This window comes from Dermacentor silvarum, chromosome 2 (assembly GCF_013339745.2).
Source record: "Dermacentor silvarum isolate Dsil-2018 chromosome 2, BIME_Dsil_1.4, whole genome shotgun sequence".
Classification (NCBI taxonomy): Eukaryota; Metazoa; Arthropoda; class Arachnida; order Ixodida; family Ixodidae; genus Dermacentor; species Dermacentor silvarum.
In genome coordinates, this window is record NC_051155.1 from 86,306,873 (window position 1) to 86,378,961 (window position 72,089).

Genomic DNA, 72,089 nt, shown 5'->3' on the forward strand with positions numbered 1-72,089 from the left:
GACGATTGGGTGAAGTACCAGAAATGAGAAGCTCTTCGACGACACGAAGGCCTGTTGGGGAGCAACAATAAATGTCCCCAAGTTTTATGCACGCGCTCGTCCCATATTTCTCTGTGTGTGGAATTTTAGCGCTTATTCGCCTCAGCAGTTATGACAATACGCAATGATGTAGAGGCGCACCATATGAGTGGGGTCGCAATGTTCTGCCTGCTACTGGCGCCGGGCAACACCTTTCTGTTACTTTTCTCTACGAAAGCGGTGCATTCCTTTCGCCATTTTGACGCAATGAGTGTGGTCCTAAACATTAGATTCAGGGGAAGGGCGGTGGAGGTTCTACCGCTGAATTTTTAGATGCGAAGCAGCTTATGGTCGGGGCTATGTCACTCTCTCCCTACCTCCCTCCATCCATCCGCCGTGCGGCGTCCACACTCGCACTGCGCATGCGCATCCTCCTCCCCCTCCTCTCCTTGTCTCCTCTCCTCTCGGCATTCCTCCTGTCCTCTCCGACGCTTCTCTCCTCTCCGGATTGCGCAACGAATGGCAACACCTGCGGCTCCGCGCGCGATAATGCGAAGCAGCTTTTAGGTTAGAGGCGCGACGGTAGGGGCTGCATACTCCACTGGGGGGCGCCACTGTAACTCGCGGTATAATGACGCGCGCACGCGCTCCGCTCCGCTCCTCTCATTCTCCTCCGGCAACGCCGCGATGAGTGCCACGGACAGCGCCAGCGTCAACGCCAGTGTCAGAGCCGTGGACAGCGCCGTGGAGAAGGCTCGAGCAGCTCCCACGAAACGGCCGCGGCGACAGGCATTTCGTTTAATATCAATTTATCATGCCATGGCGTCGACTCAAGTTCCCATTAGTTCTCAGTTCGTCGTTTCCGTTAGGTTGAGATACGTAGCTACCGTTATATTTACCGTTTGGTTTCCATGCTAACTACCAAACTTCTCACTTACCGGAACTACGAAATGGGAAATTGCGTTGACCCCATGGCTGCTTCGCATACTACTCAGGGTTCCCCTACGGGAAGATGGTGTAATATTTTTTTGGGTGCCTCTCTTTCCACGCCTCAAATATGCTTGCAAGCAGAAAGGTCAGGCTGCGCATCTTTTATCGACGGAGGATTTGATCAGTGGTGCACTTTGTGTGCGCAACAGGTGACAGGCGCAAAGCAAGGGCTGGTCGTTCTCCAGAGAGTGGTCAAGTCATCATTCCTTCAACAAAGAAACATGTGGAGCTTGAGACAGCGCTTTGCATGCTTGTCAATTTGCCTTTCAATAAAGCGTTTCTCTCTCTCCGCTCCCGTAATCACAATGTGCCTGTCATAGGCGCACATGCCCGGGGGGAGCACTGACGCGGATGAACTAGCGTGTTCACTTTAAAAACGCCTCGACACCGGCCATGAACGAAGCTAAGGCGCCCGAAAATTTCTGTAATCTCACGAGACACAATAGACAGTTTAACAGAGCGCCACTTCCGCTCCGTTCCGCTCAGATTTCACGCTCTGAGGTACTGCAGGGAACTGCGTAGATTTCGCAGTTGATCAGCGCGTCCTGCCGAGACGCGAGCGACGCGCTATCAACCAGGCTGCAAAACGACGGAAAGCTCAAGTAGACACGCTGTCACGCTCAGTCGGCTTTGTAGCGGAGCGAGGGATGCGGCCTTCGTTCCGGGGCCGGTATGAGCGTTGTGCGCAAGCGCAATAGCGTTCCCGCTAAGCGGTTGTGTGGCATTTGCTAACATATGCCGGTGTGAGCGGAGCGGACAGCAAGCGCTCAGCTAAAACACTCTAATAGGCAGTTTTAGCAGAACGTTCGCGGTCCGCTCCGCTCAGACCGTCATGTCCGAACGATTCACGCAGAGCCGCTCAGCGGAACGCTAGCAGGAGCGCTAAAGCGCGTGCGCACAACGCTTATATCGGCAGCGGAACGAAGAACGCTGCCCACGGTCCGCTACGAAGCCATTTGAGCGGAGCGTTAGGGTGCGTCTAATGGTTGCTTTGCCGTTTTACAGCCGCGCTGAGCGTGCGTGGCCGGCGTCTCTGGCAGACGCGCTTGTCAAACAAGCCAAATCAACGCAGTTCATGCAGCCAGAGGTGTGCGTGAAACGTTAGCGGAGCGGAGCGTAGGCAACGCTCTGCTAAAACTGTCTAATAGCCGGTCGGCTTGAGCATCTTTTAGAGCGCAGCTCTTCGGCCGTTCTGGCACCGAGCGTCGGCGTAACTGAGCGAACGAGCCCAGTGAAAGATGTAAGCGAACGCGGAGCGCAGCGGGGGATGAAAGACGCGAGGAGGAAAGCGGAGGAGGGTGCAGCGGAACCATGAGGCGGAAAGTGGAGGAGGAGGCGTATGGCGAAAAGGTGAGAAGGAAAGCGTAGTGCGGCGGCGATGGCTACGAGATGGCGCCACTGTAGCGCGCGTCGTCTGGGATGTCTGCTGTGAATCGCGCCCACGCGTCACCCACCCGCTGGCGATTTTACAATTGCTAGTAGGTACAGCGGAGACTTCCGCTTAACACGTGTTGTCATGGAAATCGTGCAGCTCCTAGGTGCCTAGGGACATAATCGCTTAGGGACTTTTGAGGCACTGGTCTCCGCTGAGCGTGGCCGTCTTATCTCCGGGACCGGGTGCAGCGACCTTGCTGAGCGCAGCTCCTACGTGCGTAGGGAGCGAATCGTTTAGGGCGCGTTGACTGTGTGGCGGTGTCTGGGCCACGCCGGTCGCGCTTTATTGTTGTAGCGTTTGTTCTAGTGGCGGAAATCCTTGCAGTAGTGGTGGTGTGGCATGACGGGTTTTGATCTTGGTGAACTGTGGTGGTGTAAACAAGTGGATGTAAACAAGCCGCGGTGCCGGGCGCCGACGCGAAGCGGTGGTTGTTCGGGTGAGATTTTGGGGTGAGATGTTGGGGTGAGAATAAAAAATTACTGCTCCAGTCAGGTAGACTGCTCCCTCCCTGATAGTGAGATTTTATTTGGATCACCAAAACAGTGATGCGTTTATTTAGGAATATCATCGTTTCTCTCTCGCACCCGCTTGTCCTCGTGCCTGCGAGAGAGAAACGATGGCATTCTTAAATAAACGCATCACTGTTTTGATAATCCAAATAAAATCTCACTATCAGGGAGGGAGTAGTCTACCTGACTGGAGCAGTATTTTTTCTTATTTTTGGGATGTCGCTACGCTGCGCTCCGCATCACCCCAACGACCGCCGCTTCGCGTCGGCGCCCGGTACCGCGGCTTCCCCCGCGGCACCGGGGTACAAACGCGAGCACTATAAGCTTGTTTACACCACCACAGTTCACCGAGATCAAAAGCCGTCATGCCACACCACCACTACTGAAAGGATTTCCGCCACTAGAACAAACGCTGCAATAATAAAGCACGACTGGCGTGGCCCAGACACCGCCTGACATTCAACGCGCCCTAAACGATTCGCTCAGCACGTATGAGCTGCGCTCGGCAAGGTCGCTGCGCCCGGTACCGGAGATAAGAGAGCCACGCTGAGTAACTAGCAGCCGCCGAGCGGCCGTGCAGACCAGTGCCTCAAAAGTCTCTAAGCGATTATGTCCCTAGTCACCTAGAAGCTCCACGATTGCCATGACAACACGTGTTGAGGGGGAGTCACGTGGCCCGCAGTGCCACGCCCCCGCTGTACCTACTAGCAATTGTAAAGTCGCCACCCGCCACCCGCTGGCTCTCGCGATCTCCAGATTAGCGAGTCAGTCGCGCCACACTTCGCTCCGTTTGCAACGTGCCGCACGTGACAGATTATCCGCGCCTGCCAGTATCTCGCGTAATAAAAACACGTGTTGAGCTGCGCTCAAATTTCGCGTTAGGGAGTATCTTAATCGTCGGTGATTCTGTTTCTTTTTTTTATTCGATTGGGCGGCCACAAGGCATAACGTCAGTGTTAAACCAAATATATGCATGTAGACCCGTTTCATAGAGATAGTGCGATAGTGACTTATAAAATGTGTTGTCCGTAACCCATCGTTCACAGTCTTCGGCTTGATCACTGTCCAATTTCACACCTTTAAGTACAGTTTTGCGCTTCTTCAGATGGACTCTCTTATTGCCCACTAGCCGGTGTGTCTCCTGCATGAGAGGCAAAATATTTGAATAAATTTTCCTGTAATATTCACTATTGTAGATACTGTAATTATTGTAAATAGACCTTCTGTATTTTCTTGCCCCCCCCCCCCCTCCCCGGTCTGTGCTTTCTCTAATTATGTTCCCTCTTCCTTGCACCATCCCCCTTTCTGGCCAATGTTCAGGCGTCAGCTATCGCCAGTGCAGCCAACAAAATTCTTTGGTGGTTATGCGGACTTCGAGCACGTCCTGTGGGGCTGCGCCTCTGCCGGTCCCACTTTCACCCAAGAGGAAATGATGAAGCTTATTAATGCCCAGGATCAGACCTCTCAAATTCTGGCAGTCCAGAGGGCCCGCGAGAGGGCCGTCAGGTTTGACCTGATGGTCCCCGAGTGGGCCTAGCCAGGTTACGTTGAGTTTACTCCGTTTATTGTGGACCGAATAAAGTTATTTCACTCACTCACTCACTCACTCACTCACTCACTCACTCACTCGCTCACTCGCTCACTCGCTCACTCACTCACTCACTCACTCACTCACTCACTCACTCACTCACTCACTCACTCACTCACTCACTCACTCACTCAAGTTGACGCGGACGCACCTTCCGCGTTATTTTGTTCTCGGCGCAACAGCCAAATAATTTTGTCCATGCGCATGGGAGAGGGGATCGTCCCCATGACAACCCCCGGCCCGGGCGCCTTCGGACAGCTACTGTAGTCCTCGACTTGCTTTCACATTGAAGCTTACCCTTTCATCCATGTCGCTCTTTCTGCTCCCACCTCCTGAAACTTTCTGTTCCGTGGGAAGGGGGAGGGGGTCGGGTCGGAAAATTTCGGCGGGGGGGGGGGGGGGGGTTATCGACCCCCCCAACACGGCCCGCCGCCTGCCTACGCCTATGCTGTATAGTCTATCTCCAGTCCTGCTAGGCTCGACAAATGGCGGTAGTACTTAAATAAATCGTTGTCGTGTGTTAAGATTTTGTTCAGTGCTTTATTTATAATGTTTATTTTTGCCATCGGTAACCTTCCTGGAGCAGCTGCGGAAGCATTTCCTCTGCACACCACCTTGGCTCCCAACAGTGAGCAGATCCACAAGACGAGAGTTGTTCAGCGGACAATCGAGGGAACATTTATTTCCGCGCTTTCGCGCCGTCGGCGCACGGCTGTAACCTGTCGAGGAAGTCCAAGAGTAGGCCACGCGCACCCTGCACATCGGGCGTCTCCTCGCATCGGCGCAGGCGGGAGTAGCTTCGTTCCAGGCATCCGGACCAGCTGGAGCGTAGAAGTCTGCGCGGTGCGAAAAGAGGGCATGGCGGCTATTCCTTACTGTAACAACAACACAACAATCACAATGTTGTGTTGTAGCGACAGTCGAATTGGCACTTTGACGAGTTCAGATGAATATCAGGGGTGCAAAATAATGGGAGAGTGGCGGACAGACAAAGAATATTACGGATTAATTAACGGTGAACGTGCGTACATCATCGAGGAAGCAAAGGCTTCACTTAAATTCTCAGAGGTGCGTATTAATATAGGCAGCTGGGGCATTCCGCAAGCCAAGGTTCATGACCTCAAATAGGTAGAGGCCCCCCGGTGTGACATGCGCGGTTATTCACTCGATTCGTGTCGTCGACAGAGATCTGTAAACAGACTGAACGCCGATCAATATAGAAAAAAATACTACCAAATGCCATGTGGATAATCGACGGCTTCATCACGGCAGAACAATGAGTAAGCATTATGTGTTATCTTACGTGTATTGTTAAAATGTGAGGTAGTCCACCCAAGTTCACCGCGTGTTCGTCATCTTCAACCTATATGTTATGTCGGCTGCAAAACAAAGGAGTCTCCCAGCGATCTCGAATTGCCCCTGCCTTGCGCCAGTTGACTCAATGTTGTGCCTGGAATAATTTCATCAGACAACCTAGTTCTCTGCCGTCCTCGACTGCGGTTCCCTTCCCTTGGTGCTCATTATGTAACTCCAATAGACCATCTGCCCTACGTATTACATGGCCTTCCAGACTCCATTTAATGTCAGCTGACTGTCGGCTACCCTCGTTTGCTGGCTAATACACGCTACTGTCTTGCTGTCTTGCGCCTATGATATTTCGTTTAATAGCTCATTGCGCGATACTTATAAGGCTTCTCTGTTATCCACGAAGTTCCTGTCCCACATGTAAGTACCGGTAGCAGTGTGTTTATATACCTTTGTTTAGTTAACGGACATCAGGGGTCACCTCATAGATGAAACGAATACTCCACGATTTCTTTGATATTTTTGACCATTTTCCCAACTTCTTTTTGAATGACCTGGCGTTCGCTACCATACAAGCGATATATGGATTTTGGTGGATAATTCGCTAGTGTTGATAAAGTGCATGACGACGCAGGTCTGACCAAATGGGTGGTGGTCAAATTTCAAGGAGGTCGTGGTATGATGATAAAAAAAGACGAATGCTATCATCTTGTTAGGCGGATTTAACTGAGTGTGTTTAAATAAAATGCAGACATTATAACGCAAAGCGAGATGACACTGGATGAAGATATAAATATCCGCAGGTGGGAATCGAACCCCCAGCATCCGCATTACGCTTGCTTGGGTTGTTTTAGCGTTAAGCTACCACTGCGTATTCGCTGTCCCGTTCTTTTTTCACGTTTGACACTTCGCCTCCAAGGTTTCTACACTCGCCACGCTCCTCTCTGTGTTCGCTCTATCCTGTCATTATTTCAATCCTTGGTCGACCCTCTCCTTGTGTCTCCGTGTTCAACATTGCATCACAACTGCGGACATTCATAGCTGCAGCTCCTCCCAGTTTTGATTTTTCTAATTGCTTCTTTATCAAACATTTTACTTAACTGGGCGCACCAGCAGGCCGTACAGCAAGATGCATGCGTATCAACCATGCGAAAAATAAGAAAAAAAAAAATTAGCGGTGAATGCGAGAGAAATGTGTTAGCATTCCGTTCCACCTCTTTGAGGTCCCGGATCCGTCATTGACACCGCGTTCATCACGTTGCAAGGTGTTTTTGAGGAGCTCACTCGACACAGGCCCAGCTTCTTCGAGAAGCAAGGTGCAACAGCTGCGCCACGCGGTGCTCAGGAGCAGACCATCGGCAGTAGCACAATCGGTAGTGCAACGCACGCGTGATGCGGAGGTTGTGGGTTCGTCTCCTACTGGCGACAAGTTAGTTTTTCGTACACTTTCATTTCCCTTTTCTCCACTATTTTCTGCACTTCCATCACCTCTACCACGTGACCGCGGCTTGGCTTGCTTCCCACACTACATACACACACACACACACACACACACACACACATACATACATACACACACTTTTCTCCCCACTATGACACTCCTAATGCTAACGCATTAATAAATAAAGGAAAATAAAATCATGAAAGAGTCGCCTAAGTTGCGTTATTAGTTTTTATAACTATTGCCAAAGTGGTGACAGTCAACTCCCAGCTTCGAAACCTTGACCGGTAGGGTGTTTTGCTAACCATCTGGCTAACGACAAATTTTTCGTTCTCCAATGCAGCCAATGTGCTCGGCTGAGGCTAAGTCATAGGTGCCGAATACGGGGGGGGGGGGGGGGACCTCACTTAAAATATTATTGTGGCTAAAAGCGACCTGCATCATTGTTGACGCGGACGTACACAGCTTTTATTCATATATTTCGCTTTATTTCTGAGAATCCTGGCAATAGGAAAACAAGCGCATTAGAAGCACCAACGGCGGCTCCCTCATCCACATTTTTTCACTTCAACATGTTATTTTAATTTCCAGTGTGAACACCATGCACAGACACATTATATCTCAATATGTACACAGGACAAAATTTATGATATGTTGAAACAGAAAGAGTTAGCCAACTAACAATTATTTCTAATGATATAGATAGCCTATGTCTAAAAAATCAATATGTTGCTTTATGTTCAAGTCGCTACAGATTGCTTTGCACACTTTTTTGACACTGAAAAAGACCTGCATAGTTCAGTGACCCCTTCGGCTGAGTCTTTTATCAAAGGTGTGTGAAATGCACGTGAATGATGTGTGCCTCAGCATTGCTTCTCTTTCCAGTAGGTAATGCTAGCGACTCAGAAAAAAAAAACTTATGATAATTTACAACATTTATTGGGGATGGACACATCGCAACGTGCATGCAGTGGTCATAAATATATATAATTAACTTAGTAACCGAAGTGAGGCCAAGCCGGATTCACACGAAATCAGAATCAATAGCAGTCATGCGCAGCAGAGCTTCTACTAGGACTCAGAAAAAAAAAAGAGGCTGCAGTTTTTCCGGAAAGGCAAAAGCGAAGCATAAGATAACTACACGAAAAAGATTCTTCCCGTATAAATCCGCGTAAGAGCCGCACCCGCAACTTGAAAGGAAATATTAAAAAAAAATCCAACCGAGAAGCAATGGCGTTCAGCGCGATTCCGATCGCGCTCCACTGCGAATTTTCTCGCGCAGCGTACTTTCGCGCGTCGCAACTATAAAAAAATTAAAAAATAAGTCGGTTATAACTTAAGAAGACAGGAGAGGCGCCCCGCTCTGATCACTGAAGCGCAGCAGCCGATTTCCACCGCGACTAAAGAAATAGTCCCGCTGACGCGACTTCGCCCAGCTCGAAGCGCGGGCTGTCGGCGGGGTCACCGGCCGTCCGGCTGATGATGTCAGTCTAGAGTGCACACCCATTGGTGGAAGTTCGCGTGCACCCGCCTTTGAGGGGCAAATGCCACTGCCTTCTAAAATTGTACACGATTATAGATGGCGAGAGGAGGCGATCGCGGAGATTTACGGCGGATTTCATACTCGTAGTTGGAAAAATTAGATAAAATGGCCCTGTCCCTTGTAAGGCTAATTAAAATTGCGGCAAGAAAGTGCGGCCCTCACACGAGTCTGTACGTTGGTTATATCACCTATATGAATTGTAGTAACATTTACTCACTAATTAAAATAACAAACATCGTGCAATGCACGGACCGTGTAAACCTGTAAATATCCCGCTGGAAGACCACGAGCCGTCGCTATCACAACGCTGGCATTATGATGAACGCCGGCAGCGGGGGCGAACGGTTCGTACAACCATGCGATTCACCACGACCCCAAAAATTAGAGTCATCATCATCATCTGCATATTTTTATGTCCAGTACAGGACGGCTTCTGTCAGCGATCTTTACCCCTGTCTCTTAACTCAGGCTATGCGATCTGCAACACTTGGGGCACGGAAAAATAGCCCAAGAAGGAAGACAGCGCGCATGAAGTTAGCAGCCATCCCTGCTCGTCCTTGATCATTGCACCCCCTCCCCCCCCCCCCCCCGAATGATTACCAACAATTGGATACGGCACGCGGGCCGCGTAAGCGTCAACCGCACACAGTAATTTGCAGCTGCGGCAGGGCTAGATGAGAAGACGCGTGCTCTCCTCCCCATGCGCGCATTTGGTCACGTGACCTCCAAGCAACCCGAATATTGAGCGCGTGGGAAGATAATGTCCATCAAGTGTTATGGCTCAGCGTTACGAGCATTTTCTCGCACCCGTTATTTATGGGTCGCTCACTCATATGACTTTTGGACTTTATACGGAATATCACGGCGACGACGACAGCGAAAATTTGCCTGGAGTGTCGATACAATTGCTGTCGCAATAAAAGGAGAAATAGAAAACAGGCGTCGAGCTCGCTTCTACCGCGGCTGCGGACGTTGCAAAGTGCACCGGCTACAAACACAGCATGGGCACCAACTGCAAAACAAATAGTGGGAAGCTTGCTTATCCGTACTTCGCGAGAACCCGTCTGACGCTGAAAAGGAAGCGTATTTTCCACCGTCTAAGCACCAGCGGAATCATAACACTAAGCGCGCGGGGAGACAGCGCACGCGAAGGGACCAGCCATCTCGGATGACCCAAGCTTGAACTCGGCGCAGATTAACTCCAAAATGAAGCGCGTGACCCACATGTGTACGGCAGAGGCAGGAAACGTAGAAGTTGAGGACCCGCGTGTTCTAGCCGCTAGGCAAAAGAAGACTCCACGCCGGTATCAAGAAGGTTCCTCAGCTCACGTGTATCCATCAGCGAGTGAAATGTTCCGCCGGAGGTTCTATGAAGTAATTGAAACAGTGCTGCCTTCGCTAAACAACAGGTATCCACCTGATATGTGGCAGCATAAGTCCCACATTGAGCAGCCTGCCATAGGGAAGGAGACGAAGCATATATAACATAGTTCTACGGCAACGACCGTTTCTGGCCTAGTTTTAAGCAGTAATCCTAGCTTTACGTAAATTAGCCCAAACGACTACAACTGCTATTCTTACTGACTCCCGTTCTGTATGCATGCTCTTCCCTTACCGCCACTAATGATTCGCCCATGCTAAAACTCTTTCACTTGCTAGTGCCTATGTGTTCATTTGATTTGGGTACCTGGCCATAAATGTTTGTTTTTTAATGAAACTGCTGATTCACTGGTAAAGACATCACTTTTCGGTCCTGTTCTTCCTGTTCTACCAGTGACAGCACACATCACGGCGGCTAGATTTCGGATGCGATCAATTCGAAAAGCCTTATAAAACCTAGTTCTGACTGCTTCTTCAGATTATAAGCACCTGACATTTCCCTGGCGCAGCGAATCCTGTAACACAAAGATGCTTGAGGTCTCTCTCACCAAATTACGTTGCCGTATTCCCTCGCTAAGTTTCTACTTACACAGGTCGGGTTTGGTTCCCTCCCTCCCCTCTGCTCGTTTTGTAATGAGGAAGAGACGATACATAACTTTCTTCTATCTTGTCGCCGCTTTACTGCGGCAAGAAAACGATTGTTGGAAATACCTTTTCGAAGGCTTGGCCTGGACTTAACAGAACCTAATATTCTTTCGTTCGGGGCGTCCACTTGGGATTCAGCCACAGGGATGCTTGCTTCGCTGTCCAAACGTTTCTTACAGAATCCAAACGAATACCCTGCTAAATTCTATCTTTCTTTATCTTTTAAATTAATTATTACTCATTCGATATGACTTTCCTGTTTACTTTAACATATAATTCTACGCTATTCCATGTTAATTCCGTAGATATTCGGAAATTTATCCTCCATATTAATTTGGAACATTCCACCAATTTCTTGGCCAATCCCCCACCGTCGTAGGAGCCACATGTGTGATAAACAACAACAACAACAACAACAACAACAACAACAACAACAACAACAACAACAACAACAACAACCTTGAACCAGGACGCCTGATTTTGCACAGAGATATGCTGATTGACATTTTAAGCCAGCAAAGGTCGGCATCATTGCACACATTTGGGGACGTCGTGCACATGTTTACGGGGGGCAAGGGCGAACACCTGCGAAACCTTTTGCAGGAAATGGCCAAGTTAAAAAAAATTGCGTTGGCCATACCGATCTCGTCGACCACATCCGAGAGGTCCTTTTCTTGCCTTCGGTGACTGAAAACGCACTTGCGGTCGACGACTGGACAAGCCCGTTTGAACTATCTGGCAATTTTTTCACGCCCACAAATAACTCTCCCGCAAAACCAATTTGAATAAGATTGCCGACGACTTCATTTCCAGATCAAGTGCCCGAACGAAGACTTTTTCAATGATGATGAAATCATCGCATCAGACAACGAACTGCTGTCTTTAAGAGGAGAAAGAAAGGCACCAACTTACAAGTCAAAGCAAACCACCTGGCTTAGAAAAGAACGCAAAAAGTCATGCAAAGGAACGAAAATGGGGTCCATAACAGCGCAAGCAGAGTGAGACCATTTGGGTAAGAAAAGACGCGTGGTGGCGCTATTTGTAAAACTCCCTAGTCTATCTGTGCGTTTTTCTTATTAATTTTCATTCGTGGTATGCTGCATTTGCATCTCAATAACACAATCCACGTTGTTCCTATATTTGCTATCGAGTCCTTTCGCGCTTTTCAGATATCGCTGTCTTATTTATTTATTTGTTGATATGTTTATTTATTTGGGCACCTCATCATTTTTACTCTATAATCCTTTGTTCTGCCTCCGGAAAAGAAACGAAACCAGTGGCATAAGGCATGCTTTGACATCTAATGAAACTATGGCGTTATGGAATCACATTATACTTATGCTAATAATTCTAGTTATAAGTAGTGTTCAGAAACTGTTATATACTGTTTAATGTTTATATATATCATGTATTATCTTCTCAATAACTGACCTTTCGTCAGGAAAAGATTTCTTGATTGTATCTTTTGTATTCAATCGTTTACAAGGCGTTACATTGCTTTTTCATAGATGTGTACTTGTGCGACTTAATACGCACAAGACACATGTATCTCCTTAACGTGCTTAAATAAATCCGCTTGTCGCGTGGCTCAACCAAGAGACGCCAGTCTCTTGGCGGTGCGAGGGGACCCGGGCTGTAAAACTGAATTGTCTCCTACTCTGAGCTCTTGCAAATACTCATATAAGCTCGTCACTTCAGTGAATAATCTTTCGAGGTCACACGAAGTTTCCAGTGTAACTATTATTAAAGGTAATATATATGCATACATAGGTGGGGTTCGGAAAACTGGTCAGCCCCCCCCCCCCCCCTCCCGTAAAAATGAGAAATGTCCGCCTATGGGCTAAGTCATTCGCTGGGGGAATGTTCGTTTTAGTAAAGAGTGCATTGGCACCGTAGAGCTACTCGGCACCGCGCACGCGTAATTAGAAACGCTTGGTAACACAGAGGGGGCCCATTGGAAGCATCATGAAGCGCAATCATGCGCTAGTCGACGCAGGGCCGACACATTGGGGACAGCGTTATTATCGGCCCTCCGGGACACTCCAATCGTCCGCCCTGCCCAACAAGTGCGTCGTCCGCGTCGTCTCACCTGCACTGCTCGTCCGTCCTGGCCACTCCCAGCAGGTGTCGACCCAGAGGCTTGCTGGAGTCGCCCAGGGTGCATTCGCGGAACATCTTCTCGTCCCAGCATGAGCTCGTCGCCGTCAGGTCTGCGTCGTTGAACAAGTGCGTGTGACTTTTATCTGCAATGTGACGCACTCGTAGGAAGAAGACGAACTCCGATGCGATGGAAGGCGATCCCCAATAGTTGACGTTACGTTCTTTGAAAGAATTAAATAAATTTAGCCGCTAAGGAAGAAAATATCAAGGCCAGCTCGTGCTACTTTTCATCTGCACTTAGTAAGTTTTAAGAATAAATTTAGGTCAAAATACGGGTGAACTCCCTCACGAGTTTGCTGCAGGAGGCACATTTTTATTGCGATAGCAATTATATGGACACTCCAAAGCAGATTTCTGCCGTCGTCGTCGCCGTCGTCGTCGCCGTCGCCGTCGCCGTCGCCGTTGCCGTGAGGTTCCGTATGACGTCAATGGAGATGAAATCGTCGCCGCGCGCCGCCGAACGCTGTACGTGCGAGTGAAAGGGCGCGAGGGACGCGCTCTTTCACGGGGAGTGAACCCACGGCGGAGAACAAACGCGCGTTCTGCGCCGCGCTTCCTTAAGGGCTGCAGAAGTAGGCGTCTCTTTCCTCCTTTACAATCACCATATATGTAGAGCAAACGCGCCTTCTTCCGACGTGCGAAAGGCGGGGGGGGGGGGGGGGAGGGAAGGGAGGTGACTTTTAGCTGCGGCACCAAGTGCCTATTTATATCAGAGGCTCCGGCAACAGTCAGCAACGCCGCACGCATTTTGTGCGAACGTGGGCAAAACGCCGATGGCGTCGACATTAGTTCTGCGTGTTGCCGGTGCTGCTGCATGTCCAAGTTTATACAGCTGATAAAGCTACTATCATTACTCCGTATAGCTCTCTAAAAATTTGCTATCGCAATTAATGCTTCGCCTTTCAGGTGAAACTGCGACCACTTTTTTTACTCGGACGTACCACAACGCATCCTTATAATTGCGACCAGGACAAAATCAATTTCTTAAAATTATCTGAGCTAAGGTTTCTTCCGTAGGGCATATAAACTTGGAACTTTCGCCTTTTATTTATACTTCTAATTTCTTATGTATACATTTTGCATATGTGAAAGCAGTACTGATATGATAGTTTCGAATTGTAATCCTTTGCCTTAAATGAAGGTCCTAGACCTCGAAGCCCCAGAAAAAGTACTGGCAAGCCTCAGAGAGTCATAAAAAACTCACTGTAATAGCTTTTCCATGAGCCAGTTTCTGTTTCGCTTTTTCATGCTGCCGTGCTGCCACTGGTTGCGCGGCCCGAAGTAGAAGCACGCCAAAACGTTATGATGTTCTGCTCCCACGGGACCACCTCACGCGTCATGAAATTCTGACCAATACACATCCTAGGAAACAAAACAAACTCGCACAAAAGTCAATATAGTAAACTATTTTGGCTGCTTGGAGGGCTCTGTAATATTACTTCTTATCTGACAAGGGACACAACGTTCCACCCAACAAGTCACCTCAGCGTCGGGCATTTCATCTTGTAGTTTTCCGCTCCGACGCGTTCGTCTCTACTTCCGGTTCAGGCGTGCGGGGCGCTCGACACTCGTTATGGCGCGATGGCGCGACTTCCGGCCACCTTGCCCCATCAGCTTCATTTATTTAACGCAGAATGAGCAATCGTTAAGGCGAAAGCCTTATACGTCTCATCGTTCAGTCGACCTCCAACGTCCTTGAGCGAAAACTGGGTCGTCGAAGCGGAATTGTACACAATGACGACTCGCTGTAGTAATTCACTTACTACACCGACCCGGCATTGTGTCTTACCGCTAGCGCGCGCAACAGTTATGGTGTGCGGGTCACCGTCGTCATGGTCTTCTACGAGTAAGCAAAGCAACGCTCACGCAACAATTGTGATGTTGCGCGGGTCACCGTCGTCATCGTGTTAATTACGATAGATGCTTATTCAGGCACCCGAACCCACAACCTTCGGTGGGAGTCGAACCCTCGAGCTTATGTGGGAGTCCAACCCACAACCTTTGGGGTTAAGGTGAACTTAATTAAGGCACAGTTAATTAATATAGAATTAAGGCATTCGAACTCAGCAGCTTTGGTGGAAGTCGAACCTACGACCTTTGGTGTTAATTATGGCGAGGTTAATTAAGGCACAGTTAATTAGGGTCGCGTCAATTTAGGCACTCGAACCCGCGATCTTTCGTAGAAAAAAAACAAGTAATAAGAAGTAACAATGTCTAGTAATTTAGTGAATGTCTCTTGAGCGCGCAGGCCATCGCCTTCACCCTCTTTGGCGTATGCTAAAGTGACTGTCAATTTTTGTATTGAGAATGTTTTCCTGATGACGAAATCAGCCAATATCGTTGGTTGGTCTCGCTACATTGCGAAGGCTAGAAAGCGATTTTTCACTGCTTTCGACACGGTATTGTAAATTCCCTGCTGCATGCTGTGCAGTAATATTTGGCTCACATGTTCACAGCGGCCTCGACGACAGATCCGCAACGTTTCCTTGCCATGTTCAAGAAGTGTTTCAGGTCCCGTTTATAAAACGTTGGTAAACCACACGTCATTCCTTTCAAAGTAATCACTACAGTATTCTCATTACTCGTGTAATAAAGGAAGACGCGGTTTCACTATTCGCATCTTACTGTTTGAAGTTATGCCGCAATGGCCGTACGTTATCGTATATGCGTGTTTGATATCTAGGCCCGCTATCTATGGACGTCATTCCTATTGTTCCGCAATATCAATACATAGGGTAATAGAGAACAGATTATCTCCTAAGCAGTGACACTGCTTAGCCGATCTGCAATTCTTCGAATAGCCTGCCCTCTTCGGCTCCCTACTGAAGCTGAAAACTGTACGCTCGAATTCTTATACGATGCAACAGCTACGTGACCGTTAAAGGACTGTAAACCTTTGTGGCCACCTTCACGCTTTCTACTGGTTCTCGGAAACATATGTCACTCATAGTGGTATGTTTCTGTTACAGAACAGAAGTATGAAAACCATAACCAGAGACCTTCAACGCCTTTTTGCCATACCCATTTGCTGGGAATGATTTGTACAGCACCCGTACAGAGAAATACAGACTCAAGCTGCTCTTCCAGTTGGTACATTTATGCAATGTAGTTTTCCGCAGTGCGAAACATGTTAACTGCAATAGCAGGGCATTTCAAACTTTCTTATATTTCGTGGCCCTACTCTCAATCCATTGCTCCTAAAGTTGGTGCTATACAGGTACAGAGAAAATGAGTGAGCTGTCACTGGCTGCTGCACCTGATGCTAATAATAATTACATCTAATTAAACATAATTGGTAGTCACCCACTACTTGAAGCCTTCTTGCGCGTACCAAACGCTTATCAAACTCTGCTCATGCTGGTGGGTGATTTTCTTGGAAGAGTGCGGGCGACTTACTGGCCAGCAGCGCTGGTGGTGCGGTGCACAGGGTTTGCTGCGCAGCCACCATGGCCAGGTGGAAGCGGTGCATCGTGTCCCTCTGCTTGCGTGTGCACTTGTCCAGGCCGTCCTGGGGCTGGCACGGAGCTGGCTCTGCCCTGCGAACGCGCCGAACAGCTCCCTCTTTAATGGTGCCTACACACTGGAGCAAGATAGACAGTATTCTGCCGACCCGCTGATCTGGCAACATATTTGGCGAGTTGAACTTAGGTCACAGCGGTTGATCACACGCAGCTTTCCACAGTGGTCTCATCTTCCTTTAACTGTTAACCTCTTGTGTTTCTCGCTAATGAGGTTCCTAGATTTGTCACGGACCTGTCGAGAACCCCGTGAAGGAGAAACGCGATGTAATGTGCGCGTTAAAATTGTTTTCCAACTTTAAGGGTGCTGATTTGTTTTCCATGGCAAACACCCTTGCGCTTAAGGGGTAAGATTTAATCGTTAATGGAGGAAAATAAAGTTTTCTTTTTCGACGACGTTTTACGACAACTGAACATTACGACACGAAAACGGCATTAAGCAGTGCACGACACGAAATCTCCATGAAATAAAGTTTTATTTAGCTATGAGCGTCAATCTCCCTTTTCATACTTTTCGCTGAGCACCAGCTGGTCAGAATCAGCACAAATAGTTTCTAACTGTGGCTTCTCTCATCACGGGTGTAGTTAGAGCTAGCCCTTTTGAACAGTAATTTTTAAAGCCCTAAATATAGGGATGTAAGTCATCGGAAAACCCCGCATCCTTAAGGGTGTGAAAATTTTAGCTATGGGGCCCCTCGTCGAGCGGATTGAAACAGGACCGCAGTCTCGATCGACACATCGCTCGGGTGTCATGGCATCACTCCCGTTAGCTGCCGGCCCAACCATCAAATAACAGCAACGACCAGCGAGCAGCAAAATACTACACGTCTTTGTCACTATCTTATTCACGACACCTCGATCCCTATTGCATCCGACCACTAGCATGACCTCGCGGATCCGCGCTTTCGGGATTGATTTTATTCAGGAGGCGTTAGTTTGTATAGCTGATCGATATAGCACGGTGAACAGGTCCTGCGTAGCATGACTGCGCCGCATTCTTACCGCTTGTTTGCTCCTTCGTAATGTTCGCCGACACACAAGTTTGTTGCCTCGAATACGATTACCATGCTTTCTTCAAAGACAAGGTGAACTACGTTAGCGGGTGCCCTCGACTAAGAAAAGAAAAGAGAAAGTCGAAATATGGAGCAGCAAGATGAAGAAGTATCTATTCACTCATGGAAATATACATAGCAACGAAATATACACGAGGAGGTCCAAAAGCTCTGGTATGTTGGGGGCCCTCCTGTGCAAGGTTTCAAAAACAAATCAGGCTAACGCAAATGCAGCAAAGAGGTAAGGTTGCTACTAACACAATAATCAAGTACTAACCTACCAAAAAAGTTAACTGAGACATAATAAAGCTTAGCATAATATGACGTTACACAGAAGTATAATGATTGAAAACTTACTAAAGCGTACAAAGCACGGTAAACGACATTGCAGTAAAATAATCACAAGTCAAGCAAAAAGAAAAATAGACCCCTTTTGAAACTTCCTATACTCGGATAAAGTTTAGTGTTAGTTGGAAAGAAGTGCGTCGTAAACAAAGAAGTGAATTTTCCATAATTAGTATTAATTTTAGGCAATAAGAAGTTATCTGAGGCAAATCGAGTTGTGTTGTGATTAACAAGTCATTTTCTGATAAAATTTGTGAGATAATTTTTGAATGAAGGGAGTTTTAAACAAGGATTGTCATGTTTATTTTAGTAGCTTATGAATTCTGAGGATGTGATGCTCTTGCAAAAGTGCCGATGCGTTACATCGGTTTCATTGGAAAGTAATAATGCAGATGACCTGGCTTTGAAGGTATTGAAAAGGAACTAGGTGAGAGTGATAAGTATTACTCCATGACGCAATGCAGTAGGTGAAGTGACTGAATGAATTAACGCATGCTATAGAGAAAGCAAGGTTTTTTAGGCTGATGTGTGGGCGTGTTTTACTAAGTATCCGTATACCATATGCTGCTTTTTGCTTTGAATGTGAGGTATGGAAAGTGTACTTCAGGTTACAATCAAGGACAACCCTCAAACATCGGCAATGATTAGTAGCAGTGGTGAGGTTATTATTGAGCGTTATGTATTGAATCTATTTGACCTTTCTTGAGTGGAGTGAAATAGCACGAAAGCTGTTTTAATGAGCTTAATTTCCAACAACTTTCAACGGTAACCGGGAATAGTGTTTGGAAGATCAGCATTGAGCTTACAACTTAGGCTATCAGTTGAGGTGTCAGCAGTGAGAATAGTAGTGCCCAGTGCGAAATATGGCAATATAGGCTGTCTAAGAAATAGCCAGGAGTAACGGACCAAGTATATACCCCTGTGGAACTCCCTTATCAATGAACTTAAAGTTAGAAAGGCGGTCACAAATTGTAACAGCCTGTTGTCTGCTAGTTAAATTTCTCTGAATATCTCCTGCTGCACCGATAGCACCGAATTCGGCAAATAAAATATTACGAAGAACTGAAGTGAACGCCTTTGTGAGGTCAAAATTACTGCATACCTATTCTTTTTCTTGAGCATGCGCTTCAATAAACCGTCTGTGAGCCAATGGTTATGGGGCGCAGGGTATTTCTTGTCGTATCTAACAAAAGTGGATACATCATGGATACATGGCATTATTAATTATGAGAGAGCCCCAAAGCTAGCTCTGAGTTTGTTTCCAATTTTATTTGCGACCAGTCAAAAGAAAAAAAAATTTGATGTATGAATTGAAGTTTGCTAAATAGGGATTTTTAGAAATAACGCTCAGGTCTTTTTGAGAGACGTGTAAAACGACAAAAATGGGTAGTGATCTGTATTTTCGAGTGGAATTACGTCACAATAAACGCATGATACTTAGCTACATAAAATTGATCTATAATCAATCAAAGCTGTTGATTTATTCGGAGCACCATTATCACTTTTCAGAATGCAAGCAATGATAACTAGAATGGTTCTCCAAGAAAAGAAAATACGCTTGAAACTTTCACACGTACACAGGAGGCTTTTTAAGCTGAGAAACTCGAATTGAAGGCACCCTTCTAAGTTCGTAAATTAAAATTTGAGAACGTTATAAAAATGTTCCTGCAGTGAACACCGCCGGCACACCAGATGTGGCTCGACGCGGCGAACATTGGCGGTGAAGATGGTACAGCGGTGTGACAGGAATGCAAGAGGTTCCACAGTAATTCGAAAGGTGCTTTAGCGGAAAGAAACTCCAAATGTATAAGAATTTAGGTGAGATAAATTGTGAAAACGCCGAGAAAAAGGAATTGTTTAAGACGTTTCAGCTTCCGTACGGAAGCCGGCAACGTTTCTGAAAGTTTTAACTGATCCTTTTTGGTCGGCATCTTCACTATTTCTTTCGCTCAAAATGCTTATTCTCGGCCAGACGAGATATCATCAAACCATCGATTTCATCAAGCTATAAGAATGAGTTCGTTGGGCCTCCGAAGCCTTATACATTTGTATCGAAGAACTCTCTCGAGTTTGGGTTGTGGTTCTGCAAGCTTTCACAAGTCTGGTGGCTTTCTTTGCAAACGCTCCCGCATACTTTGATGACAATGGCTGCTGCTGCTGTCTTGCCAAATAACCGCTTAGGTCACGTGAGCGCGCAGTCGCGCACCGTTTGAAATTAGGCCGAAGACGCAGGAATGAAATTGGCGAATAACAGTCAAGCTTACCACTGTACTTCGCGTCCCACTTCTTTCTGCGCATACCTATTTTTCACCGTTCTTCCTTCGACAAACACCAAACATTGCCGTTGCGTCACTGCGTCAACGGCTCTCAATGCGCATTCGTGTGAACTGCTGTTTCAATTTCAGCATTACTTGTGAACGGTGCAGTATATGAACATAAACATTACACGACATTAGAGCTGCTAGCTCTGCTGCGCATGAACATTGGCGGAGATTTCACATTGCATAGAACAACAATAAGTACAATTGTGTGCATCACGTTTAGTTATAATGTAGCATTTAATTACCAGCTACACAAAAGCTTCGATTCACATTGATTGTGAATAGAATTGTGCGCATCGCATTTAGTTTGATAGTATTCAATTATATCCACTTCATAGAGGTTCCAACGTATGCGTTGGAGAGAGAGGGGGTTAAAATAAAGAAAATGCGAGGAGTTTAACCACTGGGACAAGGGGACATAGTAACGCATAGGAAGAAAAAATGTCACAGTTTCGCTCTAAGGGCGAAGCAATGAATGCGATAGCAACACAGAAATGTCATACGAAGTAAGGTGAGCGGCTTTGGTAGCAATATGAATTGTAGTGAACATGAGCTGATTAAGTAAGCAGGTGTGCTGCGGCGTAAGTAGACCGACATGAAGAGAGACTCCGTGACCACGAGAAGGCGCGTGTGAAACGGTGGTGTTGATGAGAAGCGCTTCCCGTGGGCAGCGCGTGCGAATGGACACACCTGTAGCGCTGCACTGCCGATCCGGGCAGCATTGCATGTGTAGCGTGCGTTGGAAAATGTGGCCCGACTATTACTAACTGAATGAACAAGCGTGGTGTGAGCGCGCACAAACAAACGTGAATAGATCACACTGAATGACTGCAGACAACGACTGTCAAAACGCTGGCAGCAAGCGCATACGCCGCAGAGCGCGAAGGTACGTGCGGTCTATCGCTTCAACAGAAACTGAGCGGCGAATGCACGGCGCATAAAGGTCAGAGCCGTGTGGAGATAAGAGACGGTGCGGGCGAGCGACATGCGCGGTTGTTGGCAGAGTAGAAGTGCGCCCCCCCCCCCCCCCCCCGCTCCCTCCGGCGCTGGCTTCCCGCTTCCTTGCTTGCGCGTGGGAGATTGCGTTCGCTCTCCGTGATAGCGCGCACCCGCACGCTTCCGCTCGGGCATACGGTGAGCGGTGAAGATTTTATCTATAGGGAACCTCACCGCGACGGCGACGGCGACGCCGACGGCAGAAATCCGGTTGAAGTGTCCATATAATTGCTATCGCAATAAAAAGGGGAGAAAAGAACACTAGTTGTGCGCACATGTGGAGACGGTGCAGAATGTCTATAGACAATTTCATTGAGGGCGGCGCCATTTCGCCATCACAGCACCGTCTATCGTCCGGCGCCATGCTGGTATGCGGGATCATGCTGGAGGGTGCACGGCGAGCGTGCTGTTGACGGCGAGCGGTAAGTTGCTTTTTTTTTCCTGAGAGGCGTGAACAAGTTCTTACAATCAGGAAACTCCTTAGTGTGTCGTTACTGCGATTTGAGCTTTGATATAGCCGCAATATCAAACGGCGACGGGTCTAGAGGCGCTGTCGCACCTCTGCTCGCGATCGAAATAGGAGGCGAGTTAAGTCTGAACATTGTCGATACGTAACATAGCGTAACGCGTTATTATTGTATGTCTAGCCTTGAACTCTATTACGGTATCACTCAGGTGACAACAATCGGAGGCGTCACCGTGCGCCACGCGGTGTGTCGCACCAGCGTATACATCGCATTCCAGGCCACTAGCGAAGCTCCGAGGAAACACGTTTTGCTAGCTTCACATTTTCGTGCTCCTAAACTTTTCGTGGTACGATTTTCTAAGCATTGTTTACCTGGAACCCGGGCATCAAGCTTTACAAAATAAAGAACTGTAATATCACTTGACTGGAAGGGCCATTGCGTGAATAAAAATATCGCAGCTTCGCCCGAAAAGCGAAGCATCAATTGCAATAGCAAATTGTTAGAGAGCTATTCGGAGTAGGGATAGTAGTTTTATCGGCTGCATAAACTTGGACACATTCGCTTACTAACTGAATTAACAAGCGTGGTGTCAGCGCGCACAAGCAAACATGAATAGATCACACTCAATGACCGCAGACAACGACTGTCAAAACACTGGCAGCAAGCACAGCCGCCGCAGCGGGCGAAGGTTCGTGCGGTCTTTCGCTTCAACAGGAACTGAGCGGCGAATGCATACAAAGGTCAGAGCCGTGTGGAGATCGCTTTTAAGAGACGGTGCGGGCGACCGCCACAGCGGGGCAAAGTACAAACGCAGTTGTTGGCAGAGTAAAAGCTGCCGCCCCCCTCCCCTCTCCCGCGCTGCCTTCCCGCTTCCTTGCTTTCGCGTGGGAGATTGAGTAGTCAGTTCCCCTTGCGCCCGGTTGCAAGATTATATAGCATTTGGTGCCGCAGCACAGCGTCGCCCTGCCTCCCTCCCTCCCATACCCCCACGGCCTTTCGCGCGACGGTCGCGTTTGCTTTCCGCCGTGCGTTCGCTCTCCGTGATAGCGCGCGTCCCCCGCGCGCTTTCACTCGCGCATACGGCGCGCGGCGACGATTTTATCGCCCTTGGACTTTGTGCGGAACCTCACGGTGACGGCGACGCCGACGGCAGAAATCCGGTTGAAGTGTCCATATAATTCCTATTGCAATAAAACGACCTGATGACAGTGGCCGCGACTATAGCACGATCAACCAGATGCACGCGACGATTTGACAGCGTATGCACACTCTTGTGTCTCGAGCGATGCCTGTGCAAGGGCACCTCGCCGATTTGAGAGAGCTTAAGAGCAAACAAATACTCTTTGGAACAGCAACTTTATTTTCTGAAGTAATACAGGCGCATGATACGTGGCGTTAGCCGACAGCTTGTCGGCGAGATTCGGAAGCACGGGAGAGTCCATGTGAACTATATGGGCGGTCGGCACACGGTCGGCATGGCTTTGGTTACAGAAAGAAAAAGACGACACATTATTTTCTTAGTCGGCACGTACTGTTTTCATAATACTTGCTCGGTCAACTTACACCAGAACCTTGGTTGCCAACCATTATAATTTTAGAACACATTTAAACAGAATAACTTTATTGTGCGTGCACGAAAAAAGTTGACCGACTGGAATACGCACCTTTCATTTCTATCTCCCGTTTTATCATGGGTGCCGAATTCGTCGCAGTGTTCTCACTCGAAGCAAAATAATCTGAAAATAACACACGCGACGAAGCTGATTGCCTCAAGTTCTTTATGTTTATGCTGGCAATCCAAAGCGGACATTTGTCTGCAACCGCAGCGGCGGAGCCCACGAAGTCGCCGCGGTTGAAGATGGACTTAACGTTCGCTTCCGAAAGTTATTGCGATAGCAAGTATATGGACTCTTCAGGCGCATTTTTGCCGTCGTCGTCGCCATGATGTTCCGTATAAAGTCCAAGGGTGACAACACCGTCGCCGCGCGCCGTATACGGCTATAAGTTGTATGTGCGAGTGAAAGCGCGCGAGGGTGAGCCGGCCATCGCGGCTCAATCTCGTGCGCGCTAGGGACGAAAGCGGGGAGGAAGCGCGCTGTCTTCCGTCGTGCGCATGGCAGGGCGGGGGAGGGAGGAGCGGAGGCAAAGCGGGTGGGCGTTGTACTTTGACCGAAACTGCGCACCTTGAAGGCGATCTGCTTTGGGGGCACAGTCAAGGCGGGTCGACGGCTCGTAGCTTTGCGTGTGCTGTGTTCTCGCCGCTTTGTTTGCGTTGAAGCGATAGATGAAGGTCTTGAATGTCACTTCGCTCGCTGCTGCTGCCGCTCTTCCTCACGCCAGCGTGTTCACGGCGAGTGTCCACGGTCATCGAGTGTGATGTGTTCATGTTTGACTTTACGCGTGGAGACCATTAATTTAGGTAGTAAGCGAATGTTTAGAAGTTTATATGGTAGATAAAACTACTATCATCACTTTGTATGGCTGTCTACTCATGTGCTATCGCAATCGATGCTTCGTCTTTCGGGCAAAACTGCGATTTTTTTTTTGCAGCTGAATGCAGCACAGTGGTAGTCCGTTGACCTTGAGTCATCTGAAAGCGCAGCAATCACAGACGAAACATGTTATGATCGCACTAATTTGCAATAACTCCGGTTCAGTTCCAAACTGCCGCTAGGAAATACGGCAATCCGCACATACCAATGTGAGAGCGGCACGGAGCGCTGGTTCGAGGCAACGTTCCTCCTCGCCCATAAAACAGTCTATAAACGATCGCAGGGACCTGTTGAATTGACATCTTGATAATTGCTTGATAAAATTAGCGCTTTGACTGTCGTGTTCAATGTTTGCTATAAAATGGGCACCACTCACCCGCACAGCTCTTCGTAGAATTTGCTCAGTTTCCGGTGGGGCTGCCCGTAAAATAGGAGCAGGGCCCTCGCCACGTCCATGCTCTGCGCCATGCACATTTCGTGTAGTTGGAAGGGACACTCCTCCAGGAACGGATCCACCGGCCCTGCGAGCACATGCGGCGGATTTAGACAGGATTTAAAAAGGAATTACTAAGGTAGGATGTTTCGTGCTTAGCTCCATGCTATAAGAACAGATTTTTGAGCAGCAAGGACAGAGTGTTTCATTTCTATGGATTGAGTCGCGGTATATGCACAATCGCATTGGCATTGGTTATATAAATTAAGCACTTATTTATGCCATGAAACAAAAAAATGTTTTTTTAATGCGCATACTCGAATGTCCCTTCATGCCAAAAAAGTCATGTACTTTATTTTTCTTTCTAAAAACTGTCTTCAAGCCGCCCGAGTCCAAGGACTTCGAGCCGACACCTGAGGCCACTAAAAGCAAAGTGCCGGCTCGTTAAATAAAGTTTATTTCTTCTTCTTCAATAGCAACTCAAGTAGTTAAAAGTATAACAAAGTTAAGTCGAGACGAAGGCTGCGAATAGTGAAGTTGGAGGGCGCAGGAGACAATGATGACCTGAAGTAAAATGTGCCAAGGCACCACAAAGAATGATGTCGAGGACGAATAGCTGTAGAGGGATCAGTATGGTCGAGTACGAAAAATCACATTAAGACGGAATGCCCTCATGAAAATCGGAGATGATGGCAAATGAATGAGGTTATATAAATTAAGCATTTATTTATTCAATGCAACTTACTGACCTCTATTTCAGGCATTGGGCAAGGGGCACTACTGCAATGATATTGCAACGTAAGGACAGAAAGATTTAGTAAAATTAACAAAACTTATCAACAATACAGACATGAAACAAAATACGGACAACCTAGGCGATAATTCGAGCATGTTAGGTAGACCTACACACGGTTTTATAGTTAAAAGTTTTAGGGACGAGTAGTCAGCGAGAAGTGAAGAACGGCACATACCCAGTGCATTCATGGCACTCGCTAAAGCGGCGGCGAGAACGGCGTTCATTGAAAAGCGGCACATACTCAGCGCATTTGTAGCGCGCTGCAGTCTGCAAATGCGTCGGGTTGCTGTCCTTGAGGAACCCTTGTGAAGTGCGTTCGATTCCGCCGAGCATCGGATAAATTTAAGGAAGCTTTTCGTCCCTATAGAGCAGGACATTGACAGTGGTACATACCTGTCTACATAAGTTGGCATCAAAGAGGTTCATTGAAGACCAGCACAGACAGAATGGCACGTACGCAGTACTCCATGTCGGCCTTAAACAGTTTCTCCGAACCGTGGTACCGACCCAAACCTGCATCTACAGTGACCCAAGTCTGCGTGAAAGAGGTTCTTTGAAGAGCGGCTCGTGTGTGCACATTGCCACATACTCAGTGATCTAAGTTGGTCCGATGGTTGGTTTCTAATCCTGTGCCCTCAGCGCTGCAGCTCGATACGCTGCCCATTCGATAACGGACTACCCAGTGACCCGGTAAGGCGGGAAAACGGTTAGACACAAACGTACATTGATACATACAAACATATATAGCCCGCCCCAGAAAATGCCTGAAGTACGGTAAAAATTATGGGGTTTTACGTGCCAAAACAACGATTTGATTATGAGGCACGCCGTAGTGGGGGACTCCGGAATAATTTGGACCAACTGGGGTTCTTTCACGTAGTGTATGGGTGTTTTTCGCATTTCGCCCCCATCGAAATGCGGCGGCCGTGACCGGGATTTGATCCCGCGACCTCGTGCTTAGCAGCCCAACACCATAACCACTGAGCAACCACGGCGGGTGCGTGAGGTACTACAAGAATGCGAACGCATTAACAAGCACATCGCCAGCGTACTCACTAGGACTCGTTGTGGGCTGCGCCTCGGCTGCGTCCCGGCACCCGTACCAACGCAGGAAGGCGGCGATTGAGCGAGTGGCAAGCCCGGCCCGCTCTACTGGACGGCCGCACACACTGGCAGGCTCCGAGAGGCACCGCACCAGTTCTCCCTTTAAGGCGCTGCAAAAGGCATACTCTCCTGGATCATGCTCGAGCCGTAATTGATGGGCCTTAACTCCCCAACGATACTAGAAACTCAATAGGGAGGTTGCGCTGCACAGTTCGAACAAGACACAGGCCGCATACTAACACAGAAATTGGGGCACGCGGCCGGTGTGCCACCCCCTGGCTAAGCAACTGCTATAGTGCGCACTGCGCAAGTTCATTTTTACAAGCCAAGCTTGTCTATATCTAGCCTGAACGTCCGTGTCTGTTCGCAGAAACTATCATCATTATTAATGGCTCGAGCGTCGTCGTCTTCTTCCACAAGTGGCTAATGGGGCGGCCGCGTTTACGGAGGTATGAAACATTGCTTAAGGGGGCATGAATCATTCATTGTCTTGCGTGACAGACAGATTTAATTTTGAAGGCTACTCTGCTCACTTCCAAAAAATGTCCGATGAAGTTTCCGATCTTCAATAAACATGTGTTTCACTGCCAGCAAAGCAAAGACAGTGGCAGAATACATTCATGTTTGAACGCTTCTCTCTTCGGTGTTGCACTCAGGTGAACGTACCCACAACTATAAGACGTCCATGTGCAGATTTGACATTTGCAAACGACATGTGTGACAGAGATGACCGAACCCCTTGCAGTATACCAGAGAGATCACAAGGCTACTCTGCTCACTTGCAAAAAATTAAAGGCAGTTCCACGCTTGCAAAATCTGATGAAACAGCGGAGCTCTGGAAGCGTGGGTGTATAGCGTAGTGGGTATGGCGCTCGCTGTTCCTTCGGGCTTCGCACCGCTTTGCCGAAGCTGCGCGTAATTTTCTTTGTTTGTAATGCACACACACACGTGGCTTAGTTAATGCATCTCTATTTTATTTCATCAGTCAACATTGCTTAGTCACGCATTTTATCTCCCTCTTCTTCGTCAACCTTTTCACACTCATCTTCCCATGTTGATTCTTTATCCTCCTCCTCTCCACGTGGGCAAATGCCATCTTCTTCGCCATACCATTCTTTTCGTCCCACATCGCCCCGATACACTTCACACATGTCATCCCCTCCAAGCACAGTAGACTCAACGTGATCGTCATCAGTGTTTGGCATCTCAAAGCATTCTCTGTCGTTCCAGTAATCGTCAGCAATCTCGTCAGTACGCTCCCTTCTCTTCGCGATGGGTAGCGTCACATTGCCGTTCCACAGCAATTCGCCTAGATCGCGTCTCGAGATTGTAAACCCTCTTCTGCCTCTTAGCTTCGGCAGTCATCTCTCTATAGTAAGGATCTTCTCGGCGACGCTTCATGGTCTCACGATTGGCCTCCCGCTTCTTTCGCTTTCGCTCGGCCTCTTATTCAGGAGAAAGCATCTCCTTCGGTCTGCCCATAGTTACAGTAGACCAGACACTGGCGCCGCCGGTGCACACTTCGCCGCTTCGTGCGCTCTCACACAGCTGTCCTCCTCTCTACCTTAAGCTCTACCTACTCCCTTACGACATGCATCACTCTCCTCCTCGCCACACGTTGCACAGCTGTTGCTTCACTAGGTCTCGCTCTGTCCTCCTCTCTTCTCCAGGCCACGCCCACGCACATGCTCCGCTCTATTCTTCTCCTCTCTACTCTCCCTCGCCACGCGTTGCATAGCTGTTGCCTCACTTTTCGTCTCACCTAGCATTCCACCTCTCCACTTCGTGGGCATTATACCCATAACCTTGAGCTCCAGCCGAGCACGGCTGGAGCTCAATTTTAAACAGCTCCGCTGTTAAAAAGTGACCGGTGAAGTTTCCGATGTTGAATGAACATGTGTTTCACTGCCAACTTATCTTCATTGATGTCACCAGTATCCACACAATGCACATCTCGTTAATAACAAGGTCACATTCCAGTAAACATAATGTTGATGGCAAAGGGGTCGCTTTGGTATACAAAGGGATGACAAGCTTCGCTTATCATCCAACTTCACGGAGTGGAACGGCCGACGATTTGTTATGGTAAATAATAAACTCGCTTTCACACAACCTTTAGATAACTCGTTAGAATGAGTGAACATACCTTAAAGTAAAGGATGATTACAAACAGCCCCTTAAGGTCTAATTAACAGGCACGCCGCAGTTGCGAGAGTCCAAAATTAACGGAAGGCGCACTCACACCAGGTAAATTGCACAGTTCAGTTCTTAAGCTTATCGGTGTTGCAGTGCTCGCTCATAGCCACACAACGTTATCTAGCCACCTCTGTCAACCTATGTATGCTGACAAGGGCGCGCGGATCTGCGATTCCCTTAGCGGAGTTGGCATGGTGGGGCGTGGTAATAAGACACGATAAGATCTCGCATTGTCTTGGCGTTTTCAGAAGGCTTTCAGGTGAGGCGGGGGGTTCTCTCAAAGATTAGGAGGAACTACCACGGGATTCCTCTGAAGATTACGAGATTGCTGTTCGCAGTAAATTAAGGGACCTAAGAGAGACTAAGTATGGGGCTTTTTCTATGATGTATCAATATATCGAATGGCGGTGTCTAGGTTGGTGTGACCACTCAGACTAGTTGCTCAGGCTTGCTTGAACGTAGGGCAAACTTTCGCAACCGACGTCGTCTGGCGGTGCTGCACGCAGTGAACTGCTGCGTCTCCCACAACCTGAACAATTTTTCTCAGGCGAAACGGTTGCTAATTAAAGGAAAGCGGACAATTTTCGAAGTGCCAATAAACACTACATTTTATGAGGGAAAATAAGTGTCCGTAAATATTCCTCAAATGTGATCAAAAATCAGCGCCGTACTGATGATTACCGAAGTTGTGGCTAAATAATGTGGCAAGGCGTCAAGGGATAAGGACAGACTCAAGCGGTACCCACGTGAGAAAAAAGTGGTCTTGATTTCTAATTGATTACCTTCAGTACAGCAATGGACTGCGATGAAAGGGTTGTCACGTGGTTATAGGTTTGCACTGTCTCCATTGGAAGAACTTAGGCTGGTGCTGTCGCAGACTGAAGACAGCGTGCGTCTCACCTGCAAGCAGTGGCTGTGCTCCCGTTTCTGAAGAACACGTCAAGCGGTTGTGTCGCGCACTGCCTGATTACGTCCAACGGGCTGCAGTCACCGACCACCTCGAAACCTGCAAACGCGCAGGTTGCCGACGTATACTCACGGAACCCGTGCCCACCGTAATTCTTCTTCTAGACGCTAACATCCTAGAAACTGTACAGGATGCATGTACCCACGCGAACTCTATATGTGGCCCGGAGAACATTGGCACAAGACTAATTTCGAAGACAAACAAACAAAACGTAGTTCAGGACCATCTCGAAGACGAAAAAACAATAGAATGCTAGTGTATCTATTTCTCGGGACATTAAGCGCCGGATATATGAGCTCCGCATAACTTTGCTCAATACATTTTCATAAGTTGCATAAATTTGCTTTGCTCGGCTAACGCAGCCATCATTATTTTTGATACGCTTTGACTTAACACACTGAACGTCTTTGTAGTTTAAACACAGCACCATATACAAGAACAATGTCAGGAGGAATGGAATGACGCTGAACTATATTAACAGTCGTTTGGTTGAAGAAATCGAAATATATTATTATATGACAAATACAAAAATCTATATGCACAACAAAATGAGGGATGAAAAGCACCCAAAAAGCATTACTAAAAATCCCAACAATTCTGAGCTACTATGGGCCGTCCAGCAAGCACACGACTCGGCTAAAAGGCTCTGCATGCCGGTCCCAACGTGGGAGCAGCCCACTTTGTGAGGATACTCACAACTTGCAGGACCAAATAAATGTTTTCCTTCATTCCTTCTAAGCAAACGAAATCGTACGTAAAGTCTAGGTTGCATAGTGCTCACAATTTGGAAAAGAAGGCGCCGAAGAGAAAATGGTCAGTAAAATTTAACGTAAACAACATGATCAAAGAAAAATCTCACTTGTGAGTAAAAAATAATATAAAAGTGCAACAGACGTCCGTATTTCCGGGCTGGTTGGTTCGTGACTTGACTAGAATGCAAGGTGCAATAAAAACAAACGAAGGTAACAGTGACTAACGATTCGCGGGTGCTAATTCATCTATAGATATATTATATCTTTTTTATGACGGGGGGCTGACGACGTGCTGACATATGCCACGAACGTCTTGCAGATAGCATACGCGTCGCAGTACGGTGGAAAGCCGGGCGAGTGGGAATTGATGCATTCTTTGAAGCAACGCGGATAACGACGGCAATAATAAAATGAAGGACACAGGACGAGCTTCCGTCCTGTGTCGTTCCTTTTTTATGTTCGTCGTTATCCGCGCTGCTTCAAAGAATGCAGCATTCGCGACCCTCTTCTCACGGGTGTGCTGACCGCAATACTTCCTCACTAGACAAATCTGATTAATGTTCGCAAGCATCAGCCTGAGCTGGAATGTAAATCCATAAATGCTGCCTATCGTTTTTTGGAGAAAACTGTCCGCGCAAAATCCGTGATATTATGACATTCCGTTTTTTTTTCGACGTAGTCTTTACCGCACCTAAACAGATATTTGCTTATGACCCTTTTTTCTTATTTTCCCCAAAACAGTTCTATGCTTGTCGCGGCTAGCTAGAGTTCCCGCACATGAAACACTCTAGTCGTCAGTTTGACACTGACAACTGCACCTAAGCGCCGACATTCGATGCCGCCTGCTATGATCTGTGTGACACAGGGACTTGGACATGAGTGTTCTTCACCTCGTCCTTTCACGCCTATATTCCTTATGCGGTCAAACATGCAACTGCTTTTTGAATCTTTGTAGAAGGGTGTCGGGAAATTCGGCGCAAGGCAGACGGTTAATCTGAGACTCTGTATTTTGCTCGCCTCAGTGGGAGCAGGATATACATAAGGCAGGGCAATACTGCGTTTCAACACGATTAAAGAGCTGGCGACAAAGGGGCCGATGGTTTTGGAACCGTGTGGTTGCTTCCAATACATGGAGTTCTTTTTTTTTTTGCCTTAAGAAGGGCTTCGAGTGACGATGATGATCTAAGGGGCAGCCTACCATTTTGCAACGGGCAGGTATGTCAATTATTTGCACGCCCTATATAGCGGTGAAGAAAAAAAAAGAAATACGTCCAGTAATCTCAGAAACTGTTTCGTTACGATCAGGCCGGAAGAACATTAGCAAAAAAAAGTTAAGTAGTTAAGAATTCTTGACTGCATTATCAGGATTGCTAGCTCGCATTCTTGAAATCACAAACCAATTATCGCTCACGAATACATTGAACGTTGCGAGCGCAATGAGTTCGGGCTGCCGGATTCTGTCTTAGCAAGCCCACTAAAGTGACTCTAACGCTTGCATCCTAAAATGATCCAATAGAAGTTCCTTCCTTTGTTATGCAACAGTTGCTTCACATTTGTTTAGCTGACAAGCTCTAACCTATTTACATTCAGCACCATCAGCTTCGTCTCACATGTACACACCATGGGCGATATAACGTAAAGCTATTCCAAACTGTTTTTATTGCAATATCCTGACGTCAAATTTACGTAACCACCGACGCAAGCATCGGGCGGTGACCGGCAGCGTCGTCTGAGCAACCCTACCGAACACTCTCCTCGTTTATAGGTGGTCACCTTTGTTCTCTTTCAAAACGAATAACATTGCCTGCACTGAGAGGTGTTTGTTATCTAATTGGCTGACAAGAGGCGAGGAGCACGCTCTAGTAGAGAAGGTTTCGATGGGGCCGAGCCAGCACAGTGAAAATAGATAACCGCATGAAGTGGGTGGTGCCGTCTTCTCCGATTGGCCCGCTTCGCCTTACGTAGCTTGCGGTGGCTGGTCGAAAATCGCGGCGGCGTGCAACGGAAGGATAAGAATGCCCCTAAAACGGATCCTCAGCAAGGAAGAGTTGACCGAGCGATGTCGTATACGGGCCGAAAGGGATCGATACTGTTTCACTGCCACGCAAAAAGTTTATAATGCGCAAATAAATACGTGCTCACCGGCAGGTGCGAGTAGCGAGGGCCTGAGCCATCGGCGGGCAGCCATCTTCTATTCCTTTTGGAACGGGGCAGTCTCTGGCTGTTCAGAAAAGTAGATTTTTTTCGCGTACACGTCACTTTGACGCGGTGAGTTTTCGCGGTTTTGTGAGGTCGCGTGACAGACAGGCGAAGTGGGCGCACCCCGAAAACATTGGGCAAATAGCAGAGGGCTAATGCTGAAAAGGCGTCGAATCAGGATCCTATAATTATTTTTCTCTTGGGCAGTTTAATCATGCATAATCAGTCTGTACACGTTATATCAGATGGGGAGCTATCGCGGTTTTCGTGACGTCGCGTGACAGACAGACGAAGTTGGGAGTGGCCCGAAATGTTTTGACCAATCGTGGTGGGCTGATTGCAGAATTGGAATAGAAAAATTTGAAATAGCTTTACGTTATAAAGAGCCCCATGATCGTACATTTTCTTGCCTTTTCTTTCTGTTCCGCCGTCGTCCTCCACCTAAGAACTTTCTGTTCCCGATCCTCTACGTGGCGTAGCAGGTAGGCGACCACATACGCGCTGGCAGAGTGCTCTTTATTTGATTAAAAAGCTTTCTCCCTCTCTTCACATTTTTTCCTGTATCAGCTATATCCATCATGGCTGGAAACTACATACTCTTATATCCAACCATTTAAGCCTCGATCGCCCTTGGATGTGTTTCCCGTTCCTTGACACCCATTAAGCCACTCTAATAAATAGATTACCCATTATCAGGAAGAATTTAAAGCGCCCGTGATCTGTGTCACTGTATGGTATCAGTCCATCTGCTTGAAAAAAGAAAAGGAAAAAAAAACAAAAACAAATTGGCCTTCCTGGCTGTGGAACCTTCAGGCATTGTGGAGTAATGCCGAGCTGTGCGTTGCGCGATGGTTGCCAGTTTGAGTGGTTTTTGCTGCCATTTCCATGCACATAATCGAGGAATAGAGTTCGATAGAATTCAGTGAAAGTTAGCGTCTGTCCGTGCCTATCCTGGTCGTCACCATCTTCTTTTCGCGCTTCAACCCTGCTCATTGTGAGCGGCTAAACTCCAGACTTTTTTTTATGCATCTAGAAATTTGGCTTCGCACTTGATTATAATGCGCGGAAGAGAGTTTCGGTGTAAGAGTGACCTAAGGAGCAGCTTTCACGTCACCAAATTCAGAATCACCGTTTCTTACAACGTGCTGCCAAATTGACTTTCAAAACTTCTAGTTTTTCAGACTCAGTGGAAACGGGTGCTTCGTCCCGAAGAAATCGTGCCGCAGTCACTGGAGCGCTAATTAAGGAGGACTGGTGTCTCTACACATTTAGTCGGGAGCGGACGCTGGTAACTAATGGTGCATTCGGCTGCTCTCTGCCACGCTCGATCTGACTCGGATTGCAACAACGCGGAGCTCTCGATCGGAGCCAGCGAAAGCGTGACCCAGCCGAACGTGTAACCGCTCGCCAGAGCAATCATCGGTTGCTGGAACAGAAAGCATGTCAGCGCTATTTTTTGCGTAGACAAACAAGGCGTACAGGCGACACCTGCGCATGCCGCTGCGGCAGACGCCATGCTAATGGATGCTGCAGGGAGCACGTGATCAGATCTCGGTCACCAGATCTCGGCCGCGCTCCCAGGTTAAAGGTGATCGCTCCTTCAAGCGTTCTGAACTGGAGGAGGGCGCTCTAAAAGAACCAGCCGAATGCGTACCGAGAACTCACAGCGACCGACCAGCCGAATGTAACGCGTGCCGCAAGAGCGCCCTGGGGCGCTCGAATACGACCACTGCAATGCACCACAAGTCAGTTCGAGCGAATTCACAGAGTAGACGAAATGTTGTAGGTGAAACAAATAAATGCATGTCACTACTAGAATCGGGCATTCGAGGTTCGACGGATCAAAGGGGTGCATCTGCTTACTCTTGAGCAACCGATGTTGCGAGTCCCCGCAGAGCTCGGCGCTCACTTCTCGGTAGAAGCGCTCCATCCGATCGACCAGTTCCTCTCCTCGGCAGGCCTTCGTCTCCGCTTTGCCTGAACACGACGAGTACTCCCAGTAGTGGCTGCACTTGATAAGGACGAATGTGAGACGAGCGCGCGCGTCCCGTTTTGGAAGCGGTTGTTAAAAATTTTAATTAAATTATGGGGTTTTACGTGCCAAAACCAGTTCTGATTATGAGGCACGCCGTAGTGGGGGACTCCGGAAATTTAGACCACCTGGGGTTCTTTAACGTGCCCGTAAATCTAAGCACACGGGTGTTTTCGCATTTCGCCCCCATCGAAATGCGGCCGCCGTGGCCGGGATTCGATCCCGCGACGGTTGTCGGCACAGATTATTACAATTATATAAAGCGGAAGATGGCACTGCGATGTCATTGCTTGCATGGAAATACCGAGAAGTGAAGGCTTCGGACTGACATCTTTGGCAAAAAAAATGCCTTGAAGGCAGTCGATGTGTCGTCTGTTATGATGCTTGAGCTTCTACTGACACAGCGCGTAAGAAGCTGTTTTTGTTATAATATTATACACTATTATAGAAGAATTCGGTTATCAAATAAATAATTGGGTGTACAGTTTCACTAAAGGTAAGCAATAAGATGAATTCGCAAAAATAGGAGGGAAGAGAACGGTCTGTTGTCATTCCACGCCAATTTATGCAGACATTTCTGTTCGCTTTATTATATTTTCTATGTTGACAGCGAGGTGTACTCCGGGGAACGGAAACTATGCATAAATAGTAACCTTCGAGGAATCGTTAGCCGTGCAGACACGAGCATAACCATCGTAGTGTTAGCCACAACTGTTGTACGAATCTAACACACGTTTCCTCGTGATTTCTCGGAACAAGCCGCAAGTATTTGCGGGCCATTCACCTGCAGAATGTGACCGCCGCGTCCCCATGTTGTGCACGGGAGGCGAAGAACAGGGGTACGCTGTCCATGATGTCCTCGTAGCAGGCATGAACCTTAGCCAGGTCGCAGGTGGCGGCCGCTGCATGTGCGCAAAGATTCATTCTCAGGTAAAGTTCATCGCCCTGAGAAAACAGCGAATACGTCGTGCGATTAATACTGCAAGCTGGAGCCTACCCACGGCAGGAACAAAGCCAGTTAGTCGCTGGAGCACATCTTCGACTAAGGAAGTACAGTGGAATCTGGGTGACACGATCTTCACCGGAATCGGAAAATCAAACGTATGATTCGAGAATCATATTATCAGGAAATAATTGTATGCAAGAAAAAAATCTTACAAAAACGTATTATCCCGAAAAACGTATTATGCAGAAGCGTATCAACGAGATTCCACTATAGCTGCTGATGTTTGCGAACTATATAAATAAGGTCGTGCCAGGGTGGAGGCTTCGTGCCCATGTTCGCTTGAAACAATGGGCATTTATATAATTTATATTTGTAATGGATATGCTCTGAGCCATTTTTGCGGCATTACTGAGGATGACTGCAGCGTCAATAAATATGACGTTTACTTTCTTTAAAAGTATCCTGCAGGACCCACTTAGTATTCACCCTCCGACATCTTATGCCGTGATGAACAGTAGGCTAATACAATTCATCAGATTACCTCGGAAAGCACTCTCGCGATGCGACGCGTCAGTCTCCCGCAATCGATAGCACGAGCTAGCGAAAGTACACTAGAGCCATTCTGAAACCTGACAGCCAATGTTGCCATAATTTTTTGAAGCGTGTCGCTAATGTGAGACAAAATAAAAAAGTTGGTAAATTCCCGCAAACTTTTGCTGCAATGTCGCTGTAATTGTCGGTAAAGCATTTCAGTAAATTTTTAGGTAACGTTGGCGTCTCGGAACACCTTAATATATGCTATAGTATGGCGGAAATCATTTACTTCAACGTTTCACGTTGGCCGAGGGTCCGTGTGAATGAGGAATAAACAGTGAATTTATACTAGTCATCTGTAGTGAGCTTTTACTTAACTATTATAAATACATAAGAAAGGAAGATGACGGCTGAAAGTACACTTAAGTCTCAGATTGTGAGGTTGAAATGCAGCATGGTTCATAGAACACAAGTAATAAAGCTTTTCTAGCACGCAAACCCACTTGGTCTACAATATCCTAGAAAATTGTCTAGTACTTAGCGCTTCTGTAAGGATAGAAATTTGCTGCAAGATGCTCAGGCCAGATATTAAAGGGGTCCTGAACCACCCCGCGGGCTAGTTTAAAAATACTGTCTGCGGATAGCATACGTTATACTGTGAACATCTCAGACAAATTTTACAGTTGTGCGCGCCGCGTGGAGCTCGCAAGTAGAGTGCGAAGTCACTTTTTTTGCGAACGGTCTCATTTCAATAGAAGTCTGCTTCTCTCTTTTCTAGACGCTTTATTTCGTAATATAGCAGATTCCCATACGAAGCTGCTATTGGCCAATAGCTGACATCAATCAAGACGGGTGTTGGGATCAGTGCGCTTCTTTCTATACTGTTACTGCGTACATTTATTGACGCAGTTTAAGAAACCGACTGAAGTAAGCGAAAATCTGCTTTCGAATTTTCATAACAATTACGTACTTGCGGAAGAAGCCAACTATCGTCTGCTCACGCTCGGCCATCCGCGTAGCAATTAAACTTTGGCCACCTTGGTTATCGGTGTCGTAGCCGTCGGGTCTCACTAATTTCAACTAGATTTGAACACTCAACAAGTCCCGAACCACGCGAAGCTTAAGGGCAGACCACACTCACGCTTTTCTATTATATATGAAGTGTTATTTTTCTGCGGCAAAATTATAACATTATAGGTAGGCAAGTCGCTGAATCGAACTTCTCGTAGAGCTTCCTACGTACAGCTTTCTCCTGGCAGTTTTACTCTAAATTTGAGGCATGCAAAGTAAGGCAGAACAGAAGTGACAGAAGAGAAGTGAACGCTGGAATGATGAGCAGCAACGGCGCCAGCGGTGGCAGAAGACGACGATGAACGTCGGAGCAGTAGTGCGAGCGCGTGCCGAGCACGAGCGCCACCCGAGGGACGCCAACCAGCCAGGTGCGGAAAAAGACGACGACGCTCGAGCCCATGCTGATGATGATACCGCGTACGCGTACACCGACCCCGACACAAGTGAGCCTATGAAGCTTCGCTTAAAATACTACGGGACTCGGCAAGTGAGGAAAAGAACAGGAATGTAGGTAAAGCTTGTCTTTGACAAGTTGAGGGCAAACAACACGCTGTACTGTTGGAATGAAGAGCGTGGGGAAAAGTGCAAGGTGGGAAGTGATTGAGGAGCAAGTGCTCAATCAGCTTCAGAACATTAGCTTTCGAAAATACCTTCAAGCATGGATTGCATTATTTTTAAGGAAGAGAGAACTTGTTGCTTCCAAAGCGGCATTTTTTTTCGGCTAGGTACGCGCAGTCAACAGGCGTTCCACAAGGGTCAGTACTTTCTACAGTCTTATTTATTATTCTAATGAGTTCCATCCCATATCATAATGACGTGCATACTTACGTGTACGCTGAGGACATAGCGTTTTTCTCATCGGCAAATGATATAAAAATTTATCAAATACAGACATACCTGTTATAGACAAATGGCTTGATGCGATGCATCTCTACGTCAACGTTAATAAATGCTGTGTGCTCGCGTTCCCATTCAAGGACCCTATATATATTCATCTCTCTTGTCTAGATATCACCTACAAGTAGAGGCTGTCAAGTATCTTGACGTAGTATATGACGATTCACTGTCTTGGAAGGCGCACATTGACTATATTGCAGCAAAGGGTGTTCGTGCGGTTGGTTTGCAATAGTCGATCAGGAATACTAGGAACAACACTGTTATCACTATACCGCATGTATGTTCGCCCGGTATTGGAATTTGGGTGTGTGCTTTACTCTGGAGCTCCTGCATATAAACTTTGCCTCCTTGTTCTTCTGGCGAGGTAGGCCTTGCGACAATGTTTAGGGCTACCTAAATTTGTAGATATTGAAGTTTTACACCTGGAAGCTAGGACCATTTCTCTTGTTACGCGGTTTCGATTGTTAGCTGTACAATAATTTTTAAGGCTATATGAATCCCCTATAAGGCGTTGAACAACCCTATGGCTATCCAAGGACTACATGCGGTGACTCCTAACGCACTGCTGGACATCACTGCTCAGGTCCGGCAGTGCGGTCGAGGTGGAATAGTGTGCAGGTGACCAGACCATGGCATGTGTAGCGGACCTGCTTAAGTGTCCCTCGTTTGCATCCATCCCGGTGAGTGCGTATATATCAACACATCTCGCATGCACAAAAGGCATCGTGCGTGGCGTTGACTCGCAACTAAGTTCATCTGAGATCTTGGAGAAAGCCCTCTATGACAGGGCGTGGCAACTGTTTACCGCTGCAATCGCGTTCTGGGAAATAAGAGTCCGCACTGTAGTCAGTGATTGCGACTTATGCCGGTACTTATTGTCCATCGGAAATTAAAGCGTGGCCTTCAGTGTTCAGAGTCGATCCGCTGGCTGCCACATCCTCTACAATGCCGGAATTGCTGGCGAAGTGGCCACAGTGCTGGTGGTTGTAAATCTGGTTTACGATTCTGTGAATGCGGTGAGAGTCACTCTAACGGTGATTGTGTGGCCTAATATGCGAAATGTTGCCTTTGGGATTGATCGCATCCCGCTGACTATTCAAACTGTCGAGCTCGCATGCAAGAAACGCAGGTGTTAGCAATAATTAGCAAAAGGAGGTGCTCTAGGAAATAAACTATTGTCATTGTTAAGGAGAGGACTCACGGGTACGCTGGCGCTACAGCACGTCAACCTTCTTTCACAGACGCGACTATTTCGCAGGCAGTTGACGCTGCAGTGCAAAAAGCAATGGTAAACGCAATAGAGCGATTAGTAGTCAGCCTCTCTGAATTCATATCTCCAGTGGTCAGCACCAAGCTTGCTGATCTTCTGCAGAGAACAACAGTATTGACTCCTGACGCCTCTAAACCGCCACCTAATATAGAAGTGAAACATTTAAATAACTGTTGACGCATTTCCCTCTCAAGGGAGCTACTATACCTCTGAGTCTTCGTCGAATCCTAGCCAAGAATATACGCTAGACTAGCACGTCTCCACTGCAGTTAAACTCTATGCACGCGCTCAAAAACGCAGCGGATTCCCGTTGAACCGAGCTTTTATGTCCCTCAAGTTAAGTCCAAAAAATCTCCACCCAGTAAAGTTCTCAAGCAGAACATATTGGAGAAGGTTGTTTCCACTGCAATACTATCCTCAAAATAGCATACTTGGGAGTATTGCTGTGGAACTGTCGTTAGACATTTGCTCCTTATACGGATTCACGTTGTCTTACCGTTCAAATCAATTCTGATATAATCTTATTACAAGAAACTTGACTTGTTCCAGATGTAAATTTTCCTTTCAAAAGTTGTCGTTCATTCTGATTAGATCGATCTTCGAGAGTTGGTGGTTTATTAACGCTGATATCAACCAGAATTTGTCATGAGGCAAGGATAGCTCTGAAGCTCCTGTCCACCGAGTTTGAAATGCTAGTGTTAGACAGTAGACTTCCGGCCTGTCGGACATTCTTTATAGCCAATGCATATTTTCCTTCAGGTGTTCACGACACGCACCCTTTGGATACTATAATTTACACTTGGGGAAAAGATATTTTACTAGCGATGCAATATAACTACCATCATATCACAGGGAGTTTAAATACAGATCCGAGTCTCACTCGCTTGTGGGAATGGTCCCAGGACAACAATCTTACATGTGTCAATTCAGAACTACCTACTTTCGTCAGAGGTCAGGCTGCTTCTGCGCTAGACGTGACTTTTGCAAGCTCAAGCTTTTCCCTGTCCGCCTGGTCGACTGTTAATTATGCCACAAAGAGTGACCACATGCCGGTAATTTTGACATTATGTGTCCAGTAACCTCTCTAGTTTCTAATGTGCGTACTTTCATAAATTACAGTAAACTTGAAAATTCCTTGCGATCCTCATTGGCTCCCCTGACTGATGCAAGTCTCAAATCGAATGCATCAATCATTTGTTCTGTTTTAAAAGATTCCCGTGAAAGATGATAATTTGTGGAACAATCAATTACAATGAACTCTTATTGGTGGAATGATGATTGTTCGCGTCACTACAGGTGAAGGAAGGCAGCTTGGGAGAAACTGTTACATAATCAATGTCTTCGAAACAGGAAGGGTTATAAATTTTATGCAGGTACTTTTATACGCACAGTGTTGAAGGCAAAGGATGAGTGCGGCATTTATCATTTTGACGAATTAAAATAATAAACACGCACTGCATAGCTTTCTCCGCACCAAGAAAATGATTCCGCGGCCGATAAATGCAGAATCCGCAGTTATGTATCCCGTAGAAATAAAATAATAATGGAGGTAATCGCTTGCTTTTCTTCCCAACTTATACTAGCTCCATCGCGTTAACTTCAAATTTCGTAAAATTCATTGAAATAGTTATAAGGATTAGTGTGATAAATTTTCTGAATAGACGATCAATCCTCAGTCCGAAACAAATTCTTTTCGAATCAAAGTCATCTTGACTTTGAAAGCCGTATTCAGTTGGCACGGCGCCAATGGCAGTATACGACATTAGTGACTTTAGACATCTAAAACAGAGATGATAGTTTTGAGCATGTGATATTGCTCAATTAGCTTCGGAACGTTAACTTTCCGAAATACCGTCGAGCATGGATTCAGAATTTTTAAGGAACAAAGTTTTATTCTTCGAAAGTGGCATTTTTTCGGCGAGGTATGCGTAGGGAAGAGGCGTTCTACAAGGCGGAGTGCTTACTCCTGTCTTATTGAATATTCTAATGAGCTTCATCCCATGCCATGACGACGTACATAGTTACGTGTATGCTGATGACAGCGTTTTCCTCCTCGGCAAATAATATCCATAAGCTTTATCAAGCATTACAGACATACTTGTCTGTTATAGAAGGACGGCTTGATGCGATGCATCTCTGGCTCAACGTTTGCAAATGCTCGGTGCTCGCATTTCCATTAAAGGACCCCATGTATATTTTTCTCTATTATGATCTAGAAGTACAGACTGTCAAGTATTTTGGCGTGATATGTGAGGGTTAGCTTTCTTGGAAGGCGCACAGTGACTATATTGCAGAAATTAAAGGGCATTCGTGCAGTTGGTTCGCTGTGTAGGCTGAGCAATAGTCGATCTGGAATGCGAAGAAGAACGCTATTGTAAATATACCGCATCATGTTCGCCCGGTATTGGGTTTAGCTGTGTGCTGTACTCTGGAGCTCCTGCATATTCGCCCCCTTGTTCTTCTGGAGAGGCAGGCCTCGCGACAATGTTTAGGGCTGCCTAAATTTGTTGCAAATTAAGTGTTACATCTGGAAGCTAGGATCCCTTCTCTTGTTACGTGGTTTCAATTGATAGCTGCACAATCCTTTTTAACGCTATGTGAATCCCCTATATGGTGCTCACAAGCAGTTATCTCGACGCCTGATTTGTTTTTTTTTCGGCTTGTACTGGCCGCGATTCCACACACCTGAAATTATTTTTATGCAAACTAGCCTAGATCAGGTGAACGTCCAAATTCGTGAAGTGACTCCTGTTTGCTGTTATACAAAAACCAGTTCGATTATATTTTCCCTAAAAAGTCATACACCGAGCGCATGCCAGAAGCATTCATAATATTCCACAGTCGAAGCATGTTAATATGCGTGGACAGCCTTTTTACACGAATAAAGCCACAAATTCAGTCATGCTTACAATCGCATTACGAGAAGAAACTTAGGAAATCATTCTTAACACACCACTTTAACGCTATTCATTCGGGTATTAACCAAAGTACGGAAAAGTACGGTATATGTCTTTCTTTCTGCACCGAGATATTTATTCCTTTCTAATCATACCTGTCTGTGATAACAAGCTATGCGTGACACGGCTTGTTGAAACTTTTTCACCCAGGTAGTCACATTTATTCTCTACCTCTTGTTACGATTCAAAAGAGGAAGAAGTTCCGTGGCGACAGTGGTAAAGGCGAGAAGGAAGGAAGGAAGGAAATCAACTTTATTAAAAGTCCTGCAGGTCACGAGAGCTTTGGGGCTCTCAAAGGCGAGAAAAATGCGCTAGCATTACGTCACCCTCTTTGACGTCCCAGATAAATAACTTAAACCACGTTAACCACATTGCCAAGTGCTGTTCAGGATCGAGCCTATGTCGAGGAGCGAAGTGCAACTGACGGTGGTCCGGAGGTCCGGATATATATATATATATATATATATATATATATATATCCCATGACCAGGGGAAAAGCTGCTGGAGAAGATGGAATAACAGTAGATTTAATCAAAGATGGAGGAGATATCATGCTTGAAAAGCTTGCGGCCCTTTATACGCGCAATGCCTCACAACTTCATGTGTACCAGAGAGTTGGAAGAATGCCAACATTATACTAATCCATAAGAAGGGAGACGTTAAAGAACTGAAGAATTATAGACCCATTAGCTTGCTTTCAGTATTGTATAAAATATTCACCAAGATAATTTCCAATAGAATCAGGGCAACACTTGACTTCAGCCAACCAAGAGAACAGGCTGGCTTCAGGAAGGGATATTCTACGATGGATCATATCAATGTCATAAATCAGGTAATCGAGAAATCTGCGGAGTACAATCAACCTCTCTACATGGCTTTCATAGATTATGAAAAGGCATTTGATTCAGTAGAGATACCAGCAGTCATAGAGGCATTGCGTAATCCAGGAGTACAGGAGGCATACGTGAATATCTTGGCAAACATCTACAAGGATTCCACAGCTACCTTGGTTCTCCATAAGAAAAGTAGAAAGTTACCTATCAAGAAAGGGGTCAGGCAAGGAGACACAATCTCTCCAATGCTATTCACTGCATGCTTAGAAGAAGTATTCAAGCTCTTAGACTGGGAAGGCTTAGGAGTGAGGATCAACGGCGAATATCTCAGCAACCTTTGGTTTGCAGATGACATTGTCCTATTCAGCAACAGTGGAGACGAATTACAACAAATGATTGAGGACCTTAATCGAGAAAGTGTAAGAATTGGGTTGAAGATGAATATGCAGAAGACAAAAATAATGTTCAATAGCCTGGCAAAGAAACAAGAATTCAGGATCGCCAGTCAGCCTCTAGAGTCTGTAAAGGAGTACGTTTATCTAGATCAATTACTCACAGGGGACCCTGATCACGAGAAAGAAATTTACAGACATTAAGCGGAAGAAATGGAGCTGGGCAGGCCATGTAATGCGTAGGATGGATAACCGGTGGACCATTAGGGTTACAGAATGGATACCAAGAGAAGGGAAGCGCAGTCGAGGACGGCAGAAAGTCAGGTGGGATGATGAGGTTAAGAAATTCGCAGGCGCAAGTTGGAATACGCTAGCGCAAGACAGGGGTAATTGGAGATCGCAGGGAGAGGCCTTCGTCCTGCAGTGGACATGAAATATAGGCTGATGATGATGATATATATATATATATATATATATATATATATATGTGTGTGTGTATGTGTGTGTGTGTAGAGAGAGAAAGAGAGAGAACTTGGGCGGTGCTACCTAGTACACAGATCAGGTGTTGAATTTCACCAGTTGCAACCGGTCGAAACAGTTGAGATCCTCACACTTGGTCTGTTTACCTTGTAACATCGCTCAAGTTCTTAACGTTTGAAAGGTAGCCTGAAGCATTTCCCTGTATATATATATATATATATATATATATATATATAATATGCCTCTTCCACGTGACCGGCCTCCCACATTTCTCACACTTCCACTTTTTTCCACTTCAAACACTCCTAAGGCTAACGCATTAAAAACGTCAAGCTCTTTTAAAACGTGATAGCCTCTACCTGCGAGTGCCACAAGTGTCAGTTGTCGTGCCAATGTCACCGTCGCGGCACCCTGCAAGGCGGTACGCATTTACCTGTATAGTACGCATGACCTGTGTAGTTTCCATGTCGATCTAATTTCCCTAGCACGTTACGACATTAGGCATAAGGCGTTAGTGCAACAACCAGTGATCACAAGTGCAAATTAAATTGTGTGAGGCTACTAAGATGTGACCGATTAAGGCATTGGTGTAAACCGCGGGTTGAGGGCAGCGCCTACCTTTCGTGGCAGTGGAGGCACAGGCAAGCATAAGAGCAAAGACCAGTGCCGGCGGCATCGTGTACTTCGATGGCATAGCCGTCGGCAGACCTGTTTCGAAGACGGACGCGAATTATCTGGCACATTCAATGCATTGTCTCCACCGATACGGCATTGATATCTCTAGTGGAAGGTAGGTAATCGCACGCCACGCTGTGTGCCCAGTTATATAGGCGTCACGCGATAAGAGCTTGTTAACAAACGAAGCGGACAGGCCGGAGAGTCTGCTAGGCTGTCAGTCTTTATCTGCGCTTGATAAGTCGGATCGAGGCTTAAGGCTTTCATTTGAGAAACGCACCAGATGTAGGGATAAGATTAAGTTGGAAGAAAGGTGGAGAAGGGTGCCAAAAGATATCTTCGAAGCCGCGAAGGAAATTTGGCAGCAAGAGTTTGCTTTCAGGCCTTTCGCTACCCCGACACTACGAGGCTTTAAGGCAATATCTATCTATCTATCTATCTATCTATCTATCTATCTATCTATCTATCTATCTATCTATCTATCTATCTATCTATCTATCTATCTATCTATCTATCTATCTATCTATCTATCAGAAGCGAAATTGAAATTGAAGAGCTCCGTCTTCCATTGACAGTCTTGAGATGCCTGGCAAATACAGTATCCTCTTTCGTGACGGCTTCGTGTTTCAGTGGTTGCAGCCAGGTCATTGTGGTTAACCTCCCTGCCTTTAATTTATCTTTTTCTCTCTCTCTTTCATGATCGGCTTCTCGTCACGCAGTTGGAGAACAGTTTCACTCAATCGTTCAAATGTGGGAGCGTGATATATCTTAGTGAGCGTCATACAGAACAGGAGGAGGAGGAAAAACATTTATTAAGAGAAAAAAAAAAACAAGCAGGCGTCTTCCTGCTTGTGTTGGGAGGTGCCCTCTGTCCAGGGCTCCTGCGGCTCTTGCTGTGTAACGGGCCCGCCGCACCAGTTGTTGCTGGTCACGAGGGTCCGAGCTAGTCAGCACGGCCTCCCACTGCTCGGGTGTGGGGTTGGGTATTTGCGGGGCTACCTGTATTGTGTGGCATGCCCATGTGGTGTGATATAGGGAAGTGTAGTCGTTACAAAGGGGGCATTTGTACGAGTACAGTGCAGGGTGTATTGCGTGTAATCTGCTTAAATGGGGGTATGTGTTGGTTTGTAATTGTCGCCATGCTACTGCGTCTTCTTGTGAGAGGGTCTTGTGCGGGGGTGGGTATTGTCTGTTAAATCTGTGGTGTTCTAATATGGCGTTGTATTGTAAAGGTACAGGCTCCATAGATGCGGCCATATCCCTCTCTTGTGGCGCCCGGGTGGCATGAGCTCGGGCTACAGCGTGCGCACGCTGATTTCCATGGAGGGACTCGTGTCCTGGAGTCCATACTATTTCAACGTCGGGTAATTGAGAGGCTTGTTTGAGGATTCGGGCGGCGATTGAACATATTCTGTCTCTGGCATAGCTACAGCAAGCTGATTGAGAGTCCGTAATAATTGTAACGTGTTCTTTGGTTTGACTAGAGGTGATGGCTAAGGCGATGGCTGTCTCCCCCGCTTCGAGGGTGTTGGCAGTGCGGACCGTCATCGAGACCACCTCTTGAAGGTTATGGTCGACAACACTGACTGCCATGGGTGCTTTTCGGGGGTACTGCGCGGCATCTGTGTATAGTATGTTGGGGAGGTTACCGTATCTTGTTTGGAGAGTCTCTGCGCGAGCTTTGCGACGACCGGCATGATGTCCCGGGTGCATGCTTCTAGGGATGGCGGCTACTTTGATATGCTCCTGGATGTTGGGGGCCAGATAGATTGATTTTTCGTGGCGTCGGCCCTTTGTTGGGTAGCCTAGGCGCGCTAGGAGCTTCTTGCCTGTTGGTGTGAGGGCTAGGCGTTCTCGTTGGCTTGTGAGGTGAGTGTCTATGATTTCTCTTACTGTATTATGGACTCCTAGGGCTTCGAGCTTGAGTGTGGCTGTTCCCGGTGGTAGGCCGAGCGCTTGATTGTATGCTTTCCGCAGAAGTATGTCTATTTGATCTTTCTCCTTGGGAGTGAGGGGAAGGTACGGGGCAGCGTAGGCGATGGGGCTGATTATCAGGTCCTGGACGAGCTGGGTCACGTCGTCTTCTTTCAGGCCGTGTTGTTTGGTGGTGATGCGGCTGATCATTTGCATGACTTGGAAAGTGGTCTGCCTGAGACGTTGGATGGTGTAGGCGCCACCGCCGTCCTGTTGTATGTGGAGGCCGAGGATGCGGACGCGATTTACTGTGGGTATTTCTTTGCCGTCGAGGGTGAGTGTAATGTGGGGCATATTTCACTGAGTTTTCTACGGGATTTCTGTCGAACGACTAATAGTTCCGACTTCTCGGGGGAGCATCGGAGACCGCTGCTTCTTGCATAATGCTGGACGACGTCAGTCGCTTGTTGGAGTGCGTCTTGTTTTTCTCCTTCAGAACCAGTGGTGGCCCAGATAGCAATATCGGCGTATATTGCGTGCCTGATTCCTGGTATTGCATTGAATTTATCAGATAGCTTCATCATAGCAATGTTGAAAAGGGTGGGTGATAGAACGGCACCTTGTGGGGTTCCTTTGTTGCGAGTAGGTAACGTCGGGGTTCTGAGTGAGCCAATGCCTACTGTGGCCGTGCGGTTGGTTAGAAAGGCGTGTACATAGTTGTAAGTACTACGACCACACTTGGTAAGACTTAGGTTTGTAAGGATGGTATTGTGAGCCACATTGTCGAAAGCGCCTTTAAGGTCTAGTGCTAAGATCACTCGGTGTTGTGTGGTGAAATGTGTTCAAAGACTTGTTCCTTCAGTTGAATGAGAACGTCATGGCTAGAAAGTTGGGGCCGGAATCCGAACATCGTTTCGGGCAGCAAGTCACTGGATTCGAGGTAAGGTTGAAGTCGGTTCAGAATGACGTGCTCCAAAAGCTTACCTAGGCATGAAGTCAGTGATATTGGTCTAAGATTTTCTAAGCTGGAGGGTTTGCCTGGCTTTGGAATGAGGATGATGTCCGCGTGCTTCTAATCCACTGGTAGCGTACCCGCCTCCCAATGATAATTAAATAGGGCAGTAAGAGATTCAATGATACCGTCATCCAGATTGCGCAGGAGCTTGTTATTTATTTTGTCCTTGCCTGGGGTGGAGTTTCGTGTGGGTGCATGGATTGCTTGTTGCACCTCAGAGATGGTGATCGGCTTGTCCAGGTCGTGGTTGTCGCCTCCGCTGTACGTGGGAGGTTGTCCCTGTGTGGGTTTGTAATCTCCTATGTACCGCACCCTCCACTCTTCCAGGATGCCGTCGTCAGAACCCGGATGGTTGTGGAGGAGACGTTGAATTGTTTGCTGGCTGACGGCTTTGCTTTGCGTGGGGTCAAGAAGATGGCGTAGTAGCGACCATGTTTTGGCCGTGCAAAGAGTGCCCTGTAACTTGTTGCATAGTTGTCGCCAGTTGTGACGGGTAAGCTCCCTAGCATAAAATTCTGCGGTTGCCGTGAGTTTCGCTATACGTAGTGTCAGTTTCCGGTTATGTTTTTGGCGCTTCCATCTCCTAACAAGGCCTCGACGGCCCTCCCACAAGTGAAGGAGGTGCGGGTCTACTGCCGTAATATCTGTGGTGAGTGTGATGTGTTTTTAATGTCTGTTTACGTCTTGCTGGAGCTCTCGTACCCACTGTTCGAGATCCGCAATAGCCCTCGAGGAGTCATCCGCTCGCTCTTTGCGAAAAACTGTCCAAGTGTGTGAGTGTTATCTTTTTTATCGGGCGGCGTGCATGCGTAACGTACAATGTGGTGGCAAGGATGCAGTGATCACTGCCCAGGGCGTCCTCCGTGTTGTGCCAGGTAGCTTGTTGTATCCCTTTAGTGAGGCTGAGCTCAGGGCACGTATCTCTGGAGACGCTGTTTCTTAGACGTTTGGGGTATTCGGGATCTGTGAGGATGGTGAGACAGAACAGGAAAAGTGAGCCGACAACACACAAAGATGAAAGGCAATAAAAAAGTTGACAGTTGCTTTAGCATACTCCAAAGAAGATGAAGGAGAAAGCTGTCGCGCTCATGAGACATTAATTAAATTACTGGACGTTGTCATTCGAATGCGTTATTACTTCCTCTTACTTGTATTCAGCCACCAAAGGTCGTGGCTTCGACTCCCACCAATGGTCGTAGATTTGACTCCCACCAATGGTGGTGGGTTCGAGTGCCGTAATAACTCTATCTTAATTAAGTTGGAGTTAATTAATAATGCACACGAATCCACGAGCCACCATGTGGCATGGTGGCTCCATGAATCATTCGAATGCGTTGCTACTTCCTATCACTTGTTTTCTACCACCAAATGTGGTTCGACTCTCACCAAAGGTCGTGATGTCGAGTGCCTTATTTAACTCTACCTTAATTAACTGTGCCTTAATTCACTTTGCCTTAACATCAAAAGTCGTAGGTTCGACTCCCACCAAAGGTCGAGGGTGCGAGTGTCTTAATGAACTCTGTCCTTATTACCTGTGTCTTAATTAAGTTTGCGTTAATTAACGACACATGTCGTGGGTTGGACCATCAATGGTGGCCCCATCAATTTTGGCGCCATGCATTTTGGTGGCTTTGAATTTTTCGGCCGGTCAAATTTTCGACCCCTGGGCCATCAAGGCTTTCGTCTTAAATAAAAAAGAAGTTGGGTATCACTTGCAAGAGGCTCAGACGCATTAAAGTTTAGTTTTATTGTGTTTTATGGGGTTGACTCATTTTGAGGTTTAATTGGTGTTGGTTTTCCCAAAACCTTGGCATTGGTTTGGATAAGACACTGTGTTTACGTTATATTAATCTCCATTACTCTTTTTTGTATTATATTTACCTTATTCTCTCTTACTCTTTTTTATACTGCCTTAGTCATGAGCCCTACAGTAGAGGAGCTCGGTCGCATCGGACCAGCTTATTGCCTTCCAGCCTGCTGCGCATGTGCAATACCATTTCGGTTTCTTTGGCTGTCCCTGCTGGTCATTTAAGCTCATTTGTGTGTCGGCCACAGGCCTAGCAGAAGGTATACAGTGTCACGCCAGGATCTTCAGTGAGAGATCTGACGCCATAGTTGTTGAATTATTGTGGAAGTGTGATTCATAAAGCAAAATATTTTTTCTACGATTTTCATGACTTTGCTAAGGTAACACACTGAAGTTTATTCGTTCTATGTTCCTTGTGGTTCAGCTGGTTTGTGCGCTAGCCGCACATTTCTTTAGAGCAAATGAATTTTCGTTCACAAATAAATAATTCTGTAAGATAATTTTCAGTACATAATTAGGTCTTGAGACATTGACCAAGCACGAGCGTATCCTTGGAATAAGACCCCGACGTACAAATTGTGGATTATGGTGCCATTGCTATCCCCAAAATTGTGTTTGTCACACATCACTCCTGAATTTTATGGCTATGTATGAGTATACTGTTCTCTCATGCCACATTGATGCATAATTGCGTGAATATTTTATAAAAAGGAGATTTTAGTTGCAATACACCCCCAAGTGTTCGACTGGTACTTTCATTGTCTTCCGAGTCTTGATACCTAGTAATTTAATATATTGAAAGGTAACTCAGAAAAAAAAGTATTGCACAGGCCAACAGAAAAAGACCCGCAGAAAAGTTAACACATTAACTAGACTGCAAAATAATATTTTTGTAGTTATAGAACATGAAAACAGTAATAAATTTCATGTTACTAAAATGCAATAAATGCATATCACGTGCGAAGAGCACGTGGCATTAAAAAACGGAGGTCTCAGAAAGTGTGAGATACCTATGGAAACGGGGAAATAATTTTTCCGAAAGAATCCTAGTTGAGGAGAAATAAAGCAGTGACCAAGAAATGAGACATGAAAAGGAAATTTGTCGCCGAGATTCTCTCAACATAAAAACAGCTGAAATAAATTGATTGATTGTAGAAGGCGTAAAAGAAACACTTGAAATGTGATAAACGCCAGCAGACGACAAGGAATAGCATAAAAGTATCATCAATCACTTATGAAATAAAAATACTTGGGAGATAAGTACTCACTTGGGAGATAAAATCACTTAGGATATAAAACACAAGAATTTGTAACTGCATTGTGGACAGAAAGTGAGAAGAGTCGTTTATTTTGTAACTGGACAGAATAAAACACATCAAAATTATTCAAGTGATGCTCCAGAACTCAAGTTCCTTCTGTAAGGGGCCACCATATTGCACTACACGTTGGCAATACCTGTAAAACAACATCTCATGAATGAGTACCTAAATCATGAGTACAAGAGACAGTACAGTCGGCAAAAAATTATTCAAAGGAATAGGTGCACAGAAACAAAAACAGTGCCCCATAAAAGTGCTTTGTTTTCAAAACTACACTTATGAAACACAAATACATTACTTAAAGAACTCACAAAAGCCGGATAACATGATTTCTTTAATTGGAACCTAGGCACAACCTACCAGTGGAAGAGGAATAATGATGTCTGAATTATAAAAAAAGACAGAATCAACAGTCACGTGTTAGTGACTGTGCTAGGCATCTGCACTGCAATGGACCCCTTCGCGCGATTTATCGTACTCATTGATATAAACGAACGGGCGAGACCTTCACGAGCTATATTGAAGACGTCATTGACTTGTGCAAGCGCGTGAATCCTTCTATGATTGAGCAAGACGGGATAAAGCACATCATGAAAGGCATAGACGACGACGCCTTTCAGATGTTGCTGGCCAAGGACCCACGTACCGTGTCTGAACTCGTGACCTAGTGCCAGAGCTTCGACGAACTACGTAAGCAGCGCGTCCTAGCTCGGCGGCAGACGTCAACAGACGATTCCGTCGCTGCGTTGACCATCGGCGGCGACCACACGGTGCTCCTGTCACAGATTAAGGAGCTTGTGCGTGAGGAAGTTGCTCAACAGCTTTCATTTTTTCCGACCACGCAAGTGCCTACGTCTAGGCTGACTCCAACCATCCGACAGGTGATACAGGAGCAGATCACCGAGGCTTTGCCGTCTGCCTTTCAGCCGACTGGTGTCACCGCGCCGCTATCATTTGTGGTGCCGTCTGCTGCTCCTCCGGCTCCTGTTGCCGCGCCTCTGACGTATGCGGATGCCGTCATGAAGCCACCACCCTGCTCCGCTCATTTACTGTTGCCACTTTGCGCTCACGCTAGCGGACAAATTATTGTAAGTGGCTGTTCGGCTCGTAGGTGGCATTGTTAAGTTCGAAGTTTTCTGATCTAGGGGATATGTTCATGTTCATGTTCATGGTTTATGAACAACTCCTCAGAAGACTACAACGGAACATAGAGAAGGGATTGTGACGGTCAGGAAGGCACGTTGTTTGCATCATGAAGAAGAAACGTTGTTGCCTCGAAACGTAGGTCGTACATAGGAGGGCGATTGGCCACCCTGGACAGATTGAAAAGTGCATGCAACAAAATACGAAAAACGGGTAAATACGCAAACAGTCGAAACGAACCATTAGTCAACTAAATGATAGCACAAACTTTGGGAGGGCTCATTCATAAACATAGAAAAAAAGAATAAAGTGCACCATGGTCGGTACCCAGTTAGAAATATGAGGAAAATTCTGTGAAGGGAGGAATAGCCGCGCCAAGAAAGAAAGAAATGGTCAATAGTTTCAGGCTCGCTACAAAAAAGCAAAGGTTAGTTATAGATAAACCATATCTATGAAGGTAGAAATTTAGGCGGGGAACTGCACAACCGAAAATGCATTACGTCACCTCACACTGTCTTGTTCAACGGAAATTTTAGATGTTGAAAATCATCAGCGGAAAGTAGGGATGATTAATTATAATTTAGAATGAAAATTGGTTTAAATGTAGCGCTTGTTATAAAAGAGAAAACAGGAAGAAATTTTAGAACCGGATCATTTAGAGACGACGATGGGAGCGAGTGAGCGAATTCAGCTAAAGAAGATCCCGCAATGTCCGGGGTCCCGTACCAAGTGGACTTCATACAAACTCTCCGGGGAAAGTGTCGAAAATCTATTCAGCAGGTGTGGCAGCTTATAAGTTCAATATGTATAGCTCAAACGCGCATCGGTAACAGTTATGACTTTATATTTTTGTGGACCCAATTTTCTGTTCCTCTTCTTCTTTCTGGGGTTTTACGTGCCAAAACCAGTTCTGATTATGAGGCACGCCGTAGTGGAGGGCTCCGGATTAATGTTGACCACCTGGGGTTCTTTAACGTGCACTACAACGCAAGCACACTGGCGTTTTTGACGGCCAGAATAATTTCAAGACATTCTGCAAGAAATGTTGGGGTGTAATCATCGAGACGGAGAGCAAGAGGCCAGTTAAGCTGTTTGGAAAAGATGCCAACTCCGGCCTACTCTTAATTTCGTGTTGCGTCCTTTGAAATTACAAAGTTAGAAGGGAATTGACCGTGATGACCTTGAAGGAGACATTCAAGTATACGCGCTGGAAGAAGTTTTGTGTGTTTCGGAAAAAAAAAATCAAAAATCAGTTTACCTTCAACGAACTTACTTTCGGAGATATAAGGCTCGGTGGATTAACTTGAAGTTTTGATAACAGCGCCTGAACAAAAACAACCTGTGGCAGTAGATAGCGCCGCCAACATATCTTGAAAAATGAACCAGAAGTGATGACAACGGATTGCAAATGGGAGAGATGCATTGTAAAGCTTCGGGGAAGTCGGAACAGTAAGCTGCTTAGATCTGGACTCAAGCGAAATAATTCCAGCCCCAAGATAAAGCGCATATTTAAACCCAAAACTTGGCAGCCTGAGACAAAAACGCAGCGCTTGCCTTCCGGCAGTATTAAAGGGGTTTGCTTGTACGCTGCACATCCTGGAAAAGGAACACAAACGGATTCAGGAATGGGGTAGATGCAAAATTTATAAGTCACACTTACCTATGTTTTATTACTCAACCGGAGTAACGATCACATTGCTCTCTCTCTCTCCTTTATGAGCATTTCTTTTGATTTGCTGCTGCCAGTTTAGCTTACCATCACCTAAGTACTTCAAAGCTGCAACTTGCGGTATCGGCTCATTTCGGTACTGAAGAGAAATAAAGACGGGATTTGACAATGAAAACGCAAGTAAAAAGCATTTATTGACGTTAAGAGAAAGAGACAGTCAGTCCAGTTAGGACTTGAGTTAAGCCAAATACAATTGTAAAATTGGCATAACAATTTAATATTCCGCAATCAGGAGAAACTTTTTGCCATGTCATCGGCATAGAGTTGAACATCGTAATGAACTTGGACAGAACATAACAAAATATTAAACAAAAATGGAGAAAGAACTGATCCCTGTGGTCCCTGTGATCTGTTTATATTGTTGCAGGAAGAAAGCAGGCCCACGAGTGTAGATAATGTATATTTACAAGCGAAGTATATGGCGTACAGGGAACGGCCAGAGTCTACGTCTTCCTCTCGTTCGCGCCACCTTCTTCTTTCCCTTCACCGTAACATCACCCTCCCCGTAGGGTTAGCTCCGTACCGGTGCAGGTTATAGAGCGTCGCTTAATGAGGGGACATAGGGCTTGAGCCTGGCGACGTGAACATCATCGCTGGTGACGTTGGGAGGCACTGAAGGCTGACCGACTGGGGCGATATCGTATGTCATCTCGGACAGTTGTCGTAAGATCTGGTATGGACCAGAATAACGGGAAATTAGTTTTTCCGACAAGCCGACGCGACGTGAAGGCGTCCAGAGGAGGACAAGGGAACCAGGTGAAAAATGGTGGTCGCGGTGCCGAAGGTCGTAGCGTCGTTTTTGAGAAGCTTGCGAGAATGTGAGGCAATGACGGGCGACCTCTCGGGCCTGGGCGGCTAAGGCAATAGCATCGCGAGCGTAACCAGTGCTGGGTGATTGTACTGCGGAAGGTAGCAACGTGTCGAAGGGCAAGGTGGGGTCGCGGCCATACAAAAGGTAAAATGGGGAGAATCCGGCAGTATCGTGACGGGACGAGTTGTATCAGGGTATCAGGGTAGAGAAGGCTTGCTGCTGCAGTGGTCCCCAAGAGAAAGAGGCATCTTTCTTAAGAAGGTCAGTGAGAGGGCGAGCGATGTCGGCAAATTGTTTCACAAATCGCCGCAAATAAGAGCATAAGCACAGAAAACTACGGACATCGTTTGTTGAACAAGGTACAGGAAAATTGCGTACGGCGTGGACTTTCTGTGGATCAGGTTGGATTCCGGCGGCGTTTACGAGATGGCCGAGCATGGTAATTTCACGGCGACCGAAATGGCACTTGGAGGAGTTTAGCTGAAGGCCAGCCCTGCGAAACACGGAGAGTATGGTCGTGAGGTGCCTCAGGTGGCTCTCAAAGTTCGACGAAAACACAATCACATCGTCGAGGTAACAGAGGCATGCAGACCACTTCAAGCCGCGCAGCAGAGAGTCCATCATGCGCTCGAATGTAGCTGGCGCATTGCATAATCCAAAGGGCATGACTTTAAATTGGTACAGACCGTCCGGTGTGACGAAGGCGGTTTTCTCGCGGTCCATCTCGTCGACGCTAATCTGCCAATAGCCGGAGCGGAGGTCAATTGATGAAAAGTATTGGGATCCGTGAAGGCAGTCAAGAGCGTCGTCAATGCAAGGCAGGGGATAAACATCCTTCTTTGTTATCTTGTTGAGGTGATGGTAGTCAACGCAGAAGCGCCACGAGTTGTCTTTTTTCTTTACTAAGACAACCGGTGTTGCCCACGGGCTACTGGAAGGTTCAATGATGTCCTGTCCATCATCTTGTCGACCTCTTTCTGGATTATGGCCCTTTCTGTTGCGGAGACACGATATGGCCGCCTATGAATGGGGCTGGCGTCACCAGTGTTGATGCGATGCGGGACAACAGATGTCTGACCAAGTGGACGGTCGTCCAAATCAAAGATATCCCGATAAGATGACAGGAGGTGACGAAGAGCTGTTGTTTCGTCGGAAGGAAGGTCAGGGTCGATCATCTTACAAACATCGTCCGCAGGCGTCGAGCACGAAGGAATGGGTGACAAAGGTGCGTTGGTACTCAGGAAGGATTCGGAGGCCAAAGAAGAAATCTCAAATTCATCCAAAAGAGTGATAAGTGCGACGGCAATGCCGTGTGGCAGCACATGCGTCGAAAATCCAAAATTGAGGATGGGCACCCGAGCGCAGTTTTCGAGGATCCGGATTAAGGTGCTCGGTAGGGCAATATTTCGTGACAAAACCACGTCAGTAAGCGGAGACACGACGTACTCGCCATCAGGTACGGGAGGACAGGGCGTCAGGAGGACATTGGTAGCCGCAGAACATACTCAGCAGAACATAAGCGGAGTGAAGCACAAGTTGTTCCGTTTGCGTCGGCAGGAAGCGGCAGATCCAGCTGTACAACACCTGCGGAGCAGTCAATTTGGGCAGAGTGTTTCGAACGGAAGTCGAGGCCGAGAATTAGGTCGTGTGGACAGTGCTCGAGGACGATAAATAAAACAACGCTATAATGGCCGCCTAGTTTCACGAAGGGAAGCGACCGGTTGCAGATAGGGACGAAGAGCGGTGAACTAGAGGCGAACGGGACCGACGGCCTTGCGGAGACGGGGAGCGGCTGGATCTTGGTGGAGCACTGTCGGCGTTGATGTTCCTAGGCGGCGTGTAGGGCGAGAAATTGCGATTGTCTGGTACTTGGCGGTAGTGACTCGGAGACGACCACCGAGGAGACGACGACCAGCGATTACGGCAATGACGGGCGATGAGTCCAATACCGGAACAATTAAAACAGATGGGTCTGTCATCCGGTGTGCGCCAGTCAGCGGGGTTGCGGCGGAGTGGCTGAAAGCTTTGCGTCTGGGAGCGAGCGGCCGGAGAAATCTGGTAGGTGTTCGTATGGCGGACCGAGCAGAGCGATGGAATGCCCAAACTCGCTATTTCTTCCCGAACGACCGCTTGTATAAGCGAGATAGCGGGCACACTTTCCCGACAGTCGGAACGAATTGGAGCCGGAGCCATGGCCTCAAGCTCACGGCGAACGATAGGCGTTATATCTTCTGATCCTGTCGGCTGAACGAACCGCGGCGGGTCTTCGCACGAAGATGTCGCGGCGGTATTGGGCAGCCTGTCGAAATGTTGAGGGACGCGGCGGCCTTTCGCTTGTTCGAAGCGCCGGCACTCCTTTATAATTGCATCCACAGTGGCACAATCCTTACACATCAGGAGATTGAAGGCGTCGTCTGCAATACCTTTTAGTATGTGACCAATCTTGTCCGCCTTGGTCATGGTGTTATCAGCCTTGCGGCAGAGAGCCAGCACATCCTGTATGTACACGACATAGGATTCTGTGGACGTCTGAGCACGGCATGCAAGTTCTTTTTTTGCTGCCAACTGACGACCGACAGGTCTGCCAAACAGGTCGCGCAATTTTTCTTTGCAGACACCCGAGCTTGTTAGGTCAGCTTCATGCGTATCGTACCATTGCTTCGCAGTTCCTTTCAGATAAAATATCAGGTTTGCTAGCATCATTGTTGGATCCCACCTGTTGTTGTCGCACACTCGTTCGTACATCGCAAGCCAGTCCTCGACGTCGGTGTTGTCCGTGCCACAAAATGTCCCCGGGTCCCGCAGATGAGTGAGGATGACCGTTGGCGTGGACTGCTGAGGCGTTGTCGGTTGTGTCGGTTGATCAGCCATTGTGGCGGCAGGTAGATGACGTCCACTGCGAAGTTCCGTGACTGTACCCAGCACCTCCACCAAAATGTTGCAGGAAGAAAGCAGGCCCACGAGTGTGGAAGGATGTATATTTACAAGCGAAGAAATATGGCGTTCAGGCAACGGCCAGAGTCTTGGTCTTCCTATCGTTCGCGTCACCTTCTTCTTTCCCTTCACCGTAACAATATATTAAAACACTGGAGAAAGCAACAATATCAAAGGGGAAAAGAAATGCGGCCATAATGAAACACAGAGCACTATGGCGATACAATAGGTACGAGGTGATCCGGGGTATCTGGAAAGGAGTAATGGCTCCAGGACTTACATTTAGAAGTGCAGTTACTTGCTTGAATTCAAAGCTACAATCTCGACTCAATGGCAGCCAAAGGAAAGTGGGACATGTCGAATTGGGCGCTCGCAGGAAGACTACAAATGAAGCATTACAGGGGGATATGGACTATAGAAGTTTTGAAATCAGGGAAGCTCAGAGTAAAGTTGATTTCGGAGTACTGGGTAATATGGAAGAAAGTAAAGGGGCTGCGAGAGTGCTCAAGTATTTGTACATAAAGGTATTGACTCATCTGGAGGAAAATAACTAGGAAGCTTACCTGCAAGTATGTGAGCGGTATAGTAAGCAGCATGACATCAAATAACGTTAAACGCCAAGTCATAGAGGCTGAGACAATCTCCTGGGTGGTGGCAATGGAAAAGAAACCTGCTATGAGTAACTACCCAAGAGGAAAAAACGAAATCAGGAACGAAACAATTTGTGATAACTCAAAGGGAACCTCTTTCGTTTTCGAAGCAAGCTCAGGATGCCTTAAAACGCTCAAATATAAGCGAGGTACCGCAAGGAAGAAGGCGCATGTGCTTGCTACGGTAAAACTAGGGAAGCGATTTAACACGTTTTATTAGAATGCGAAGGTATCAACCCGCCTTTCGGCTTAGGCTCCGCTGGCCTTCTTGAAGCGCTTGGGTTCAGGGATAGCAAGGGAAATGTAAGCATGTCCGCACCATAGATTACCAAAAAGGCGGTTGGAGGTTTAGTGACAGAAAAGTAGGGAGACCACAAACAACGCAGGCGTAAGAAGACGAAGTTGCCAATAATGGCTGAGAAAGTTTGATGCTAGGAATTTCTTTCCTGCAAACAAATGATTGGTAAGACATTTGCCAAAATAAGAAAAAGAGCTGGAGGGACACCGCCGCGCTTTAGAGATGACGCTCATAGCATCCATCCCATCTATCGATGCGGGAGAGAGAAGCCCGGCTGCCGCATGAAGCATTTATTAGTGTTCGCACGCACCGGCATACAATACGTTTCGGAAGCCGCGCGCAAGCTTCGAGGCCGCGCCACTAGATGCCGCTGAGTGTTGATCGTGAAGCGCGAGATATTCAAACAACTACAGTGCACGGCTCATACATAACGCGTTACGAATCTGGCAACATCTTGTGACACTATTTGCTTGAATACTACATGCATTACTATCGACAGCAGTGCTCTTGAGATGGGTTCTGGCATTTTTTTTTCACGAGGCAGCTGAAGACGACGTATTTGGTTTCATTCGATCTCCAGTAACTATGGACATCTTCTTCATCAGCCAGTGGTTCATTTAGACAAACGTCGCATTCGGTCTTTGCGGCGATTATGATGCGATGTCACCCAATTGCTCATCGAGGAAATGAAATACTGAACGGCTGCTGTGGCTTTTTGTTAAGTTTTCGAATGTTCGGCGTATCCTGTGCGAAGAAGGGAAGTTAATATTTCACAATATAAATGCGTGGGCTTTCAACGTATATCGAAGACATTCTAAAAAGGGGGTGAATTTATAAGTTGTTTAGTAAGTAACAACTGTGAAAATGAATTAGTGGCAGAAGAATGACGTAGCAAGGTTTTTTATTTATTTTTAATATTAAACGCATGTTCTAAGTGGTCACTTCGTGCCTGTTTAGTTTCTAGTTTCTATATGCCTGCATTTAACTGCGATACCTTGAGTGTACCTTATAAACGACAGAGCCCAAGACTCGCACATAATGCGTTCAGCTGAACCCTCAACTTCAAGAACAAGTCGATTGATTGATTAAAGTGTATAAATATTTTACGGGCAATTCGCTGCAGTTAAAATATAAAGCACAAAACAAATAATTTTGGTTACACTTAGTCGAGCTTTAGCCTTATAACCATCCTGTTTTTTCTTCTTTTGGGTGTTGTCTTCGCTATGTGAGCAAACGCTATCAATGCCTGAAAATCCCTAAACCTTCTTCCCGAATTAGAGCGAGTTATGACGAATTCCAGAGTACAGATTTCCTTTAAAGGAGTGTGCTGAAATGTTGTAATCAGTGGAAAAAATAAGATAAGTCGTAGTGATGCCTAAATCTCGCCGTCGCATTCGCACTTTGATTTCCGCAGCAGTTCTCATTTGCTAAATTTTGCTGCAGCTAACATCAAGAGCCATTGATGGCGGAGGTAAGCTATAAGCGAGCTTCAATCGACATACAGCTGAGCTCTTCAGGCTTCCTGTCAGGTTTCTCAAAAATCCAGACCTCAAAGCACGAGGGTGAGTGCAGATAAGGCTGAAGATGCTCTCGAGAAGGCGCCCATGTCTACAAATGATCAGGCCCCCAAACAGATTTGTTGAAAGGTGAATTGGAGGGAATAAATGATTTCAATGCTCGCAAAACCTGCGAGTCACCAAAAGGAGTGAAAGATGACCACAAAGAAAGTAGAGAATCAGTTGTGACTACTGCGGAATTGACTGATGATGGTGATAGCTATGATGATAATTCTTTAAACAATGTTTCAAACCATTGTGAGGTATACAGGCTTATATGGCACAACCCAATATATGGATACAACAACATGCGTTCATTATAACAAGTATATGAATGTGAATATGAAAGAAGCCGATCCTAATTCAAACAAAAATAATAGATATTATGGCACTCGGCCTCGTATGAACAGAAACATGGAGAACTTAAAGTGTAATAACTAGGACAAAGTAAATTATTGATATATAGGAAATCTCGGAAATTTTATTTCTTTTCGGTTTTGCGGTTTTAAAATTTAATGAAAGATAAATAAATGTAGAAAATGTGATAGGTGTATAATGGTTAAAATAGGGAAGCATTTACACCACATTTTTTGTTGTTTTGCCGAGGTAATTGCGGAACGCTCAGCAACCGTGCCTCTAGCTGTATTCTAGCATTGATGTGCCTTGTGGAAGTACGAAGGTACTTGAATTTATTTATTTTCAACATGTTTACATACAACATTTTTGAGGTGCGTGGGAGTAAAAGCCGCTAAAAAGCAGCTTGACAAAGCTCCCATATCTCTATTGTGTTTGGCAGTGCAGGGCAGAAAACACAGAGGTTAGACAGCAGATAATTACAATGTCGTCAAAAAAAAGAAGAAAAAAAAACAATAACGCAGTACAGTGCAGCAACAAAAGCAGAAATACAACCATACGAGACATTTGTTATTAGTGCAATTTCTCAAACAATAATATATTACATCAGAAAAATAATATTAATGTAAACTGTGCCTTATACGTAAATGTAAACTGGGCCTCATATGACGAAGCGGAATTTCAAGAAGCCGTTTTCGTTTACAGGAACACCTTCGGTAGGATAGAAAGAAAAATGATCCATAGATTCTAACTCATTGTAGATGTAGCATGGAGGATGTACAGTCAGACCGGATCGGCGCAAGCGAAACTGAAGTGGGCGTATAAGAAACCGGAACCATGTTTATGAAACATTGTATAGTTGCATAGGGCACCACTGGGGGTTGACAAAACACGGTGAACATAGTACGCGCTAAACAGTTTGTGTCGCTGTCCTCAGCGTTGTCCTCAACCTCCTTTCTGGGGGCAAACAGTGTCAAGATCCCTGGTGGTGAAGGGTCGCATGAAAGACCGTTGAATAGCGGCTTTATAGCGACTAATTCAGAGCGACTATGTTTTACAGTCGCGAACTATGAATTACACGAAAGCCGAATTCTTGACGTAAACACTTCAGGTTCTTGAAACATTCAAAGAAACAGCTACATTATGCCTTAGATATTATTAATATTAGCATTCTTTGGATACCCCATGAACTTTTGGGTCTGACAGCTTCAACCTGTGTAACCTTACACGGCGCTACACGGCGGGACTGTTACACGGCGGGACTTTCACTGGCACGACTAATGAAAGTTAGAACGCGGGACAATAAAACAAATTGGACAGAACTCACCTACGATGTCTGTCCAGGTATGCGAATAGCTTAAACGTGTCACGCACGAGGCGTTCACTGCAGACAAGCTCCTGCCTCGCTCTTCCCTCTGGTACATTGCGCCGTCTGGTAGCGCCACTGTGAAGTCCGCGCATACCCAGAGGCAAATGTAAAGTAGCCCAAGGGGCATCCTGCCTAGTAGAGCATATAATTAGTCATGTTACTGATAGGTGGCGTCGCCGACATTCAATAAAGAGCGACGCAGACCTAGTGGCACATACCCTAATTGGAGGCCCTGCAAAGGCGTTTATTAGGCACCAGCCTTTTGGACCGACCGTTAGTTGAAGGTCCGAGCTCACAGCACGAGCGGCGTTTTTTCGAGGAGAGCGCAGGAGGGATCGACCCACTAGAAAGAGCCGGAGAGTATGACCCACTATGGCGTTCGTATCCTTCGCTACAGTCACCCCGGGAGCGAAAAAGGGAGCCGTCGGGCGACCTAACAGCTGGTTACTATGAGCGGGTCATAGTAGGTCTTGAGGCGCTCGACGTTGACAATGTCGCGTCTACGATAGCGCATGTCCGCGGAAGGATCAACTGGTTCGATCACGTAGTTGACGGGAGATGCGCGTTCGACGATACGGTAGGGGCCTTCATACTTGGGCACTAGTTTGAATGAGAGACCAGGTGTAGCGGAAGGAACCGAGAGCCACACAAGCGCGCCAGGAAGGAAGGTGGGTGCAGAAGTGGTGTCACCGCGTTTGCTCTTCTGGCGCTCTTGGTCACTGGATGTGAAGACCCGCGCGCGATCGCGGCACTCTTCAGCATGTCTTGCCGTGTCAGAAATGGGCGCACATTCAGATGCATCCGGCCGGTACGGTAGAATTGTGTCGATGGTGTGCGACGGGTGCCGACCGTACAGTAAGAAAAAAGGTGAAAAGCCAGTGGTGCTCTGAGTAGCAGTGTTATAGACGTAAGTTACGAAGGGCAGAATGGCGTCTCAATTAGTATGGTCGGAGGCGACGTACATAGCAAGCATGTCCCCGAGGGTACGGTTGAAGCGTTCTGTAAGACCATTGGTTTGGGGGTGGTACGCCGCAGCTGTGCGGTGAACAACGTGGCACTCCTTGAGAATGGCTTCAACTACTTCGGACAGGAAGACACGTCCGCGATCACTGAGCAGTTCCTGGGGTGGCCCATGTCGCAGGATGAATCGTCGAAGCAAGGAGGAGGCAACATCGCGCGCTGTAGCTGCCGGTAGGGCGGCTGTTTCGGCGTAGCGCGTCAGGTGGTCGACTGCCAGAATGGCCCAGCGATTTCCAGCCGACGTCAGGGGAAGGGCCCATAGAAATCGATGCCGACGCGTCCAAACGGCCGGGTAGGGCAAGGTAAAGGTTGCAGACCGACTGGCGATAGGCGGGGCGAAGATTTCCGGCGCTGGCAATCGGGACAAGAGCGAACGAACTTGAGAATGTAGCTGTACATCCCGCGCCAGTAATACCGCTGTTGAAGACGCTGGTAAGTCTTGAAAACGCCGGAGTGCACACACTGTGGATCAGCGTGGAAAGCTGCTCATACTTCGGAACGCAGACTGCGGGGTACCACTAACAACCACTGGCCTATCCGTCGGGGTTTTAATTGCGTCGGTGAAGCACGTTGTCGCGAATGGCAAAGTGACGTGCTTGGCGACGCAACGTGCGAGTGTTTGGTGGTGCCGACGAACCAGAAAGCAAGTCTAGAAGGGAGGCAATCCAATGGTCTTTGCGCTACTCAGAAGCGATGGTGCTAAGGTCGACTGAAGAAACAACAATCTCGGATAGGGAGGAGCAGGTATTGTCTGACAAGGGAGAGCGTGAGGGGGCGTCGGCGTCAGAATGCTGGCGTCCGTTGCGGTACAGCACGCGGATATCATAGTCCTGCAAGCGAAGTGCCCATCAAGCAAGACGGCCAGAAGGGTCCTTCAAGGACGACAGCCAACATAGTGCATGGTGGTCCGTGACTACGTCAAATGGACGGCCATATAAATAAGCTTGGAACTTAGTCAGAGCCCAGCTGATGGCTATGCGTTCTTTTTCTGCCACACTGTAATTTGTCTCAGCTTTCCTAAGCGTGCCACTTGCATAGGCGACGACATATTCAGGAAGCCCTTGTTTGCGTTGGGCAAGAACAGCGCCGAGGCCAACGCCGCTGGCATCTGTATGCACCTCAGTAGGAGCTGTCGGATCGTAGTGGCGCAAAAGTGGTGGAGACGTAAGCAGATGACGGAGCTTTGTGAAGGCCTCGTCGCACTGGGACGACCACGAAGTGAGGGGCCCGTTGAGGGACAGCACTTTCGTCGGGGGTGAGATGATGGTGGCGAAAATAGGCGCCGACTACGGGAGGGGCTCTGCCCCCCCCCCCCCCCGGCGATGCCGAAGCTTCCCCCCCCCCCCCCCCGCTCCTAAAATGTCATTACCAGAGTCCTGTTCGCCAAACCGTTTATGGTTTCTTTTGAGTTGCCTCTACCCTTTCCCTTAAAATATTATTGTGGCTAAAAGCTAACCACATCATCGTTGACGTGGACGTGCACGGCTTTTATTCATAATTTCGCTTTATTTCTGAAAACCATGACAATAGGAAAACAAGCACATATATTAGAAGCACCAACGGCGGCTTCCTCATCCGTATTTTTTCACTTCAACATGGTATTTTAAATTCCAATGTGAACACCATGCACAGACAGATTATATTTCAATGTGTACACAGGAAAAAGTTTATTATATTTTGAAAGAGAGAGAGGTAGCGAACTAACAATTATTTCTAGTGATACGGATAGCCTCAGTATAGAGAATGAATATGTTGCTGTATGTTTCATGTTCAACTCGCTACAAATTGCTTTCCGCGCTTTTTTGACACTGAAAAAGACCTGCAGACTTCAGTGATTCCTTCGGCAGAGTCTTTTATCAACGGTGTGTGAAATGCACGTGAATGATATATCTCTCAGCATTGCTTCTTTCCAGTAGGTAAGGCTAGCGACTCATGAAAAAAAAAACTTATAATAATTTACAACATTTATTGGGGATGGAAACATCGCCACGTGCATGCAGAGGCCATAAAATATATAATTAACTTAGTAACCGAAGTGAGGCCAAGCTGGATTAACTCGAGATCAGAATCAATAGCAGTCATGCGCAGCAGAGCTTCTAGTAGGACTCGGGAAAAAAAGAGGCTGCAGTTTTGCCGGGAAGGCGAAGCAGTATTAGTGATAGCGAAGCATAAGACAATTACACGAAAAAGATTCTTCCCGTATAAATCCGTGTAAGAGCCGCACCCACAACTTGAAAGCAATTTTTTTTTAATCCAACCGAAAAGCAATCGCGCTTCACTGCGAATTTTTCCGTGCAGCGTACTTTCGCGCGTCGCAACTATAAAATAAAAGTCGGTTACAACTTAAGAAGATAGGAGAGGCGCCCCGCCCTGACCACTGAAGCGCAGCAGCCGATTTCCACCGCGACTAAAGAAATAGTCCCGCTGACGCGACTCGGCCCAGCTCCAAGCGTGGGCTGCCATGTCCTCCGTCGGCGGGGTCACCGGCCGTCCGGCTCATGGCGTCAGTCTAGAGTGCACGCCCATTGGTGGATTCTCGTGTGCATCCGCCTTTGAGAGGCAAATGTCGCTGCCTTCTAAAGTTGTACACGACTATAGATGGCGAGAGGAGGTGATCGCGGATGTTTACGTCGGATTTCATACTCGTAGTTGAAAAAATTTGATAAAATGGCCCGGTCCCTTGTAAGGCTCGTCAAAATTACGGCAACAAAGCGCGGCCCTCACACGAGTCTGTACGTTGGTTATATTGCCTATATGAGTTGTGGTAACATTTACTCAGTAATTGAAATAACAAACATCGTGCAATGCACGGACCATGTAAACCTGTAAATATCCCGCTGGATGACCACGAGCAGTCGCTATCAGAATGCTGGCATTATGATGAACGTCGGCAGCGGGGGCGAACGGTTCGTACCGCCATTCTATTTACCGCGACTCCGAAAATTAGATTCATCATCATCATCTGCATATTTTATGTCCACTACAGGACGGCCATATAGTGTTACGGGCTTTTTATCGCACCCACAGTGTATGGGTCGCTCACTCATATGACTTTTGGACTTTATACAGAATATAACAGCGACGACAACAGCGAAAATTTGCCAGGAGTGTCCATACAATTGCTGTCGCAATAAAAGGTGAAATAGAAAAGAGACGTCGAGCTCGCTTCTACCGCGGCCGCGGACGTTGCAATGTGCACCGGCTGCAAGCATAGCATGATGATCATCGACAAAACCAATAGTGGGCACCTCGCTTATCGATACCTCACCAGAACCCGTCGGACGCTGAAAAGGAAGCGTCCACACTTCATTAGACTAGTGCATAACCATGCGCTCACAGATAAAGAACTCGTCGAGGAACTCAGACAGAGATACGTAGACACATCAAAGTCTCTCTGCCGAGCTACTTGGGAGCCCCGAACCACAAACAGGACGAGGAGATCCAAGAGCCTGAAGTGCGAGGAGCGCTTCAAAGACTTCGGACCTCCTTGGCTCCTGGCGCGGACGGGCTTACAAACAAATCACTAAGAAACTTAGATGATGCCTCGATCGAAGTCATTACTAAATATTTCAACGAATGTTGGGAAAGGGGGGAGCTCCCCTCATCCTGGAGGCATGCAAAGATAGTCTTCATCCCGAAACCGGGAAAGAAGCTTGACTTGCAGGACCTCAGGCCCATATCTGTCATCTCCTGCTTAGGCAAAGTGCTCGAGCACGTAATTCTAAACAGGCTACACAACCACATGGATGACAACAATTACTTCCCGCACACCATGATAGGCTTTAGAGGAAATCTATCAACGCAAGACATCATGCTAAGACTCTCAGAAGAGGTCTTACACCCTATTCACAGGAAAAGAACTAGAGCTGTCTTAGCCCTAGATCTAACAAAAGCCTTTGACAAGATTAAGCATGAGGCACTCATGCTTGTATTGGAGAAACTCAATGTCAGACACAAAACATACAACTATATGAAAGCCTTCCTCTCCGACAGGACTGCCGAACTCCAGCTCCGTCGCATCTTCCATATTGCAACTTGAAAGCAAAGGAACTCCACAGGGATCAGTACTATCCCCTTTCCTATTTAACATCTCTCTTATATCGCTAGCTACTGCACTTAGCACAATCTCTGGTTTGAGACACTCACTATACGCTGACGATATCACCCTCTGGGCTAATACCGGAAGTGATAGTGAGATAGAGGAAACACTACAAGCAGGAGCAGATCGTGTGTCGTATCATGCGAATCAAATAAGCCTGTCGTGCTCCCCCCAAAAGTCAGAACTTCTGATTATAAGGACTCAACCACGAGCAAAGACACTTCACACAGACATCAAGGTGATGGTAGATGGCACATACGTACAAGAGGTGCCGACGCTTAGAATTCTGGGGATGCACGTACAAAACAATGGAAAGAACGCATTCACCCTGAGCAAAATCATAGGATGCGTTAGCCAAACAAACAGGCTAATTAGGCGAGTAGCAAACAAGCATAAAGGCATGAAGGAAGCGGATCTCAGGCAACTTGTCCAAGCCTTCGTCCTGAGCCGCATAGTATATTCCCTTCCTTACCTGCACCTCTACCCGGCTGAAAAGAAAAAAAATCGATTGCCTAATTGGACAATCATACAAATCAGCCCTTCACCTCCCTAGATACACGGCTAATGAGAAGCTGGAGCCCAACTGGAGAGGCTATCCAAAACTCGAGTAGGAAGACACATACTGAAGGATCTGGGGATTCGATATGGATCCACACACACCTCAATATGTAAACTTCCCCTAATATAGCACAGAAATTTAAGGATAGACCCAATAACAAAAAACATGCATCCTGAACATCACAAGGACAGAAGGAGAGCAAGAGCTAAAGCTCTACATAAACACTACTCGGGTCTGCAGGACGTTGCAGAATACCCAAGTCGAGATGCCTTCTCTATAGGCATAGTCAACAATCAAGGTCAGGCCCACTCCGCCAGCAACAATTTGTTGCATGCATGCAGAGGAAGCAGAAGAGGCAGCTAGAGATCTCGCTATAAATGGCACCACCGCGGAAATCATTTTTAGCGATCACAAAACCTCAATTAGAAACTTTGCCAGTGGCAAAATCCACAAACCGGCCATGCAAATTCGAAACAAATATCCACCACCTGATCGCCATATTTAAATCATCTGGGTCCCCGCACATTCCTCGCACCCAGGAAATGAGGCTGCCCACAATTATGCCCGTCAGCCAGGCGGTGGGAGGCCTCCACCTGGGTTTAGCGAGGGATCGCATAGTGACTTTCCCTGAAATTACTATGCACTACCGCGAAGGTAGACAAAAATACCCCCCTCCGCATAAATCACTGAATAAACTGCAACAGGTGACCTGGAGACAGTTGCAGACTGGCTCATTTGCCAACCCTTACAAGTATTCACTAATATATCCGGGCTGCTTCTCACCTAAATGCAAGAACTGCGACGCCTATAAAGCGGACCTGAGACTTATATTGAGCGACTGCCCCGGGCTCAAACCTAGGGCGGAACTCTTACTTATTAACACTTCAGACTGGGAGGTAGCGGTGTCCAGCTTGGATCCCGCGGTGCAGCTGCGGACCGTCAACTGGGCTTTGGAGGTCGCCGAAAGTCAAGGGCTTACGGCCACCTCACGCCGGCTAGCAGAAGAAACCTAGTAATTTTGATAACTCTGCATCTGGCGAAAATAAAGTTTTCCCTCCTCCGCCTCCACCGTATAGACAGTTTCGGTGTTTACAAACAAACATCTCTTGCCGCTGATTGGTTGCCCCATCGGAACTTCCGGCAGGAGAGCTAGAAGCACTTCCGGCTATGTTGTTTGAAGGCATGCGCGACGTGAGGCCGGCGTGTCGATGGTGCGCGTCCACTGCTTGGTGGAATCTGTGATGAGCTGATTCTATATCGTGCATATTGTCGAGATGACGAGCGACTAATTTAAGGCGCTTAGCACCGAAGCAAAAGATCGGTATCGACAAAAGCTGATGTTTAGAGGCAGAGAGCTGCCCGATCCGCTGGACGATGATGTCGTGCGATTTTCGTTTTCGCCGGGCTCCAAACACCTTCCCTCAGTTACAACCCCGGAGCAACAAGCGGAGCGTCTTAGTGAGGACATGCAATGATCGCAGACTTTTGTTTTCAAGGCAGGTAATGGGACTGCCAAAAACTAGAAAAACTTTAATGGCACTTTTTTTCTTCTTTCTGGGGTTTTACGTGCCAAAACCAGTTCTGATTATGAGGCTCGCCGTAGTGGATGGTTCCGGATTAAATTTTACCACCTGGGGTTCTTTAACGTGCCCTAAAACACAAGCACAGGGGCGTTTTTGCATTTGCCAATGGCACTTTTATTGCTGCCAGATGGAGGATGAAGTGGAAAGCTGTGCATGTCTACATGCACATGTTTTCTGCGCCAGGTGCCTTGTTTCTGCTTTTCAATATGCATTCACAAATAACTGTACATTCTCAAAAGTCATTTAGTGCAAGAAGCCTAGGTCGACTGAAATGGGACTAACTTAAATGCTCACTTTTACCACACTTATAACAAAATGAAACCTGTAGTGTTGGACACGAGATTGCAATCCATAATTGGCCTCCGTTAATTCGTAAATGCTTTTAGAATGTAGCCGAAACTTCCTACTTGCATGCACCGAAATCGCTAACTTTTCTGCAATTCTGCTCTGCGATACCGATACGAATACTCACATGCCGCCGCAATGGCTCAGCGGCTACGGCGCCCGGTTGCTGACCCGAAAGACGCCGTTTGGGCCCCGGCCGTCGCATTTCGATCGAGGCGAAATGCTAGAGGTCCGCGTACTGTGCGATGTCAATGCACGTTAAAGAACCACAGGTGGTCGAAATTATCCGGAGCCCTTCACTGAGGCGTCCGTCATAGCCGGAGTCGCTTTGGGACATTAAACATGATAAACCAATGCGCACATGTACCTAGGTAGTAAAGCTGCAGAAGTGCACTTGTGCCCCAGATACGAAAAACATTAAAATAAAACGGCGGCAGCATGGTACCCGCTAAATTATAATTTAAACTCATGTCCAAGGCAAGAAACTGGACAAGCGGGGAAACTCGGGGCAAGAGTCGAGCTGCTCTGGCGTGCGTTACACGACATACGGCCAGAACAATCGCGCAGTAGCACTTTTATTATTCAGCATTCTAGCAGTCCGGCTACTCCACGTAGTAACGTACCTTGGATGAAGTGAGCAGAGCAAATATGGGAGCTCTTGGTAGGCTCCCAGATTTGAAATGAAATCAGTCGATTTGGAATGAAAACAGTCGATGTTCCAAGAGCTACTCGCCGTCACGCCGCACACTGAATGCCACAAGTCCCACTCATATCTATATACCCGAAAATTACGCAGAATATGCGCAGGACGAGCGCGCGAGCGAACAAATACCAGCAAAAACGGGCAAAAGGAACGGCTACCGGAAGTTTCCTAAGGGCGCCGGATGCCGGCGCACAGCGTTGCCAGAGCGCGGTGGCGCTGGATGAAACCGTCTATACGCACCAGAGGAAACCTAACACTAGGCGCGCGGGGAGACAGCCCACGAGAAGGGACCAGCCATCTCGGATGACCCAAGCTTGAACTCGGCGCAGATTAACCCCAAAATGAAGCGCGTGACCCACATATGTATGGCAAAGGCAGAAAAGTAGAAGTTGAGGACCCGTGTATTCTAGCCGCTAGGCGAAAGAAGGCTCCACGCCGCTATCAAGAAGGTTCTTCAGCTCACGTGTTTCCATCACTGAGTGACATGTACCGCCAGAGGTTCTATGAAGTACTTGACACAATGCTGTTCAACGAAGACAACCTGATATGTGGCAGCATAAGTCCCACATTGACCAGGTTGCCATAGGGAAGGAAGACGAAGCACATATAACATAGTTCTACGGTGACCACCTTGAACCAGCACGCCGGATTTTGCACAGAGATATGCTGATTGACATTTTAAGCGAGCAAAGGTCGGCATCATTGGAAACATTTGGAGACGTCGTGCACATGCTTAAGACGGTCTCGTCGATCACATCCGAGAGGTCCTTTTCTTGCCTTCTACGGCTGAAAATGTACTTGCGGTCGACGACTGGACAAGCCCGTTTGAACCATCTGGCAATTTTGCACACCCACAACGAACTCTGCCGCAAAATCAATTTGAATAAGGTTGCCGATGACTTCATTTTCAGATAAGGTGCCCGAATGAACACTTTTTCAATGATGGTGAAATCATCGCATCAGACAACGAACTGATTTCTTTAATAGCACAGATAAAGGCACCAACCTAGAAGTCAAAGCAAACCACCTGGCTTAGAAAACAACGCAACAAGTTATACAAAGGAACGAAAATGGGGTACATAAAAGCGCAAGCACAGTGAGAGCATTTGGGTAAGAAAACACGCGTGGTTGCGCTATTTATAAAGCGTCCTAGCCTATCTGTTCATTTTCCTTATTAATTTTTATTGGTCGTATGCTGCATTTGCCGCTCAATCACACGATTCACGCTGTTCCTATATTTGCTATCGAGTCCTTTCGCGCTTTTGAGATATCGCTGTCTTATTTATTTATTTATTAATATTGCTACGAGACAGACATTCAACCTGAGGCAGACGACGAAGAAGACGGTTCTCTCTGGTGCTGGTGGCTGTCCACCATCTTGGCTACTGTGTCCCTCACATACTGTAAATACAGTGTAAATAGTCCCGCCTTGTGTCGTTTTATGTAACATGTTTGTGGTGGAAGTGCTGGGTAGTTCCCTGTTTCGATCACGGAGCTCCGCAATGGCCGTCTCATCATGCTTGCGACCATGTCAGTCGGTGCAGGCACATCGTCTTCACCCCCTGCCCCTCCCGTGGCTCCCACCCACATTGTTCTGCCTCCTGCTCGTGATCCTGGCGTATTTTCCGGCCAGGGTGGGGTTGGTGTCGACAAATGGCTCAACCTGTACGAACGGATCAGCGCCGGCTACAGGTGGGACCCGACCCTTATGCTCGTCAACGTGCTTTTTTACCTCAATGGCCCACCGCATGTGTGGTTCGAGACGCACGAGGCGGACATTACCAGCTGGTACTCTTTCAAAGAGAAGATCCGCGACCTTTTCGGTGACAGCACTAGTCGGCAGCTTGCTGCGCGGAATGAACTTGCGACTCGTGCACAGACATCCTCCGAGTCACACGTCTCTTACATTCAGGACGTTATCGCTCTTTGCCACCAGATTGACGAGCACACGCCTGAGTCCGAGAGGGTTTCTCATGTGCTCAGAGGTATCGCCGACGATGCTTTTAACCTGCTCGTCTATACCAACGTGGATACCGTCGACACAATCATTAAAGAGTGCCGGCGGTTTGAACACGCGAAGAGCCGCCGTATTACCCAGAGATTCACCCGGCTGCCCAACACGGCTGCAACTTCATCGTGTGA

The 72,089-nt window shown here is 47.1% G+C and overlaps 1 protein-coding gene across 1 annotated transcript; it reads right to left on the reverse strand.

Moving 5' to 3' along the window:
* Positions 1 to 5,081: 5,081 nt before the first annotated feature.
* LOC119441588 (uncharacterized) lies at positions 5,082 to 44,863 on the reverse strand. The gene is made up of 9 exons (XM_037706197.2): positions 44,683 to 44,863; positions 35,469 to 35,586; positions 34,516 to 34,658; positions 29,635 to 29,740; positions 26,491 to 26,648; positions 24,582 to 24,726; positions 16,411 to 16,550; positions 12,944 to 13,064; positions 5,082 to 5,376 (listed from the first exon to the last, which is right to left on the reverse strand). Exons 1-9 carry the CDS (start codon positions 44,756 to 44,758, stop codon positions 5,220 to 5,222), a joined length of 1,164 nt encoding a protein of 387 aa, XP_037562125.1. The 5' UTR covers positions 44,759 to 44,863; the 3' UTR covers positions 5,082 to 5,219.
* Between the last annotated feature and the right edge of the window lie 27,226 nt (positions 44,864 to 72,089).

Excerpts from the sequence above, each read along its gene's own strand:
- LOC119441588 (XM_037706197.2), bottom strand. The coding sequence starts at position 44,758 with ATGCCATCGAAGTACACGATGCCGCCGGCACTGGTCTTTGCTCTTATG. Across the intron at positions 24,727-26,490 it reads GCAGCCCACAACGAGTCCTA|GGCCGGTGGATCCGTTCCTG; the intron begins GTGAGTACGCTG and ends ATGTGCTCGCAG. Across the intron at positions 5,377-12,943 it reads AGGACGGACGAGCAGTGCAG|ACTTCTACGCTCCAGCTGGT; the intron begins GTGAGACGACGC and ends CGCACCGCGCAG.